The sequence below is a fragment of the Sinocyclocheilus anshuiensis genome, unplaced genomic scaffold, assembly GCF_001515605.1.
Source record: "Sinocyclocheilus anshuiensis isolate Anshui unplaced genomic scaffold, SAMN03320099.WGS_v1.1 scaffold822, whole genome shotgun sequence".
Lineage (NCBI taxonomy): Eukaryota > Metazoa > Chordata > Actinopteri > Cypriniformes > Cyprinidae > Sinocyclocheilus > Sinocyclocheilus anshuiensis.
The window spans coordinates 365,919-428,148 of record NW_015539892.1 but is presented as its reverse complement, the minus strand read 5'-3'; the positions used below and the strand labels follow the sequence as shown (position 1 = coordinate 428,148).

Sequence of the window (62,230 nt, the reverse complement as noted above, 5' to 3'; positions counted from 1 at the left end):
TGAGACTTTAGTCTTTGCAACTTTAGGGATCTTATCTATGCACGAACAGCTTGTAACACTCCAAAGAGAAAAGAAAACTTGAAATTGCATCATATGACCCCTTTAAATTGATCAAAAGAGACAGCAAAGACATTTAGAATGTTGCAAAAGATTTCTTTTTCAACTAAATACTGTTATTTTATTGTTCTATTCATCAAAGGATCATGAAAAAAGTATCACAATTTCCACAAAAATATGAAGCAGCACAACTGTTTGCAGCATTAATAAGAAATATTTATTGTGCAACAAATCTGCATGTTTGAATGATTTCTGAAAGATCATGTGACACTAAAGACTGGAGTAATAATACTGAAAATTCAGCTTTGCATCACAGGAATAAATTGCATTTTAAAATATATTCAAATAGAAAAAGTCATTTTAAATTGTAATAATATTTCATAATTTTACTGTTTTTACTGAATTTTTAATAAAATAAACAGCCTTGGTCAACATAAGGGACTTCTTTCAAAAACATTAAATAATCTTACCGACCCCAAATTTTGAACGGTAGTGTATACTGTATATACAGTGCATAGTAAAACATTTCACAAAAATAAGTTTGTTAGGCTAAATATTACATTGCATTAGCTCATTAGGTAGGATATTTATTGACATTAATACTTTTTAAAAGTGTGGCTTAAGTGTCCACACTCTTTTTGCAGCCATTGTAATATGGCAATGCTGTGGCGTGTCAAGTGTTAACTGTCTCTCACCTGTGTAGTCTTACATGTGAAATGAAACGTGGCCTATTAAGGTCTACAGTTTGTCTATAGTATTTCACAGACCTGCCCACATTGAGGCAGACTGTCTATCACCTTAGCAACACTCTTCCAGACTCTCACAGACTTAGGGACTCTCCGTTTGACACAGGCCAGCCTGCTCTTTTCCGCTGTATGCGATCAATAGGGCTGAGAGTAATGGAATGGCTCCATTGATTTTATGCAGTCCAATTCACTTACAACGAGATGATGCTTTCTATAAACAAATGGGTTTTAACATTTACACCTCTTAGGCCTTTAGTTTTACTCGCATTGATTCTTTAAATGCTAGTTTATTTATGAAAATGGGTCAGACGGTAAATTGTAGGGATTGATTGTTGGAGGGCGGTGTTTGTTATATTACTTCATTATTCTCTGTTTATCAGAGACTTACTGTACATCTTGTTAACTAGAGGTTAAGCATCTTGCTCAAGGGAACAATAATGGTAGCTTATAAATCAGCCTTCTGGGGTCTGTAATCTTTTTTTGCATTATATTACTTGTGCAAAATTATGTTTCTAGGTGATTAACAACATTGTAGAAGATTTTGGAGGTCAAAACTGCAAATATATGTAAATTGAATATCTCGAGTTGAAACAACGCAACTATCAACATAAAACTTTTACTTTTGACCTCCAAAATCTTTTACAGCAAAGAGAAAACACTCATCTTGTCTTGAAGATAATGAACAAAAGTAAGTAATCATCTAATGCTCTTAGAAGTACCTGAAGTACAACTTCTGGCTATTTTAAACACAGTCAGGCTCCAATAGAATCTACACCCACAGAACTGGAATGTCTGTCATTCACAAAGTTCCAAACATGAAGTGTGCGGAATGTTCATTTTATAAATCTTTTGGATAATTTGGTTAGCCACCAAAAAGAATGTAGTACTCTCATTCTCTGTTTAACACTTGTTTACCTGAGAATACAATATAAAATGTTTTTGGTTGTAGGACAGAATTCACTAAATTAGCCTAATTTGAGACTTTAAGCTATAGGCTAGACTTTGCTAGAGCTTTTATATAGCTTTTGATTCAGTAAGTATTGGATATAACCCTTGCAACAATAATCCCAAATATATGATATAGAAAGAATGTTCTAAATAATATTCACAAATAAGCGTTTTCATTGTTTAAACAATAGTGAGAACAAATGTGTTGTTTCAATTTGTCCTTCACTCTTAAAAATAAATGTTCTTTACTGGCATCCAAGGTTCCATGAAGAACCTGTAAAATCCATGGGAACTTCTGATACACAAAAGGTTCTTTATAGTGAAAAAGGTTCTTTAGAATATTAAAAAGTTATTTTAGGAACTAGAAGGTTTTTTGGGGGGGAACCCAGAATGGTTCTTCTGTGGTATTACTGCAAAAAAAAAAAAAAAAACCCTTTTGGAACTTTTATTTTTAAGAGTTTTTGACATATTATCAATATTTATGTCCTTTTCTCTCTAGTGATGTTCCTTCTGTAGTAGACATGCTGCTTGCCCAGATACTGTGTGCTGCTGAAACTTGATCTATAAGGAGCGCTTGTGTTGTTGGACACTGCCTCTAGTGGGCAAGAGCAAAATCATGTGCTTACAGGTAAAGTGTTTAGAATAAGCCTCTGCTCACATTCAAGTGTGAAACAAATGCATAAATCATGACAGAATTGTATTATTATTATTTTAGTTAAACAGTCCCTTTGATATTAGTTAAAGAGAGAATTAAACCTCTTCACACTGACCTTGCACTCTTAAAAATAAAGGTTCTTTATTGCCATCTGAAGAACCTTTAACATCAATGGAACCTTTACATTACACAAAGGTTCTTTGTAGTGGAAAAAAGTTCTTAAGATTATTAAAATGTTCTTCACACGAAGAAAACAACAAATGTTTTTGTAAGAACTAATGACAAAAAGGTTCATTGAGGAACCCAAAATGCATGGTTCTTTTATGGAATCGCTGTGAAAACACCCTTTTGGAACCTTTATGAGTGAAGTGACATGTGGCCAAGTATGGTTACCCTTACAGCAGTAGACTCAGCAGGAGACATGGTCATACAGATTTATGAGGATGTTCATGTATACAGAATGAAAGAAAACCTGGTAAGAGTTCAGCTTTAGAGGGTTACAAGAGGCTTGCATAAGTGGACGATAGTAACCCTGGTTTCTGCTAGATGTGTCATATTGACTCAGTCGGTGTCTGGGAACGCCCTCAACTCTTTACAGCATCTTTTGCGAACCTTTCCCATATCATCTCATTTATTATTTGTTGTATTTGTTAATATAACACGCCGTGGACTTACTCTTTGCAGTCAGTGATTTTGTCAATAAATCCCTGATTTTTCTAATAGAATAACTGACAGAAGCTGCTAAATCCAACAGTATGTGGCATATCTGTGGTAAACAAACACAGCCGGTTAGGGCAGTGTGAGGGAAGTGTGCCCCGACCTCCCTCTGATCCACCGGTTTTCCATCTCTCAGGGTGGAGGGTGGAGCTCAGGAGCCGTGCTCTTGGATCTGAGTCCAGACCATATGGCACCTGAACACTTGAACATTTGTTTTGCAAATAATAATAAGCATAAAATATGATGTAGCTTTGTCAAAGTGGTTTTTAGAATTCCAATGCTTTGAAGCATTCTGAAATAGCCGGGTCAAATTTCACCACTAAATCAAAAGAATTAAATTGACTAATTTTATTGTTTTATATATGTTCATTATTTTATATTCACTCTAAAAAATGCTGGGTTAAAAAGTGACAAACCCAGCTATTGGGTTGTTTTGACCCAGCTGGCTCAGTGCAGAAGAAAAAACTCGTTTTGAGAAAATGGCCTTTTAAAGATATGCATTTCAATTAAAATCTGCAGATGCAAATGCATAAAGTATAATAAACTCTTAAATGTGTATTTTGGATGTTTTCTTTCCACTAGTCTGAAATAAGACATGATATAGCACAATAGGCCAAAATCTCAAAATCGACCAGTGCAAGAAAAAACAAGCATTCTGCCTGTGGTTTTGCCCTAATTATTTAACTAATGGGTTTGTAGCAACTGGGCCCTTATTACAGAATCAACCGAACTCTAAAATCCTGTCTTATCTGTTTAGCACACTCTAAAAAATGCTGGGTTAAAAAGGGACAAACCCAGCTACTGGGTTGTTTCGATTGTTCAAAACAACCCAACCGCTGGGTCAAAACAACCCAATAGATGGGTTTGTCCCTTTTTAACCCAGCATTTTTTTAGAGTGTTCTATTATTATTATTATTATACTTTTTGCATAATGAGAATTAATGACATTTTAGGTTTAAAAAAACTAAGTTTTTTTTTGCATAGGGACTTTATTTTCATAACAATTAAGCATAGAAAATTAATATTTCAATTGTTTAGTAAATTTGTCAAGTATAATAGTAAGTATACATCATGGTAATATATGTTGTCCTAAGTTTAATTAAAACATTTAATTTAATTTTAAAAACAATATATCTTGACCAAATCATTTTTATTATTGTAAATAGGGTCAAGATGTGCTTAATTGTTAAAAATAAATAAATAAAATAAAGATAAAATAAAGATTAAGAAAAAAAAAAACATTCTTATGAAGTGGCTTCAATTTCTTATGTAAAACATAATTTTTTATCTTTCATCTTCCTTTTTTTCTTTGATTGTGGAATGAAATATGACCCAGACATTTCCTTGTGAGATTCATCCATAAAACCAAAAATGTGCTCTTGCTAGACAGTGGAAATATATGTGCATTATTTCAGGACATAGCCTTTAGAGGGCATCTATGCTCTCCTTTTCAATGAAACATTACCTTGGGCAGCACCAGAGGGATTGAGATGAAACAAGCATGTAGAATTGTCCGGAATTTGAATCTGTATTTGTAACACTAATTTGTAGCCTCTAACACTAGCATTCTCTATTCTATCTTCGTTTTCTTTTTTATTTATTATTAAAAAAAAAAATTAAACAGAAAAACACACACAGAGACTTGTCACAGCACTTACATATTATTGCCCTTTTGTTGATTTTGATTGCTTCTATTGTCCTCATTTGTAAGCCGCTTTGGATAAAAGAGTCTGCTAAATGACTAAATGTACAGCATTACATATTGAAACTAGCAATGCTTGAGTAAAAGAGCATATCTAGAAATTTTTTTTATTTAATTTTTTTCTGACATGTTGGTGTTATATCTTTCACTTGGATGTTATAAGTTGCACTGAGTAAATACAGCTGGATAAAACAAAAACTGTGTCTGTCTTCATTTCAGGCTGCAAAGCAACAAAATGTAATTATTTTAAAGGGGGGTCATTCTTTTCTATACCCACTGTAGAGTCTGTACCTTCCTGACCCTAAAGTGAGCGTCAGTCCACATTCATCTAAATGATAAAACCAATCCAGATTCCTAAACAGCACAAAGAAAATTAGAAAGGAATCATCATTACTCAGTGGCTAAACAGCTCAGAGTATCGAGATATGAGAATGACACAAACATAATCAATACTCTATGAATAGGGTGGATTAGGAAGCATTTGCCGCTGGACAAAATTTTTCTACTATGCGTAAATATTTCACAAAGGTGTCATATTTGATCCCGCACCTCACTCTCTCTGTCATCTATTCTTGTCTCTTCTGAACATCCTGTCCTCCTCCTATTGTTACTGACACACACACAGACACACATTCTCTTTCTCACTTTGCAAGCCTCTAACTCTCCAGAGCTTATGCCGATATACATTGACAGTCTTTCTACACCAGCCTTGTCTATATCCTCCCCTCAGACACGCATACAGTTCCCCATCTATTTTGCTCCTAAACAAAATGGCTATTTTTAGCACACCCTCCTCTCTGTGGAAAGTGCAGAGGAATATACACTGAGCACTTAAAGTGGAGTAAAATCAAAGATGCCAACAGGCACCTCTCCCTGAATGGTTTGAAGCTACCAACCTTTTCCTCTGGATGAGCTAATAATATCGACATCAAAAAGCTCCCAGTGTTCTGAAAACATGCAATGCCGTCATTATTTTCTTTTCTAAAATTATCTGCCAAATAGCTCTGAGCATCTCTGTGACATTTAGACAATGCACGACAACATTGAAAGGAACAAGCAACACAGCTTTTGGATTTCATATATCATCTTTGTTGTATTTGCAGTATTGATCATTTGGAAAGGATATATGCATGACTCGATTTATAGATTGTCCACTGGTGGTGCTTGTAAAGTGCTTTTTTTTTTTACATCCAGCAACACTGAAGACACTGTTTTTCAGTGGTTACATCCTTAAAAAACATGGCTGCATTGTAGAGTGAATATTACATACTGGATCACACTAACAGGAGTGTAAAACAGTCATTGTCTTGGGGCTTGTCCTTTACAGCCAGAATGGGTTGAAATAGACTCAGTTCAACTCTCTGCCAATTGAAGTGTTTGTATAAGTCTAGACATCCCACGGTCTGGCTGTTGAGCACAGGCTATAGGGCCTGAAGAGCTTTATGGATATACACACATGCCCAAACACACACACATATAACACTGTATTGCATAATTAAGCAATAGGAGAGACTTTCTTTGCAGGCTCAACAACATGGGATGGACACATACAGGACTCGTCTCAATCACTGCAGCCTACTCATGTACTCATAAGGCTAAAGGCAATCAAAGCATGGTACAACAGTTCACTGGTTCAAAGGTGCAACTTCACTGTATTTTAAACCTATATCAGAATCTCACAACAGTGCGTTTATGCCTTAAGTTATCATGAAATCTAAATATTTACTTAATAATGGTCCTGGATTAATGGTGTATGATTTGTCAAAAAATAAAAAATAAAAATACTTTTTTTTCCCTCATTGAATATGAGAACATGTAGTAATTTAATTAAATAAAAAAATATTACTGCTCTAAATCTGTGTGATAAATTGAATTGACTATTGAATTAATAATAGAAATATAGCTATACTGGGAGGAGACTTCATGGTTATATGGTTTTGACTGGATTTGGTCTTTAAGCTTTTTATCCCGGTCATTTTTTTTTTTTAAAGAAAAACTTTTGTGACGACAAAAAAAAAATAGATTCCATAAGTTGATGCACATCCTTCTAAACCGGGGCAATGGACTGATTATGAGATGCTAACAAATATGATTTTGTGACATTCAATGCTGTCATTTTTTTATCCCGGTCATTTTTTTTTTTTAAAGAAAAACTTTTGTGACGACAAAAAAAAAAATAGATTGCATAAGTTGATGCACATCTTTCTAAACCGGGGCAATGGACTGATTATGAGATGCTAACAAATATGATTTTGTGACATTCAATCCTGTCATTTAGCATTTCAAATGACATTTAGAAAATCAACACACAAGCCAAATGTGATACGAGAAACTGGTGCACCTGCAAGCAAAGCAATGACTGTGTTTTTCCAGTGTTTCACAGATGTGCCTGTCCAATGAGGAAAAAAAGAAGGCTTCAAAGAGGTACTGTTATAGCCCTGACATTTGACACTGCCAGGTCTAGCACCAAAAGCACAATACATGTTACGGTCATACATTAAATATAAGGTTACAGTGAAAATGTTTGTGGATTAGGATGATACATGTCATACACCAACAGCATACTGTCTGATATCATGCATAGAAAACCTGCTGTTTGCCTGCATTAGAGCTGAAGTGGGTAATTTCTGTTCCCCTAGTGGAATTACAAAATGTTGCTGTGTTGTGCTGCTTATACATCAGAGCAGTAATTTGAAAGTGCCACACTTTTGGGGGAAATTAACCCACAAATGGATTACAGAAAGTTTTTAACATCAAAAAAAAAAAAAAAAGACACACTTCAGCTTTAAAGCATCCAAACGTAAGTTTAGTACATTTCTTAGGCACTGGCTAAGCACTGTAGGGCGTCAGTTTGGATAGATTGGTTTAACATTCAGGTTTATACACTTTGTTAAACCTACACGAATTGTGCGTGTTGCATTGATGTCTATATTCTGAATTTAAAAAAGAAAACATAGTTAGCAGCAGCTGTGAAAGCAGTATCTGCTTCTAAATTAGCAGCATCAGCACATTACGTTTGCTTAAAAATATTAGAGAGTCGAAGACAAAGGCACCTGCAGCCCAGGTGAGATATTGGAATGGATGTGGGTAAGAAACCTTCTATTGGTACACAGTTATGTGCCACATCAAATAATAGAGTCAAATCGTCAGTCCATCCATAAAGAGTCTCAGGATTTAGTGTCTAAAGAGCCAAGAGAATGAAAACAGTGTTTTTGCTGCCTTGATAATGGCTATTAGTTGAAGGAAAGGCTGCAACAACTGTGGTTGGAGCCAAAACATTTGTAGAAATCCTTAATCATAGTTTCTTTCTGTTGATTCATTGTTGTTTGGCATTATAGAGTTTCTTCATCATAGGATACAATGTAAGCCTGTAAATCTAGATTACAAGGTCACCTGAAGCTAAGACAATCAGAGTCCCAGCAATCAATGCCCTAATGCTGCACTGTCCATCCAAATGCAATGCTGAGTGTCTTTTTATACTTTCACTCACAAACCAAAACCTGAAAACTGAAAACAGCACCTTTGGATCACAATAAAACTTTGCAGATAAAAATAGATGTATATATGTATATATACAGACCAAGATACATATTGTCGGAATACTCACTAGTTTTTGGATATCACTTTCTCTTGAGCTTAAAATCCATGCCATTAGGATTGGTTTTGAGGCCATGCAACACTATAATACCGGTGTTTTTTCTCGATCAAAGGCAGTAAAAATGACAAAACGTCTAACAAGCTCTATCAAGGTTTTTCTGAAACATCTGAAAATGATTTCAGGATGACAGACACGCCAGTGATTAAAAATAATCTGACATCATTGCTACAAATTTGCTAGGGGACATTAAAGTGTGAACTACAATATGGCTCATTAAGTGACAAAGCAATTTGAATATCAACTACATTTTGGACTATCTCTGCAGCTTCCAGCAGAATATACACTGAACAGTATGCTCTTACACAAAATACATCAAGCATTTTTTTTCTGTGGCACTAGGGTGTTATTTTGCTTATTATTCATTTAATGTGTAAATATGTTTTTGTATGTTCCTTATCCTGAAGACCTGCAAATAAAAACTGACATGAAATGAGAAAAGAAAAGCCACTGAATGACAGTGAACCCAGACACCGTAGACTATAAATAACATAAAATATGACATGTAGAGACATTCATCTTGTCTTGAAAAGCTTTGCAGCAGGATAATCGTGAAGGAGTAGATACAAGTGTTGTCCATACATACGTATTGTGGATCCACACACGGCTATTGACACAAAAGCAGGCAGTTTTCTATGACATTCCCAGCCTGATCACTACAATAATCACTGCAAAAATAACAGACAACAGTCTTGAATCTATGTGAATATTGGTGTTCTAACAAGCAGCAGGAGAGTGGATGAAACTTCTGTGAATATTCTTTGTATCATATACATGTACTGCATGTGACCGCAAACCTTTTTAACAGCAGATGAAGCACACAAATGACATTTCTTTGGCGAAGCTTGGCTTTGAGATGTTGATGGAAATATACCGACACTCATGTGCTGTTTATTTGTGTTCCACAGTTTCGTATAAATACTTGGCTCCTGATCCGGATAAGGTTTTGGATAATATAGACGACTCCATGCAAACATTGATGAATACTTGGATCGTGGATGGACCTAGATGTACGGATAGACTTTCAATGAAGAATTGGAGATTGGAAATCTCATGACAATAACGGAGTTCAACCTCACAATCCTCCTTCGAACATGGCTTACTAGTCCTTTCATAATTCAATTCGTACCTGCTCCCCAAATGACTAGACATCTGTCAGCATTTTTTTGATATTAACATAATTTGTATTTGCTAAAGTGCAATTGGCTGTCTTGAGGTTCTCTTCCTGAAAGTCCTCATTGCTGTTGTTGACACCTTCTTGGATTTCCATGTAGTCCGACTTGCTAATGGTGGATCCACTTCGACTTCCCTTCAGCTCTTCTTGTGAATCGGCTTTAGGGACGTTAACTTGGAGATACTGTGCCTGCTCCTCGCCTTCTGTTTCTCGATGGTAGAAGTAGTTGAAGTTGGAGACGATGACGGGCACTGGGAGGGCAATGGTCAAGACGCCAGCGATGGCACAGAGGGATCCGACAATCTTTCCTCCGATGGTTGTGGGCACCATATCTCCATAGCCAACAGTCGTCATTGAAACCACAGCCCACCAGAACGCATCCGGGATGCTATAAAACTGTGACTCGGGTTCGTCAGCTTCTGCAAAGAAGACTGCGCTGGAAAAGAGGATGACTCCGATGAAGAGGAAGAAGATGAGTAGACCTAACTCTCTCATGCTGGCTTTGAGGGTCTGGCCAAGAATCTGAAGTCCCTTTGAGTGACGGGAGAGCTTGAAGATTCTGAAGACTCGTACAAGTCTGATGACCCTCAGAATTGCGAGAGACATGGCTTGTTGCCCTTGCTGCCCATCCTCTGCTGTCTCGGCCAACTCCGTTCCCAGCGTGATGAAGTACGGAATGATGGCCACCACATCAATCATGTTCATTATGTTCACAAAGAAGCTGGCTTTACTAGGGCAGGCAAAGAAACGCACCAAGAACTCGAAGGAGAACCAGATGATGCATAGCGTCTCTAGAATGAAGAAAGGGTCTGTGAAGTAGGTAGATGTGTAACTGGTTGTGGAGTTAGTGACAGCAGCTGGGACTTTGTGCATCTCCTCCTCATCGCTGCGGAAGATGGGTAAGGTTTCCAGGCAGAAGCTGACGATGGAGATGAGGATGACCATGACAGATATGATCGCTATAATCCTAGCTGGCCCAGAACTTTCTGGATACTCGAACAGCAACCAGACCTGCTTCTGAAACTCATTGTCAGGCAATGGCCTCTCCTCCTCCTTGATAAAACCCTCGTCCTCCCGAAACATCTCAATTGCTTCCTCTCCAAGCTCATAAAAGCGGATCTCCTCTGAGAAAATGTCCAAAGTGACATTGACGGGGCGCCGCAACCTTCCACCCGATTGATAGTAATAGAGGATGGCGTCAAAGCTGGGGCGGTTTCTGTCAAAAAAATACTCATTCCTGAGCGGGTCAAAGTACCTCATGCGCTTCTTGGGGTCCCCCAGTAATGTTTCGGGGAACTGCGAGAGGGTCTTGAGCTGTGTCTCGAAACGCAGACCCGAGATGTTGATGACCACTCGCTCACAGCACTCCTGCTCCGTTCCGGGGTCATAGTCCTGAGGAAGACCAGGGTGTGCTGCTGCCTCATCTGAGGGGTCGCCTGTGGCCACAGTCATTATGCAGGAGGGTGAGGCCTGCACTTTTCACGGAGGCAGGGCACCACTGGGTGGGAAATCCTCACAGCAGGGGAATTGACACCGTAGAGCACTAAGGGCAACAGCGTGCTACTGGGTGGGTCAACTGAAAGACAACAAATGATATTTTAAGACAGCATGCAGATATCTTAAAGATTGTGTCTACAGAGGGTCTAAAGCAGGGGTGCCCAAACTCGGTCCTGGAGGGTCGGTGTCCTGAAGAGTTTCAGGTCATCAGCTTATTTGTAGAGACTTCAAGAACTGAAATTGGTGCGTCAAGAGAAAGGAGACATGCAAAATGTGCAGTGTTGGGGTGCCTCCAGGACCAGGGTTGGGAACCACTGTTCAAGATCACTGGAAAGCTATAGGCAGGTGTGTTTAATTAGGGTTGGAGCTAATCTCTGCAGGACAGTGGCCCTCCAGGACAGATGTGGCCCATCCCTGTTCTAGTGAGTCTGAAGACCTTGATTAGCTGGTTCAGATGTGTTTAATTAGGGTTGGAGTTGGCTCTCCAGGAACTGAATTTGACAACCCTGGTCTAAAGGCCTTCTGTAACAAAAGTAAGGTGAACACAGGTAAAGTGGGACACTTTCTGATCATGTGTTATTGGCGTTTTTTTTTTTAAATATGATTCTAATGACTTAGGCCCATCCCTGTTCTAGTGAGTCTGAAGACCTTGATTAGCTGGTTCAGATGTGTTTAATTAGGGTTGGAGTTGGCTCTCCAGGAACTGAATTTGACAACCCTGGTCTAAAGGCCTTCTGTAAGAAAAGTAAGGTGAACACAGGTAAAGTGGGACACTTTCTGATCATGTGTTATTGGCGTTTTTTTTTTAAATATGATTCTAATGACTTAGCCTTTCGCTCATTACATTTACATTTGTTTTAATGCTTTGCTTGTCACTCTAAGGGGAAAAAAAATGGGTAAGGTAAATATTATTTATGAAAAATGTTTATCATAATATAAGTGTGTCCCTAGAATAATATTCAGACTTCACACAGTCAGTACAAAATGGCAAAGCTTAGGCAGAAATTATATCTTAAATATAGCACAATTTATATAAAACAGCATATTTAGTTATGCATTCACATGCAAAGCAGTTCCTTGGTCATCTTAAAGAAAGCACCACAAAATGAAGCTTTTCGACAAGCCCTGTCAATTCTTTTTGGTGTGCTGCAATGGACAAATAGCCATTCACATAAAACTGCATCTCTCACAGTGCAGTCATGTGAAAGAGGCCCTTCTCTATGAGACATGCACATCCTACATAACCATGCTGTATCCATTCAGTGCGTTCCCTATCCCTTTCTCCTCCTTTTCCATGAAATACCCGAACGTTCAAAGAACTGCATATGGCATGCTGTTCGTACATATTTGTTAGACGTGTTTCAATGTTAGACTGTTTCTTGTCCCAAACGGTGCCAGCATGCTCTAAAATATTCAGCAGAAGCAGCCTATGAAATATTAAACTTCAGGAAAATACATTTTAGGCTTTAACAAGACTTTGTGGTCTCTCTCTTTTCACTCCCTCCTCATAATATTATACAAGATGCATAACTGTAGATAATAAAATACACACAAATACCAAATAAATGAATAAAGCATCATGTATTCAATAGTCCAGACTACGTAATCAGAAATGAGACATTATACCTGCTCGGATAAACTTCTAAATCACCCCTGTGGTTCCTCAGGCTCCCAGAAGTCACGACAGCCTTCTCGAAGTGAGGATAGCACTCCAGCGTCTGTGTGGCTCAGATGAAAAGGACAAACACACATCTGATTCCTTAAATCCCAGCTGCTACTGTCTGCCGTAGCTCTCGGCGCACCGGCGTATTGTGCATAACGGGGCAGGCAGGGAGGAGGGGCAGAGAGGTACAGTATGCGGGTATGTCCTCGTCTACCCCAGAGCTTCCTTACAGCAGGTTGTTTGAGAAGGACAAGGAGGAAAGAACAGGGAAAGCGTATGATGCAAAGGAAGGAGGATCTCTTCATTCCACATTTAAGAAGGCATTAAGCAGTCCATAAAGGGCACCACTGCCTTTGCTAGACAGGTTGTAACAAACGACAGAAGAGATGAATGTGAAATATATGCAGTAGGCACAGCATCGCGCTTGCCCATTAAGTAAGTATTAGTCTTTCAGGGATTACATCAATTAATTGGACAGCTAATTTTTACATTAATGGGAACGCTCTTTTAAGTGACTGATAATAAGCTACTGATAATTGTGCAGTGTGTGAGGGTCAATGACAAAGTATGTCAGACATAAAAATAATTTCTCTGCACCTTAAATACATGAGAATTTTTTAATGTTTCAAACATTTTTCAAGTAAAAACTACACATTTTTATAATCATGATTTTTTTTTTAAATTATAAATAAAGTTTTCCACTTGATGTGATCAATATGTTATTTCTTTATTTTGGTCACATGACAACAAAATGGCTGACATAATACCAATATTGTAAGAATTTCAGCCTTTTAATTAGCCTTTTTGTTACTTTTTTCTCAGGACAGTTATGCCACCAAGCTCCACAAAAATGATCAAAATGACATTTAATTAGTTGTATTGAAGTAAAACTGCATTTTAACATTTTTAATTTACCTTAATATATTTTCAGAATAAAAATGAACAGTACAACAACGACCCATGAGCCAATCTAATTTAAAATAAGATAAATATATATTTTTGCAAAGACATGTCCCCTTAATCATAAGTGATGGCACTATCACTGTTAAGTGCATTATTGAAAACAAAAACTATAATTGTATATTAATGTTTTATTCGCCAAAGGGTTTAATTTGACTAAAATCTAGTAAAAAATTATCTTTTTTACAGTGATTGCAATACAGTATAAATGCAAATTCTCTCAAGATGTCATGTTGACATGGGAACAGATGCAGAACATCATACATAAGAAGTCTGCAGCGACAGACGTCTCGAATCTCCTCCTACCTGTCTGTCTACCTCGCTTGCCGACGTGTAAACAAGCCATTAGTCAGTTAGTTAAGCGGTAAATGGAATCTGCAGTCAATCGCTGCTGTGCATACCAAAAGACTTCTGGATTATAGACACGTGCTCCGTCCGCGCTACCACTCCTCACCTTATCCGCAGAGTGGGCAGTTTAAAGGGGACGCTCCACGAGTGATGTTTCCAGAATTAAATCAGAGGATGCTTCTTAAATGAGCGTAGGGTGCTCTAGCCCTAATGCACATCTATTTTCACGTCTATTTTTGTCCCGTCCATTGCTATGTTTAGAACTAGTCACTAATTGCTATTTTGAGAGTGAATCTCGCATAAATATGCGGATGTCATTCCCGAAACTTTACAGCGTGTATGTGCAAGTGTGGGCGAAAAACAAGTTTTATATAAATTCTGAATGGGTTATTATAACATAGAAAGCGTGCAATGAGCGCTCCCCGTATAATCACTAAAAAGCTGTTACTCTTAGTTCATCGCGATCACAGAGTTTCGTTAATCAGTGAAGCTCTACACTGCACAGTGAAACTCTTATTTACATTGGGTCTACACTTTGTTATAATGTGAGGATTCACGAGCTTGTATAAATCTGCACTGAACAAACTTCAGGGGTTTTCAGCGGTGAGTGGATTGCAACTTAAACGCCACTGATTGGCAATTGCGTTCGATTTGATGTGTTTTAAAAACATAAAACCTGTCTCTCCATGTGTGCATTTCCCTACTAGACATATGTATTGCATCTGATGGGCTGATAATACTCAAACCCAAAGAACCCTAACCCTGACTTCATCAAGAAGTCAAGAAGTTCTTCATTATTTCAGTACATACTCTGTAAGTACCAACAAAAAATACACACAAATGTTATCCCTTGTAACATAGTCACTATTTTTATTTTTACTACAGTAATACAGTTATTTTTGCTTAAAATGTGACCTATCTGTACTATTTGTTGATTCCAACGAAACAGCGATAACTCAAAATAATTGCTAGTGTATTGTTTACTGCATACTGCACTATACTGGTCCAATTGTGGAATTATTTGCAGTATGCAATGATGCACAAATGTGATATACTGTAGGTCATGTGTGTATTCTATGCATGCCGTAAATCTAAAACTATGCACAATATTCATACTGTATACTGCAGAATAGATGGTGTAGTATGGTAGTATTCCGAACAGCTGTAGAGTACATTTTTGACCTTTCTTTCTGTCTGTGAAGCTGTGGCATTTGTGCATTGATTGGATCTGAAGGTTGAGGCATGAAAGTCACAGACAGAAAGCGATACAGATAAACGGTCTCCTTTCTAACAAAAGCAGCACATATGGCCATTTGCTGCAGTTGTAAATCATTAGGGCACCTTTACTACCACTAGTGTCAGCTTTTAGCTCATGCATTTGACTGGGATTTGAATTAAATAATTTCAATTTGTTGCATTTAACATTTGGTGTACAAATGATTAAGCTAGATCTCATCAAATTAATTATTTATTTAATTTCATTGGTTGAATTCAGAGTGCTTTCAAGGAATGCTTTTGAATACAAATTGTGCTGAGGGCTTTGTGACAGGCTATTTGTTTTATAGCCAGAGCTTGGATGTCAATCATGCATACATGTACAAGAAATCTGTCTGACAGTTCAGCTGTTCTTTATGAGAGAAGCCAGTACAAAGAAGTGTTCATGCACTTCGCCTTGCATTAGCTCACACTCTTTAATTAAAACGGAGAGGTCAGTGTAATTCAATGCTTGGGTGAGATGTGTTTAAGATTAGCCAAAGAGAGGAAATGTAAGTGTAAGCCAAACCTGATCCTGGGTCAATCTGGACGTACACTCACGGTCACACAAATATACAAGTTAAGTCACAAGGGACAATGTGGTCAATGTATAATAGTTAAGAGAACTGGTAAGAAAAAGCTTTTAAGGCCATTAAAAAGATTGTCCTGTCCTGTCCTGTGCTGTTTGCAGTGGTGCTTTGTGCTGAAGAGCAGGACCAGGAGTGAAGACAGATTCACTTACAAGTTATTGGTTTAATAGTGTGATGCAGAGAAAAACTGATCTTGTCAGTGCAGACGTTATAAAGTAAGGCTTTAAAAAAAATTGGAAAGTGAAATGAAAGAAATATTTTAAAGTTATTTGTTTAAAAGATCAGATTATGTCAAATCAAATATGGTCTGTGATGGATGTGATAACCGCTGGATTGCATAAATCGTCTTATTACATTTGTACTAATGGTACTGTATATCCAAATCCATTGCTACTACACTAAAAAAAATTGGTGTAGAAAAAAAAATTCACTCAGAAATTTGAAATAAAATAACTAAAATAGTATTTTCTAGAATAGAATTGCATTTTTTTGTTGTGTAGCTATGTTTCAATTCAGGTTATGATTAAAATTCACGCAAAAAAAAAAGTTTAGATGAACTTCATATTTGCTAGCATGCTAAATATTTCTGTGCTGTATAGCAGCCAATCATCTGAGCAGACTATTTAGTCACATGACTTGTCAGTTCACACAATGAAGGAAAAAATATAGAGCTGTTTTGTTAATTTTTAAGTCTCTAAGTGGGTCTGTCGACATTCGTTTTAAAAAAAGTATACAAGGCTTATTTCGGTAATGAACGATGCAGTGTTTTTAACAGATCAATTCATTGACACAGGTATAAAACTTGCATAACAAATAAAAGGCTACCTGCTATATTGATGTAAAGACATTTCATCTGTAGAAATTATCACTGAACAAATCAGTACACAAATCTAAACAATCTTTCAGTGAGTGGATTAAAAAAACTGGAGTCATGAGGATGACTTAAAAGCCCACCACTAAGTCACTTGCATATAGGAATTTATTCAGTAAATGTGTTTCCATCGTAGTTTATGCACACTTCTTCTTACTGAATAAAAATATCCACCTCAAGTAAGTGTATAAGTTTTTTATGAACATTTTGGATATTTTTTTTCATCTTGATGGTTCAGTCTAACATTTTTAAATGTAATATCCAAAAAAAGTAGATGGAATCTGAGCTACTGATTGTGATCATATTGCAATATGATCACAATCAGTAGCTCAGATTCCATCCACTTTTTTATTTTTTATTGATTCTTATGCAGCAGGTTTTGTTACGATTGTTTCCATTTACATAAATGTAACTAAAATTTAACAAATGTGACCCTGGACCACAAAACCAGTCGCTGGGGTATATTTGTAGCAATAGCCAAAATAACATTTTATGGGCCAAAATGATTGATTTTTCTTTTATGCCAAAAATCATTAGGATATTAAGTAAAGATCATGTTCCATGAAGATATTTTGTAAATATCCTACCGTAAATATATGAAAACTTAAGTTTTGATTAGTAATATGCATTGCTAAGAACTTAATTTGGACAACTTTAAAGGTGATTTTCTCAATATTTAGATTTTTTTGCACCCTCAGATTCCAGATATTCAAATAGTTGTATCTCGGCCAAATATTGTCCTATCCAAACAAACCATACATCAATGGAAAGCTTATTTATTCGGCTTTCAGATGATGCATAAATCTCAATTAAAAAAAAATTGACCCTTATGACTGGTTTTGTGGTCCAGGGTCACAAATAATAATTTCATAAATCTTAAGATTCTAAATGATTCAGCATTTTTTTTTTCAGGGCTGCTTGAGTTTGAGGCAGGAGATAGCAGACAGTGGCAGGAAGCCAAGAGCCTGAAGCAGCTCAAGGTCACTTACTCACTGCAGCAGATCCATCTCAGCCTGCAGTGATACACACACACCTGCACACCAGTGAGGATAACGACATTGTGACTCGTTCGATTGCATGTAATAGAGATGAGAAACAAATCTTAAGTAAATATGGAATATTTGATTTAATCCCATAAAATATACCTGATGTTATCCAGTGTCCAGTCACCTTAAAATCACATTCATATTACCATCGAGACTATTTTGTGAATAAAACTAGATTGTGAAAGCCAACATATACAGATATGGTCTCCACTGTTACATTCTGCCATCACTGGATGGTGCTCCTCTTGTTACTATGGCGACAGGCCCCTAGAGCCCCTCCGCAGGCATATTGGAGGAGATGAGAGCTGTGATGACATCACAGACTGAGGAATCATGGTGTTGGGCCACAGAAGTGATGCCTGCAGGCTCTTCTAAGTGATCCACAACTGAGGTGGAAAGAAAGGCATGACTCAGCATTTAATGGACATCCTCACGAAGTAAGATAATTATACTTAATAACCTATGTGCTTTCTAAGCATCCCTATTATTACTGCTCATTCTTAGAGTTAGTGATTCGAAACAAACCCCTAACCCTAAGTATTAAGCTTTGGCACATAATCATCCCGCACTATTTTTGCTAAGGACATGAATAATACCTCAGATTGTCCAATAATAATACATTGTCCAATCAGCAATAAGATGTTCTTTTACTTGTATTTATTTTTGATGCCAGATAACAAAATCATTGAAGGGGACACACAAGCCATTTCTATGGACCACAACATCAAAGACTTAGAGGTTGGTTCTTTTATTTTTAGCCACTGTCTTGCAACCATCCAAAACACCTTAGCAGCTATCTTGCAATGCCCTAGCAACGACTTAGTTTACCATAGCAACCACATAGGAGCATGCTAAAAAGCACTCTGAATACCTTAAAACCATAGCATTGAATTTTGCATGAGCAAGTTCACTCATATTTTATGCATAATGTAAAGATTTAACACGTGGTAACACTTTACAATAAGGTCCTTTTAGTGAACAATAGTTAATGTATTAACTAACATGAACAACGAGCAATATATTTGCTACAATGTTTATCAATCTTTAAAAATTAACATTAAAAACACTTTTAGTTCATGTTAGCTGAGGTCCAACAAATAATATTTACAGATACAACTTTTGATTTTAATAATGTATTTGTAAATGTTGAAATTAACATTAAGTGAAAGTAACGTGTGAAGTGTGGAAAAAATATAATGTGTGTGTGTGCGTGTGTGTCTCAAATTATGTCAAATATCACATATTTGAAACTTTTTAGTAATTTTTATTCAATTTGTATATCTTCTGTATTATTATTGAAAATCCTGAAAATGGTTCACCTCTAACAGACAGAAGTGAGTAATGGCTCATTATGAAATCATTTTGAAGAGTTTCCTTCATCTGACCTTCACTTTTTTCAGCACTGAACCTATTTTCCTGTTTTATCTGTTATCGTATTGGTCAGCATTGGCCCTCTGTTCCTGTGGTTTATTAAAGGACCACAACCTTTTATTTGAAGTAAAGTTTTTTTTTCTTCTGTTAACTTCAGATCTCATGGAGCATAAAGTCTTTGCTCTGTTCTCTCAGTGTACTGTATCATCAAGGGCAAATCCTGTAATGTTCTCCTGGAGTCTCCCTTCAATTTCACACTTCATTTCCTGTTGAGCTGACAGCCGTAAATACCACTGTCTGTGACACCCTGGAAAATGAAATTCCATGTTAACAAAAGAAATGTCTTCTTGATGTAGTGCCATAATAAGGAACTGTCTTTAAGTTAATATTAACTTGCAACTGAGTTCAACAGCCAGACCAAAATAGAGTACCAAGCCCATTCATATTTCAGCAGTCAATATATATATATATATATATATATATATACACATGTCTTAATCATTATTTTCAAATATGTTTTAAGGTATTTATTTTACAAATAAATGATTTATTAATTCATACTGTAAAAATCATTGAGTAATTGGAGTCGCACCACATGACTATTAACAACCAGAGCTAACCGTGACTTATCATTAAAGGACAAATATTACATTTTGACTTTTTTTTCACACTTTATTTGCACCACATGACTATGTTAGTGCTTAATTTGGTGTAATTTTTTTTTTTTTTTAATTGCTTATAACATTTTAACGGAAGTTAATCATTTTTCCCCCTAAGAAATAATTAAAAAAAATGCAAAACCATTTAGTTTTTTTTTTCCCTTTTCAATAATTAATTCATTAATTTATTATTATATATTTTTTTATTTTTTTAGGTTAGAACTGAACAGTTGTATCACCCTGACATTATTTTTTAATCATGATTAGGTACATTTTCCACCCAAATTCTTATTACTGTAATGCGAAAAAAATTGTAATGCAATAATAATTAAACATAATTATATATCATAATAGTATTTGTTGTACTGTCTTTAATTTATGCTGATAAAAATTGTTACAGTATTTTTTTACTTTTTAAATATTAATCTAATAATAATTAGAAAAAAATCTAATAATAATCTAATGAATCATAACCGTTGAAAATAATGGGGCTTACAAAAAACCTCAAGTACAGTAATGAGAATTTGGGTGGAAAATGTCATGATATCTCTTAATGATCCTAAAATAGAATTAAGTTTAATAAGTAAAATATTAATACTTTAATTAAGGGGTGAAACGTTAAGACTCATCGCAAATGTTGGAGGGAGATTAACCACCACTGTATGCTGCTACGCTTATGAACATAATGATAATAAAGTGGCATGAAATTAGATAACAGATCAGATTGCTTTTTTGGCTGAATGTGATAAGCACACAACTTTTTATATATGGCCAGAGGGGGTTTTAAACTCTCAGGGCATTTAAACTTAAAGTGATTATTGTACGGTCCAATCTCCAGCGGTTTAATAGCCTGTCAGAGAGAGTTACTGCCGTGCTTGAATGACACTATTCTGGGATGCAAATGGTGGAGCGCAAAAGAGAGCGAGAGAAAGGGGGGAAGACCTCAGGCTTTGTGGAGGACACGTATGCTTGTGTGCACAAACACACACGTAACATGCCTCATCTGGCCCCCCCGGTGAGAGTGCTGGGGCTCAGCTGTTTAGTTCAATCAGTGAAGGAGGCTCTTTTTATCACAGATACACATAACTACTGGGAATACACCTGCTGAGGCCTCTTTACACTCAACATCCTCATGTCAGTTTTTTTGCTTCCTTATTTTTACATGATTTTAGACAGTGATCGGCATCAAGAATATAAAGGTTTGGATGTTTTCTTTAAAAAAAATTGTGAGGTTCTTCTCCATGCAAAACTCAATACCACCATGCTAGAATGTTTTGTTTGGTCACTAGGTTGTTACTAAGTGGTTGCTTGGGTGTTGCTATGGTATGTGGTTGTTAGGATGCACTGGGTGGTCACTAGGGTGTTACTAGGTAGTTGCTGGAGTGTTTTGGGTGGTCGTTATGGTGTTGCTACGTGGTTGCTTTGGTATGTGGTTGCCAGGGTATTCTGGGTGGTTGCTAGGGTGTTCTTGTTGGTTGCTAGGTGGTCGCTTGGATGTTGCTATGGTATATTGGTGCTAGGGTGTGCTGGGTGTTTGTTAGGTTGTTGCTAAATTATGTTTTCGCAAGGGGTGTTCTGGTTGTTACTAGAGTCTTACTAGGTGGTTGCTAGGGTGTTTTGGGTGGTCGTTATGGTGTTGCTAGGTGGTTGCTTAGGGTGTTGCTTTGGTATGTGATTCTGTGTTTGTTGCTAGGTTGTTCTGAATGGTCACTTGGGTGTTCTAGGTGGTCGCTAGGTTGTTGCTAAGGTATGTGTTTGCAAGGGTGTTCTGGGAGGTCACTGAGGTGTGTGGTTGCTAGGGTATTCTGGGTCATTGCTAGGGTGTTGCCATGGTATGTAGTTGCTAGGGTGTTCTGGGTGGTTGCTATGGTTTTGCTATGGTATTTGGTTGCTAGGGTGTATTGTTGGTGACTAGGGTCTTACTAGGTGGTTGCTTGGGTGTTTGTATGTGGCTACTTGGGTGTTCTAGATAGATGTTTGTATTTTGCTATAGTATATGGTTGCTAAAGTGTTCTGGGTCGTCCCAAGTTTGTGTCTAGGAGGTTGCTAGGGTATTCTGGGTGGTTGCTAGGGTGTTGCTGTGGTATGTGGTTACTAGGGTGTTCTGGGTGGTTGATTGGGTGTTGTTTTTTTTAAATTTTTTATAAATCCTGTTTTATAAATACATTTTTATTTTACCTTCACAAGTACAACCAGGAAGTTCAGATTAGTTTAGCACAAGACATCAGTTTCTACATTAAGCCATTAAATGATTCTGCCTATAGTTTATATATTTTTTCAGATGAATTCATTACATTATGCAGCATAAAGTGGTAATGTTGTGTTCATCAAAATATGTTCTGTTTTTTTTTCATGTGAAACACAGAGAAATCGTGCAGCTCTGAGGCTCTGTGGGTTGTTCTGGCTAAATCCCAACCATATGGGACCGCTGTAGATCTGAAACTAGCAGACTCACTCAGTGATTCTTCAGGGGCCAAATGCTTCTCTGTTGTACTCTGGTGCTTGATAAAACAAATATTTAATCTTCCACATTTGTCTTTTTGAGCTTAGATGTTCAAATATTGTTTATGAGGGATGTGGAAAGATTGTTTTGTTTTGGTTTGCTGTTTGTAATAGAAGAGGCTCAGCTGTGTGACTTTAAATGTCAGCTCTGTTGAAAAGGCCTGTTGCACAACCAGGTGTCAGGTTTGTGATTAATAAAAAAATATTATTATTAATATTTTATGTTTCAGTTTAATCGTAACTCCTTTTTTATCTACATCATCTTTGAGGCAGAGCCTGTGTGAAATGAATTCTATTCTTCTGGAGGACAGAAGACAACGAGTGCAGTGCTAAAAAGAGGCGGAGCTACATAATGTTTATGAAAATGATCAATTAATGTTGGATAACCAGAAAGTGTCCAAGACTTTAAGAATAAGAATGGTGTACTAAAAACTGAAAAGTTGTCCTTTGCGTTTTTGAAAAGTTTTGTGTACAGATGACAACATTGTCAAAACGATCCACGTTCACAAGGATCCACGAAAATGACTAAAACCACTGTATTATGAATGCCAGGTCAGTAGTTAGTGATGCCACTTTATAAAGAAACACTATGCACCTGTGCACTTAACTATACATAATGTGCATGCGCATGACATCACCATTTTTACAAATTCACCTTTTTTTTTGTAGGTATTGGTATATAACGCGCATTTTCCCCCCAAAATGCTGCTCTCGTGTAAATGAACAGACAAAACGCATAAAGTTTTCCATTTGTAGTTGAAAACTGACTTGTCTGAATGTCTCGTTTTTCTTTTTGAACAGTTAATCTATTATTTTATCATTTAAAACCTAGCAAACATGTTTTGCTTGAAAAGTGTGCGTGGTTTGATATTTTGTTGTAATGCAGTGACATTCACAGATTTTTAAGTGTAGCTGAAGAGTCTCAAATACCTTTCTATATCGAATGAAGTACTTCAGACTGTTGATTCCATCAAATGAATATATAGGCAATATAAGACAAAAATATCTGTCTGACTATTTATATGGTCAAAGAGCAAGAAAGATTTAGTTTCCACATAGTTCTCACATCTGGCACAACAACAGCTAAACTGTAAATACATGATGGACACCAGAAAACAGCTTGATTCATATCTGCCAGATAGCAGAGGGCAGTTGTGTCATAGATGATCAGCTCATGTCCAACAGTTCAGTTCTCTTCGTATTGCTTTCTTCATATTAAATGTGAATCTGCAGAATTTACCCAAAAAAGGCCACTGTTGCGGTTCACTGTGAATCAGCCAGACGTAAATGAGAAGTGGCAGTAGAGATATGCGGGCATCTTCTGTGTTGTTTGAAGGTGAGTTCTGTTAGCAGAAAGGTTAACGGCCTCCGTTTCTATTGGTCATCCATCCTAGGCACTGTGTGGATCACCCCCGGAGCCTGCAGAAACAGACACACGCAAACGTATTACGCTGCTGGAATGTGACAGATGAAATGAAGTAGTTTACTCACACGCTCAAGTGAGAGGGAAGCACATCTTTCAAGCTGAAAGACTTTTATATATTATACTGCCTACTTGAGCACAGCTCTGCATTACAATGTGTCTCTCTGTCATGATTATCTCACTCTCCCTTTCAGTCGACCTCTGTCTCCGGCAAATTAATGAACTGAAGCAGACGCGGCACCTCCGGTGACAATGATAGAACAGTTATATCACTCAAGAGCGAGTGCGAGATGACTAGAGGAGATTATTAAGATATTGTGAGTGCAAACACATGCACTTAAAATGAATACGGTCGTAAACTGCTCCAGTTACCCAACAGTTTTAAGAATCAAGGCAGCATTACAAGCATAAATGAAAAGAATCTGCTCTATTTGCTGGAGCCTTCAAGGTTAAGTAAACAAAAACTTTAGTGTATGCATAATCATTTGTGAAAGGGCATCAATTTATATTTGTTTTCATATTATAAGAGGAAAAATGTCTTGAAATCATACAGCTGAAGGCCGTAATTTGTGCCAGAACAGGTCGGATATGAATACAGCACCTCCGGAATTTGATCTGATCTGATCTGAGTTTATTCCTATGAAAGGCATTTAAGGACAAAACTTGGATTCAAACTTGAAATGGCCATATCTCTGACATGTTCGGTTTGTATAGCAGGAGGAAAGCCCTTTTTTTTTTTTTTAAATTTTAGCACCATCTGAGATGTGTTTCCCTAAAATGACGATATATTAATCTAATGTGAAATTTTTTTTTTGCTCTGCATGGCAAAGGGCATTTCATCTGCAAATCAATGCCATGCATAAACACACTTCATTCACAACAATACAGTTTCATGCCAAATAATCAATTTATCTTCCACAACAGAAATGCCAATATAGCAGCATCCATCTGGACAGAAATAAAAAAACAGTTATATGCCCTATATATTTTATGCTTTTTATTACCTCTTATTGTGTAAAATGAGTGTATTTAAAAAAAAAAAAAAAAAAAGGGATTTTTTGTTTGAATTTAGGGATAAAATTTTACTTTGAAATTTGAGACTTTCAGAAAGGAATTGTTTTAAAAAAAAAAAAAAAAAAAGGGATATTTAAAACTGATCAAAAGTGCCAGTCAAGACATTTATAATGTTAGAAATGATTTCTATTTTAAATAAATGCTGTTCTTTTGAACTTTATATGTCAGCAAAGTATCCTGAAAATAAACTTATCAGAGTTTCCACAAAAAAATATTAAGTAGCACAACTGTTTTCAAAATGTATAATTATAAGAAATGTTTCTTGAGCAGCAAATCAGCATATTAGAATGATTTCTGAAAGATCATGTGACACTGAGGACTGGAGTAATGATGCTGAAAATTCAGCTTTGAACCACAGGTTATATAAAATTTATAAATTACATTTTCAAATATATTAAAATAAAAACAGTTATTAGTTAAAAAACTGTATTTTTTATCAACTAAGAGACTTTTTTCAAAAACATTTAAAAAATCTGACCTCAAATGTTTGAACGGTAGTTTAAGTGCTATAGGTGCATTAAATTCTGCAGAGTTAATGATTTTCTTTTGATTTAACAGCATATGTGAACAATTACGGTTAAACATTTATGCTAAGAATCAACTGCATTTTAGTGCTCAACAATAATATTGGGCAGCAAAATAATATCTAGAAAAAAATGCCTTTTTTTTTAACTTTCTAAATCCCATTGTCTTCATTGTTTTGGAGTATGTCACAAGTGTGTTTCAGTTTGTCATATTAACCTTATATCCATCATCAGCAAACTCCAGAATTTCAGTGAACAGACGTCCATGTTGCTTCCTTGAAAGAAACACAAAAAGGCAGTTAACTTTTTTGCAGAAGACACAGTTATAAACACCCTTTAGGAAAGAGTTAATGGACTTGTGAGTCTTAGGATGAAGATGTCAACCTGAATTTTAAGAGATGTCGTGCAAGCCACAACACCTCAGACAGCAAGCTCTCTGTGTTAACACCTCGGATATAACAGCTAGCAAATGTGAGAGTCAGTGCAGGCACCAAACGAACACACATACACTATATTAAGAACTCATCCTTCACAGCTGATCATAGACGAGCCCTTGGTAGTCAGAGGAATGCTTGAATGTTTCAGAGAGATGGAAAAACAGTTTAAAGATCTGAATATGGAGGGAACAATAAATTGGGCAGAAATTAGTTTGTAGATTTTTTTCTACATGCATTAGACAAGGCGTTTTCAAGCTGGGGTCCAGGGACAGACAGGGGGCCACAAGGAAATGCTAGGGGGTCTGTAAATAAATACGATTTTTGATTAAAATACGTAAATAAAGTAAATTAATGAATATGATTATAAAGTAAATTAATTAATTAATTTAACAGTTCAGTACAATAATGAATACAAAAATTGTAATAATGTAGTCTAATAAAGTTAATTTAATAAGTTAATTATTTTCCAAATAATACTTTATACATATTAATACTATTATTTTTCACACTATAAAATTTTTTATACAACAAATTATATAAATGCCTTTAACATTTCAGCATGGGGTCCCTTGCATGAGGATGATGATAGCCTATTTGGGGGTCCAATGCATCTAAAAGTTTGAAAACTAGACAAGCAAAAGCTTTTAGTGAGGGGAAAAAAATGTTGCATCCAAATAGCATTGTAGACATGATAAATTAATTTATGTTCTTTCCAGGGTCTAGATGGCCAAAGTTAAACCCGGCTTTCAAAGATATGCACAGGACTTCTTTGTCATCAGAAGAGCGATTTTTCTTTTGCAAGGATGCGTCACTTGATGGCAGCACTGAGCAACAAGTCAGCAAGTACCTATTTGTTTCATACCAGTCAAACAAGCATTACATATCTGGTGTTATGAAAGTGTACAAGTAATTAGACTAAATTGAGCAATAAATTACATGCAGATTTGTTTTGATTAAAAAAATGTTTGTACTTGTTTTCTTTATGAATTAATTTAATAACAGCCATGCTTGTCTTCTGTTGCTGCTCTATTTCTAGGTAGTGTAAAACGACGACTAGGGCGGAAAGCGCAGACGTCTGTGACTGAACCGCACAGATCTACAGGTTGAAAATGATTCTCTCTGACTGAGCGCTTGGAACTTGTCTCTAAAACACCCGTCAACGGGAGCGTCAGCGTGAAACCTCCGGTAATCAGCTCACGCTGCACCTCGCGTCCTGTTTTCTCCACAGGAGAGCCAAATAGGGAACGTCTGAGTGAGCCCATAACCTATACACAATCTCGCTTTGACAGCTACAAAGAAAAAACACCCGAGCCAATAACAATCCACCACAACCTACTTCGCGCACTGAAGCCGTGCATGCATTTTGCAAGCACAGCATGCTTTTCATCTGTCTGTCTGTCGGTCCGTCTTGTCAATATCAGTCATTTTCCACATGCAACACATTCAGTCATTTGTAAAAGATTTAAAAAAGGGAAATATGTGGGAGTGCATCAGCTCTAGATGGTTTGCAAACCCATGGTTATGCAAATTGTTTGCAGAAGCTGTTTTACATAATGTTTAAATACTAGTATAAGGCTGCAAAATGTTAGAGATACATCCAATAAAGGAATTGAGATAGCCTACATGATACTTTTCTGATTGCAATTCTCACGCTCTGTTTTGCCAGTCAGGCTTTGTGAACCATCTGGAGCGTTGCTCTGACAACGGGGGAGGATGTCATGGTGACATTAATGGGGGTTACCCAGGAAACTGTAGTCGCCATGGAGACTGCATCAAAAGGCGTGATCTCTCAGTCTTTCAGTTTCTGATCTCGTAGTCTCCCATGTCGTGGAGGCATCGAGTCCAACGTACTTTTTCCCCTCGATCCAAGCCACCTTTTCAGACGCTTCCTCTTTTTTTCTCCCAGAATTCAGAACCGCTGTGACGTCTCACTTTGAGGGAAATCGTGAACGCTCTATTTTTTAGGCTATGGACGTGATTTGAGTTTTACATAATCTGGAGATGACTACATTTTCGCACACCGAATAACTTGATCACAACATAAAGATATATTTGTTTTCATTTAGTATTAACCAATTTCATTTGGTACAGGCAAATCAGATTCAATAGACACACAGCTTTGATTACATTATTAACAAAACATATTGTTTTTGTTTTTTGTTTGTTTGTTTTTCCACATTCATTGCATTTAAATGAAGTCTGCACTGAGATGTATTGGTGATTCTTCAACAGGGGCACTTTTTGAAAACGGTTTAATCTATTTTAATCTATATTAATTATCATGGAATACTGATCACATGACCTTAATAACCTTGAGGTAAAAAAAAAAAAAAAGTTGTGAGCCAATTAACATAATTAATAAAAATACAAGAAACTAATTGTTTCAGAATCAAAATTGACAAACCAAATAATGTTTGGCTATGACACCTAATAGAAATCTACTCTAAGGTCATGATTTCTTCTTAATTCCTAAAATTAATGATATTCTGTCATGTATAACTTCATAACATTCATAACATTTTCTTGAAAAAACAACAACTGAATATTAGTTAATTTATTAAAAACTGACAGCAGTATTGGGGACATGTAATTCTTTGTTATCAAATATTTGTAAAAAAAAAAAATAAAATATATATATATATATATGTTTTTGTTTGTTTGTTATTAAGTTCCTTGTAAAATTTCCCTGATTTGAACGCATTTTATAAATTACTTCAGAAGAGAAGTTAAAAAGTCTGGGTAGGAGACAATTCTGGCAAATTTCACATTTCAGCACTCTTAAAATTAGGAAAAAGCAATTAAAGAGGCACTTTAATCTATTCTTTAAAACTTTTTTTTCTTTTAAAATCACCTTAGATGACATGAAAGTTCCCCTAATTGAAGATTCACCCATATATTCAACAAAATACATATGATCAACACAGCATTATCTTCAGTTTGTTCATATTAACAGCGACACATATTTGGTTGTTTCACTTTGCCACAAAACGTAAGATATTGTGAATACTAACGTATTATGATGATTATATGTTAACACTGATAACAAAATGCAGACTTACGAGCACAATATTTGCAGTGTGGGTGCTTCTTCTTTTTAGTCCCTGACCTGAACCTTATCCTTTGTGCTGTGGACAAATGCAACACGTGCATCGGAGTTTGGCACCTTTCTACCAAAAAAGCGCCCTGCGATACTTTTAGTTTAATATGCTGGCTTGTCCATAACATGTAGGGTACAACGGATCTAAAGGCCCCGCGGGGTAAAAGGCCCTTGTGATTTACATACTCCCAAAACACTAAATAGCAACAAAAACTACCACAGTACTTTATTAAAAAAACCTGTTTATCTCTATGCACTGCTAAAATGTCCTGATTCATGAGGTGTGCACTGACAAAAGACTTGATTTTGAAGTTTTTTTCTTCAGATTTCTGAATCTTAAGGCGTGCAATAACAAAATACTTATTTTGTTTTTCAGATTTATGTAGCTAATAGAAATCATTAGTTATTTGATATATCTCAAGACTTACAGATTTATGATTTTTACTGAAGGAGATTTAGATTTCAGTACCTGTTGAATAGCCAAAAATGTATTTATGTTGGTAAAGGATGACGATGCAGACTACCTGTAGAGCAACTAACTGTATTCTGTAATTATCATTTTGTTAAGTATGTGCAAAGTGGATTGATGTTAACTGCTCTAGTTACAATGTGAAATCTGACTTGTTACATTGTAACTCCATGAAATGCCATAAGTGAGTAAATAAACATAGCTACACCATTTGCTGAAGTATTTAAATGTTACTCTAAAATATCTTGCTACATCAAAAGTATTTGCATATGGTGACAGATTTTCACTCTAGCTGCCTTTGTATTGATTTATTTGTTTAATCAAAACAAACTACTATTTACTTTATGCAAATTATATATCTCCATCTATATTCAGTAAAAATATTTTTTTTCAACTGCCATTTACTTTGGGAGCCAAACAAAACAAAAAAAATCACATTTTCCCTCAAATGGAGGCTTTTAGCCCCATTGTACCCTAATAATGCAGCACCTCGCATTCGCATTCGTGCCATCATGGTGATTACTGCAAGACTGTCTGGCACTATACATGATTTACACATCTGTGAAAATCTTTTTAATATTCACGCAGTTTTGATTGTTCTGGTTGGAGTAGTTTGGCTGTTTGAAAGCACTATTTATTCCTTCCTCTATGACCATATATTCCGATTTACTGAGGGAGGACGTGCTCTGTGTCCGTTTCAGATCTTCTGTGGAGTTGAGATGCTGACAGCTGCCAACGTGGAGGTATTGTGCGTGCTCTTCCCCATCAGTCTCCCGGTGATAAAAGTAATTGAAATTGGACACAATGACAGGTACGGGCAGCGCAATGGTCAATACGCCAGCGATGGCGCACAAAGAACCCACAATTTTGCCTCCAATGGTTACTGGATGCATGTCCCCATAGCCGACTGTAGTCATGGTAACCACAGCCCACCAAAAAGCATCAGGGATGCTGCTGAAACTGGAGGTAGGGTCATCGGCCTCGGCGAAGTAGACGGCACTGGAAAACAAGATGACCCCAATGAAGAGGAAGAAGATGAGGAGTCCCAGCTCCCGCATGCTGGCTTTTAGGGTCTGGCCGAGAATCTGGAGACCTTTGGAGTGGCGTGATAGCTTGAAGATGCGAAAGACCCTCACCAGACGGATCACGCGGAGGATGGCGAGCGACATGGCTTGCTGGCCGTTGCCTTGACTCTCGGCCAGCTCCGTCCCCAGAGTGATAAAGTAAGGAATAATAGCCACGATATCAATGATATTCATGATGTTTTTGGAAAAAGTAGCCTTGCTGGGGCACGCGAAGAATCGCACGAGCAGTTCAAACGAGAACCAGATGATGCAAAGGGTTTCGATCACAAAGAAAGGGTCTGTGAAAGTGCTGGATGCACAAGGGCCAGTGCCATTTACAATAGGAGGGACAGTAGTTGGGTCCTTGTCGTCCCTAAACTCAGGCAGAGTTTCCAAACAGAAAATAACAATGGAAATCAAAATGACCAAAACAGACACAATAGCAATGCCTCTGGCAGGACCAGAGCTCTCTGGGTACTCAAACAAAAGCCAAACCTGTCTCTGAAATTCGTGGTTTGGCAACGGTCGCTCTTCTTCTTTGATAAAGCCCTCATCCTCGCGAAATTTCTCCATGGCTTCCTCGCCAAGTTGATAAAAGCGAATTTCCTCCGAGAAGATGTCAATGGGAACGTTCGCAGGTCTCCGAATGCGCCCCCCGGATTGATAGTAGTACAGGATGGCATCGAAGCTCGGTCGGTTCCTGTCAAAGAAATACTCGTTTCTGAGCGGGTCAAAGTAGCGCATCCTTTTCTTCGGGTCCCCGAGCAACGTGTCCGGGAACTGGTTGAAAGTTTTCAGCTGGGTCTCGAAGCGCAGTCCCGAGATATTGATGACCACTCGCTCGCAGCACTCGTGGTCCGGCTCGTATCGATCCAGCGACAGGTGACTGGGAAGCGCCGCGGTTTCCTCCAGCATATTATCGCACGCGACAACTGTCATGATGTCCTTCTCCGTCTCCGCATACCCGTGGTTGTCGGCGTTGGTCCCTCTGTGGCTGGCTGAGGGGGAATCAATGAGATTGTAGTGGTCATCCATATAGGTGAGGAGACGGAGCGGCAGAGGGCGACCCGCCTCCCCTACCTAACATCGGGTAAACTGAGGGTTTCTCTGTGGCGCGCTCTCTTTTGCTTTTTAACACACTGTCGCCGCCCCACGGAGCTTTATAAACACATGTCTACTCCCGCCCACGGCGAGCATATGCCCGACACATTTCCACCACTCGCCCAATCGGAGCCCAACTAGACAAGAGCGTCCATTCTCAGCGCGCGCGCGCCGCTGTGTTTTGCCTTGCGCGCGCGACGCAAATCATTCACAAAGTGGCAAAAACACTACTCACGATGTGAGGGGAGCTATACAAAGAGGTTCTGCGAGGTTCCCTTTTGTCCAAACAAAATCGTATTTTTAAATCTCTAGGGCAGTTAATTAACAGTCATCTACTTAAAAAAAAAATTTAAAACACTTTTTTTGGTGAACGTTTTTTTTTTTTTTGGTGATTATATTGGTATGTAAATCTACTGAATGGAATGCATACTGTTGCTATGGTTACCTGCTCAGGCAAACACGACTTTCCGCGTTTATTTAGTTCGCTACGGTAGTTTTACATTCTTATCAGACTTGCAAACCGACAAAACTGACATTATCGCTTGCATATGACAAATAGAATAATAAAAAAAATTCAAAACGTCTTTAAGCCATTTGTGTCTCATTAGAATCTCAGCAGAACCTTAATGACAGAAATTGTTTTAAACAAATCCCGTCTTTGTATAATTCGCATATTGCAATAAGGAACGGTAAAATGCCATACAGTGTATTGTTTACCAAAGGAATAGTGTGTTAAAAAAACAAATGATGTCATAATATTTGTGTAAACGACTTAAGTGTCTTTGTTTTGTAATTTTTTTTGCAAAAGTAGCCTATCGTGAACAATTGCTTCCCGTTTTTGTTCAACAAACTGTTTATTGCTTAAGGCTTTGTCTGAGAAAAGCGTTGATTGGCTGAACGTTCCTATGAAGACAACGGAGCTCTCCATGGTACTGAAGCGGCGCTTGAGCGAGCGCGGGAGGGAGGAAGAGACTGACCTGTATCTGCTGAACAGAACCAGATCTTCACAATTAGCCTTGATGTACCTTGATGTTTTGTGAAGTTATGAACGCACTGAGTCTGAGGTAATTCAAAGTCTTTTTTTCCACGACCTATTAAACCACAAACAAAGAAACATAAAATATAAGTATGTATATTCATACATAAGTATGTATAATACAGTGTAAATATAAACAAAATCTAAACTTTGTTCAAAGGCTCTTAATTTCTGCTTCTCCTGGTGTTCAATAGAAGAAACTTCACCACTGCATAAGCAATAAAGGCACATTTGTACAGTTATGAAAAATCATTTTGCAAGGACACAGATAAATTCTTCAAACACTACTAAAATAGCTTTCCCCCCTCAGATTTGAGAAGAATGATGTTGTGAGCCTTGATGTGTCCCTTGCACTCAATCTTCAATAAATGAGCGGTTTGACACACAGGGAGGAGTGGGTGAGTAGTACAGATACTCTCTTCATACCCAGCCTCCACCATCGTCATCACAAAGCTGTTAAGATGGCAGCTCTTTCCTACACCAACAGCTTCCCAATCTCGCCCTCTCGCTTAATCTTATTCAAGCACGTACCGGTCCTCGACTCAAGAAGGAACTACTGTCAGTAATTATGTTTGTGTATGTGTATCCTCATTCCTGAGCTCATGTTAAACAATCCCCCTTTCTGATAATGGAATGGGTTCTCCATTGTGATCTCTAGCTCATATCTGTCATGATTGCACAAGTGGGGATTGGCTAGCCACAGATTAAACGGGTTATTTGCACAGCAGCAGCCATCAAGAGAGCACAGGGGTGATTCATCTTTGTAAAAGAAGAGCTCAGAGTAATTAAATATTCATGAGCATTTTTGGTCATGCCCTCTGTATGAGCCTGCAAATAGTAATGCATTATTAATCAGAATTTAAATTAAGTGAAACTATTCTTTCAATGGCTGGCTTTGGTGATGAATTCTTGCACTCTGAGTGCAGCCGAAAATACGGTAGACCACAACTGTGAGGGAAATAAAATACAAATTAAGTACTTTGACACACTGTGTCTAGACAGTCCAGCAAATATAAGCTTGGTGACTGCAAGGCCTCTCTGTGCCACTAATTTACTACTCGCTGGTGAGCAAAAGCAGAAATCGATGGGGGTTTGAGGTCACTGGTCAGGGAGCCACCGCCAGTGAATGCATAAGCTGGAGATCATTACATGTTCACATTGGTCAAGGTCAGTACAGGATAGTAGAAATATTTCCTATCCAGACTGGCCTAGTACTAACAAAAGAATGGCAATTGATTTGTGTGAAATTAATATCTGTTGAATGTCTGTTTTTGGAAACTACTCTATTATAACTGTGATGCTCAGTGGCTGGTCAGTTATCGTCTCGGCTACTGTGTGTAATGGACATTTTAAAAAGAGGCTTATGTTAGGATGTATGACATATTGCCTCGGATTACTGTCTTTTATATAATTATTTTTGGTCAAAGACTAGCATACTATGTTTGTATTGGTGAATCGTGCAAAAATATGTAGGTCACATTTCACCCCCAAAAAAATCAAACCCAAAAAAAAAAAAAAAAAAAAAAAAAAAAAAAAAAAAAAAGCCTATTTTAGGATCATTCTTTTTGTATAGTGACCATATTTTCATGACAATTAAGCACATTTCCCCCCAAAATCTAATTATAATGTTTTGTGTGTGTGTGTGTGTGTGTGTGTGTGTGTGATTTCGATTATTATTGGTGGAGATTCTCATTTTAAAAATTTATGATTTCTTACAATTCAATGATTTCTTAAATTTAAGTGTCAATTACACATTGATGGCAGAACAAATACTGCCATGATATTTAGACACTTTACAATTTATACATAATGAATATCACAGTATGAAAGCATGTTATTTTTGCAACTTTGGAGTCCATACAGTTAAGTGAGTGGAATTTACTGTCGTAAATATACCACTGTCATACTTACAGCGGATAGCTGTGAAACTGCATTTGTTGCTGCCATAAAGCAAGTTGACCTTTTGGAGCACTGGAAAGAAACACAAGCCATTTGCCGTATTAGAAGTCAGCATATCATCAGAATGATTTTGAATCAGATATTTCAAGGTAAAAGCTTACATACAGTTGCTTTAAGAATGGAAGTTAGAGATAATGAAATATAATCATGACCTAATGGAAACCAATGTCACAATGGAAACACAATGGAATCAAAAAAATCTTAATTATCTTAAAAATACACTTTATTTTCTTTAAGCAAATGAAAATATTTATCCCTTTTTTCCATGATTTTGGGTGAAAAATGATTTTGGTAGAGTTTACTGTAGCATCAATACCTCAATTGAAAACTCATTAAACTCATCTTCTATTTTATATAGAATAAAGTTTTGCTGCCACTTGTTTTGGCAGTATTATTAAATGCATGGCATCTTGAGCATCTTCTTACCCCTGCTAATTAGGCAGTGCTACCAATCAGAACAGCTATTGCCATGGTAATTAGAAAAACAAACACACAGCACTGACTTGGACACCTATTTCCATGGGAGTAATCGCTGACACCTCCTCAACCCTGCCAACCATTTCAGCCATGGGGAAATGTGACATATACACAAGTACAATACACTCCCACGTATGTACATATCAGGGATGTACATACACAGACAAGCACACAGTTGCTTTAAAAAGATTGTAACATCTCATATATAAATATTGCAATTAGAAGAGAATGAACAAGCAAAATTAGTGCATTGTCCTTTGTAATTATGACATTCATTTGTATATGTTATTCTTGTTAAATGGGAAAAGCAAAACCAAAATTTTACACATCACCAGTCTAGCAGTGATTTGCATAAGCACTTCAATCAATGGCCAGTTGTGGGGCTTGTTGTCATATATAAGTTGTCACGGTAGAATCATGACAAAATTTAAGGTAATATGCAAAAAAATAAAAATAAAACAATTGTTTCATCTACAGCAATTGGAATTGTGAACATTTGTTGAAAAGACATGTCACAACTTTCCGTCCTTATGTGTTTCTTAAAGATTAAATTTCTTTTTTTTTTTAAAAACATTGTATGGGTCAAAATTATCAATTTTTCTTTTATGCCAAAAATCATTAGGATATTAAGTAAAGATCATGTTCCATGAAGATATTTTGTAAATTTCCTACCATAAAAATATCAAAACTTAATTTTTGATTAGTAATATGCATTGCTAAGAACTTCATTTGGACAACTTTAAAGGCGATTTTCTCAATATTTTGATTTTTTTGCACCCTCAGATTCCAGATTTTCAAATAGTTGTATCTCGGCCAAATATCGTCCTATCATAGTAAACCATACATCAATGGAAAGCTTATTTATTCAGCTTTGTTTTTCAAAAAATTGACCCTTATGACTGGTTTTGTGGTCCAGGGTCACATATTAGAATGATTTCTGAAGGATCATGTGACCCTGAAGACTGGAGTAATGATGCTGAAAATTCAGCTTTGCTGAATAAATTACATTTTAAACTATATTAAAATAGAAAATAGTTATTTTAAATTGTAATAATTTTTCATATTATTGTCTGTTTTTACAGTATTTTTGAGCAAATAAATGCAATCTTCGTGAGCATAAGACACTTCTTTCAAAAACAGGAATATATATACGTGACCCCGGCTGGAGATGAAGGGTGAAGGTCGGGGGAAAGAGAAGCACTGGAGATTAGTGGCTGTAACTCACCTCTCTTTATTCCTCTCTCTTCACCTCTCCTCTTTAGGGCTCTGTCAGTGTAATGAATGGACTGAGATTGGTTAATCTCCCTCCTGGCTATTAGGTTATTTCCTGATATGCCCTTGGGAGGGGACCATGTGTGTATGCGACATGAATGCACCTCCCGTAACGTTATCCTGACAGCGGGGTTCTGTGTGAGACACACTCCACAGATTGTCTGTTTGCGCTCATCCATTCTTCCATCAGTGAGAGTTCTCTACTTGCTGCTGTTGCCACAGGACATCAACTTCAATTCAATTAATCAGCTGCAGATGGCTTCGAAGAACGCTTGACGTGGAGTTCACATCAGTCAACATACTGAACACGCGGGGAACACTGGCCGATGTGGATGAGATGCATCTGAACGTCTGGCATTAGGCATGTCAATGAGAATCATTCTGCGGTTAGTAGTATGAAAACAAACAGAAGGATGACATTTCCTTTATTCTGTGGCACAAATAAATATTCATTTGCTGCTATTTCCCAGAGAGATGCTTTGTGGTGACTCATCATGCCTGACACTGACTTTCACTTTCAACAGTAAACGAAAGATTCAGTTGAGAAACATTTTGAATTCTCTGTAATAAACATGCCAATTAAATGCTAATATACAATATAGTTTCTACAGAAGAACCAAATGAAGGCTTTGCATGCTGTTTGGCATATCAAATGACAGAATTTGTTGTAATGAATCTTGCATACACAATAGACCTTAGTTAGAGTAGATGCTTCATTTGATTTGACACATTTATGCTTTGGTATGCTTTATGAGTTGGTAAGATTTTTTTTATTGTTTTTGAATGAAGGCTCTTATGTTCACCAAGACTGCATTTATTTGATCAAACATACAGTAAAAACAGTAATATTGTGAAAGATTATTATAATTTAAAATAACTATTTTAATTTTTTTTTTAAATGTAAGTAATTCCTGCAAAGCTGAATTTTTTAGCATCATTACTCCAGCCTTCAGTGTCACATGATCTTTCAGAAATCATTCTAATATGCAGATTTGCTGATTTTGTGCATCTTACTGATTACAAACTTTTGATAGTGTAATGGGAACTGGGGCCATCAACCTCTAAAAAAAAATAAAAAAAAAGATATTCCATGTTTTATGTCAAAAGTTAGTGGTTCTTGTATGTATGATCATTTACATCAATTTGAATTGAATGTGGAATATAGCATTTTCAGAGAAGAAGCCATTGCATGGCTTCAGAATGTTTGCAGTGTAGTGCAGAAGTTGTATGGACTACTTTTATGATGCATTCTTTTTCTGTCTCTACAGCTCCAGTCACCATCATAAACAAGAGCACCCTGGACATTCTGTGAAATATCTTCTATTATGTTCCACCAAAAAAAGAAGGTCATACCGGTTTGAAACGACATAAGGGTGAGTAAATGATGACAGAATTTTAAATTTTGGGCGAACTATTCCTTTAAAACTATATTATATATTGAACAGACAACATAAACAGCAATATAAAGTAGATATAAAGCCAACAACCAAACCTGTTTGCTGGTGTAAAATACCCATAATGCTTTAATCAATGTGCTGAATGCTTCAAAACAGCTGGATTTCAGCCCCATCCCCCAATACCCCAGTGCGTCCTATAGGAGCTGTTAAAGACAGGCAAGCCTAGACACACATGCATTCTGCTCCACACAAGGGTGGGAAAGGAGCCCCTACCCTGTGTCTCATTTATCACACCAGGCATCCAATAAACACTCACACACATACACACACATACATAGATGCACAGGTAGACAACCTGCCCTCCATACATAAAATGCAAGTCTATGGAAAAACAAACACTCGTGGCTATTCGCAGTTGACATACATACTCCAACATCCATTTGAGTGCAAAAAAAGCCATGCACTCACACTCCTGAATAATTCATGTGCGCACACTCGCACACTTATAACCCATAATCCACCCACAGAGAAATTGAGAAGGGTTTTCCCCTGGTGCAGAATTAATGAGCTCACGCTTCCCAGCCCCCACTTCCTCTTACCTCTCCCTTCCTGCACCTCGGAGCTGGGAAACACTGGCAGCTGAGCGCCTCGCAGAGCCAGACCACGTGTTTGGTATTCATTGTGTGTACCGAGATTACCCTGATACTCTCTATAGGCTTTAAGCCACAACATAACAAATACATGCACTGTTTATATGTGTACTGTATGTGTGAGGTTATTACCTTAGCCAATAAACAATTTCCTGCTAAATCCTCCACTTTCAGCTCAACATCAATGCTTGGTTACATAATGTAGGGGCTGCCACAACAAAAACACATGCCCTATACAACAGTTATGGTATATAACAGTAAATTATGCAAAAAGAGCAGGAAGGGTTTATCATATAGGACGCTAGTAAGCGGTGATCTGAGGAGACCCGATAAGAAACGGTGAGAGTGAAAAATGCATGAAATATCTCCTAATACAAAGCAAACATTCAGGTTTTCACATGCAAAATGCTACTTTACAGATTCAACATGCCGCCAAAAGCTTTACATGTCAATCAAACAGTCTCTTCCTGTCTGAGTGGGTGGATTGTGTTCAGAATAAACTACAATATGGACCGTACTGTATCCTGGTATCAAAAAATTTGGTCATGTGTGTCTATTGCAATACTCAGTCTGAACTAAAGAAACAAGAGCGCTAACAGTGTGTTAAAATTGGTAATTGAGAGGAACTGTGAGAAATGTTATCAGAATTGACTTTATCCATAAAGAAGTGATTGCATGGAGAACATCAGGACTCCCAGTGGCTTCAGTTCCTGAACTAAAGCACTTAAAAAACAATCTCTTATCAGTCTTCAGGTGTCTGGTAATACAGTATAATGACGCATTTGAGATACATTGTGCAATGTGGATTGAGCTGTGCATTCTTGCTGTTACATATTGAACTGCATTGACTAACAGAGATTCTATTGCATAATTTAAAGCAGTTGTATGCATATTATACTGATCAAATGTCTATTCATATCTTCTTCTATGGAGGTCTATGGAATTTCGACGTGATGTTTAAAAGAGAGCTTTAAGCTTGCATGCTGTTATCACTGGCTCATGTTAAATTGCCGTAGACTCATCTGATTTTCTTCAAAGTATTTCAGATTACACTGAAGCCAATCAGTTCATGATATTAATAGCAGTGGGAGGAACCAAATTGCCTCTGAAAGTAAGGTAAGAATTATCATTTAAGTGATCCAAGCTTTCACATCATAACTAGGTCAGGCAGATGACATCGAATGTAGACATATGTTGACCACTTCTGTTGGTGTCCGTGGGTGACGTGTATTGATGCTGTGGTGTTTCCTGATTTACTGCATGAGAGCCCACGTTGCGAGACCTGTAATCTAGACGCTGTGAAACTATCAAACCTTTGTTCATTTCTTTATTCTCTCTAGTTGTATACACTACCCTTAAACGTATGTGGTCTGTAAGTTTTTTTTTTTTATTAACAAACGTTTTTATTTAGCATGGATGCATTGAATTGATCAAAAGCGACCATAAAAACATTTACATTGTTACAATAAATGTCTGTTTTAAATAAATTTTTCATCACAGAATCCTTAAAAAAAAAAACATTTACAGGTTTCCACAAAAAAGTCTTAAAAACTGATAATAATAAGAAATATTTATTGAGCAGCAAATCAGCATTAGAATGATTTCTGAAGGATCACATGACACTGAAGACCGGAGTAACGATGCTGAAAATTCAGCTTTGCGTCAGAAATAAATTAAATTTTAGAGTATATTAAAATGAGAAAAAAAGTTATTCTAAATTGTATTAATATTTCACAATATTACTGTTTTTACAGTATTTTTGATCAAATAAATGCAGCATTTGTGAGCATAAGAGACTTCTTTCAAAAACATTTTAAAAATCTTGACAACCTCAAACATTTGAAGGGTAGTGAATGTATGTCACGGCACAAATTCTCAGCATTTTAATCGCCTTTGTGCCTTCACTACTTCATTTTAAATGGTCCTGTGGTGTGACTAACTATTCCATGCAACCTCAATTAGTATAAGATCATAACACTGCGTGTATATTAATTATAGAATAAACTATTTTAAGAGCAGTTTTAGTGACTTACAGCATGTCACACCACAGGATACGTCAGAAACTGCTTGGTTAAAGGAGGCTTTTGATTTGGTGGTTTAGGGGCATGAAGAATGAGACAATTAGAATGATATGAGAGATTATGTGTAGTCATTGTCCAACCCATAAAAACCCAAATTCCTTGAACTGACTGTAGTGAAATGCATAATTTCCTCCACAAAAAGAAATACAAATCCATCTTTTCGGTCTTGCAAGAAAGGCACAATTGATGCAAGCACCACAAATGATTTTGATTCCATCTTAATGATTTTAATCCAGTTCACATCGGCATCTCTCTCAAGTGGAGGAAAAAGTGGGTTAGATCTCATGAGTCCACTCCATGTTCTAGAAGCAACATGGATCTTTTTCTGGCATGCAAGTCTTGCGAGATGTTTATCTTCCGGTGAAAATAAAACCATGACTTAATGAAGTTCTGCACTACAATGATGAAACCGGCATGAAGCATTTGAAGCTGCATGCCATTTAAATAATTCCAGCTTTGTTATTTAATTTACAATGGAAATGTATCTGTATATTGCATCAAGAAATGTTGCGGTGCACTAAAACGCAGACACAAGACAGCTGCAGAAAATCTATACAGAATGATGCATTCCCTCCAATGTGAGGTGCATTATAAATAGTTTGCAACAAAGGGTTTTATAAACCCACAGCACTATAAGGATCTATATCACATTATGATGCATCTGCTGTTTTAACTCTATTACTTATGTAGACTTTGAAGTACATTACAAATGCATGTGTTATGTCATCAAAATGTAATATAAATAGAAAGTAGTACCAGGAGACATGGCTTGTCTTTTCCATTCTAAAGATATAAACACCTTAAAATTATTACATAAACAAGTTTAATTTCTTAACAGTGTCAGCATTAATTATTGTAGAACAGCCGGAGTTGTCATGTTATTGCTGCGTCTTTGAAGCACCAAACGATAGCAATTGCCTCTGAAGTTTAACTAGAAATTCAAAGCAGAAAAGCACTGAAAAACTGACTAACAGTAACTGACAGCTTGGGCACAGTGACACAAATGCTTAGTTTGGTGCTTTTGAGGTCAGTGCATGTTACCGTAAACTCGAAACAATGAAGTGAACATGGTTTTGGTTGGGGAAAAGTTGGATTATTCTATCATAAATTCTCCATTTCAGTTACAGAAGCCACAGGCTAACTGGTAATTATTGCAGTCATCTCACTTTCTGCTCATGCTTGAGATACAGCTAAAGGGTGAGCTAACTAACTAGAGGCCAGTGGGATTGGGGTTGGATGAGGATGGTTGATTTTAGGGCTGTGTTCCATGCAGCCAAGGCAGCACAGGAAGATTTGTTAAATGTTAGAGCAGAGCCATCATCTGACACCTGGAGTCATCAGGCTCTGGTCAGCTCTGTCCGTCTGTTAAATGCCACAGAAATGTCATTAACATAAAAATGGATGGGAAGTAACTGAACGGGATCTAGAATGCCATTCAAATTTTTTTAACAGCTCACATGCCACAAGAAAGGAAACATAAAATCATTTTCATACATAAGATCAGACATAAAATCAGTCTTTAAAGAAAACTAAACTCACTCTTCCTCTACAACATTCTCAATCAAAAAAAAAAAAAAGTCAATATCCTGAAATTGTAATGAAGAAAACGGCCTCATTAAAAGATTGAAATAAAAATTCGTAAGTTATCTGGTTAAATATTTTAGTATTTCTTGAGAATAAAAAGAGCAAAGTAGTAAAAAATAGGAGATAATAATAATAAAAACAAACAAACAAACAAACAAATTCAGACATAAAAAATGCACCTCTTCTATAATGTATACGGTATATCTTCAATCTTGTGATTAAAATTCATTATGATATTATTTCTGTGGTATACACTCTAAAAAATGCTGGGTTGTTTCAACCCAACTTTGGGTCAAATGTGGACTAACCCAACTTTTGGGTTAAAAATGTAATGTAAAAATTTAACCCAACAGTTGGGTTAGTCCATATTTGACCCAAAGTTGGGTTGAAACAACCCAGCATTTTTTTAGAGTGTAATGTGAAAAAGTTCAACGTCTTGAAATTGTAACAAAGAAAAATGTCTCATTAAAAGGTTGAAATAAAAATTATTTGAAGTTTATATATAATATGTAATTTACAGAATACATAAATTACATACAAAAAAAAAACTTTGTTTTGGAAAGAACATTAAACTTTAAATTTATAATAGTGATTTATGCAATACATTTTTTATTCTGTGACTACAAAGCTTGACATTTATGTAGTAATTACATCAAAAACTTAAAGGTAAATAGGTTTTCAAAAGAAGATAGGCATTTCCTTATTTGTCATTGACCAAATAAGATACTTGCTTGTGATACTTTGCTTCTTTTTCTATTTTTCAGGTTATGAACTGTTTGGTGTTAATCTACTAGATTTGAGGGTCTGGAATTGCATTCTTATAATCTCAAATGAGTAGATTGAAGAATTGAGGAGAGGAAGGTAGGAAAGTCCGGTCAGGGAATCCTATGACTTTATTGATTGTGACACAGACATGTATAAATGCCTGACATCACAGCCTGCCATCAGAGTTCATCACTGAAACAGAAGGGAAAGTCTCATCTAAATGACTCTGACAAATGACTCTTTACATACAAGTAGGAAGGAGCTCTAGAAGCTCACAGCACGCTGCAAGATGCAGTTATCCAAATTACTGAAGGAGGCATTAAAATTGGAAGCATAAATTACTGTCTTTAAAAATGTAGTCTGTTGCTCTGTAAACCAAATCTGCACGTTCTGCTTGCTGTGAGACGACACAGCTGAGCACTGCAAATGTGGCTAAATGTGTCAAGTCTAAAACCTAAATTTCCTTGCATGTTAAATTAACACGCTCCTTTTTGAGAAACAAACGAGCGTTATCATTTCTGCTCCATCCCTCAATACAATCCCCCTCCCAGCAGTAAAATCCCATTCCAGTGTGCCTGTGTGCAATTGCCTCAACCCAGTGATTTATGAAAAGGAGGAAAAATCTCTGTGCAGATGGGACTGAGAGGCTAGAAAGAGGTATAAATATTCCTGATCATGTATTCAGCTGCCCCCGAGGTCCCTCCGTAATAGACGGTATATCTTCTAGTGCCATTAACCTGTGAGATCAGACGTGGTTGTATGGTACAGGGACAAGGAAAGCTAATTACGTGGAACCGCTTGTGATCACACCTGTGTCCTATTCTCTAGGTAACCTGGGCGTTGTTGTTGTCACCTTCACCATACGAATATTGACAGTGGGATTGTTTTCTGAGAGAAAAACGCTAGTTGAAAGCATCGCTGGCCCTTTGTAGTGCAAAATGAGTCTTTGTTAGTGATTCTGTTTGATAATCTCTAATTGAAAAGAACAAACGCAACATATCTCAGCGTTTTTTCATTGTGTATGAACAGTCCGTGCCATAAAAATCAATGCAATTATTACACATTTCAATCTATATCGTATTTAGATTCCAAAACTGTATTTTCTTGTAAAACATACTCCAATAATCTGTTTTATTTACAACTTTGAAAAATCAGTGTACACTGTTGCTAACACTCCATATTAAAAATATGGCTATCCCACCTCCAGATTCATCTGATTGGTCCATTGTTTTACAGCTGACACTGATCCGTTAGTAACTATTTTTAACATGACATAACAGTGTCTGTATACTGTTTTCATAGACCAGCAATTAAAAAATAGGGCAGATGATAACATGAGAACGCATTGCACCACAACTAAAGTGGGACACTCCTTACAGGCAGTTACCTCTTCCAAATGAGTTCAAAGTCACCATGATAACAAAACGGACTATTCTTATTTCTTTATGGAATATTGAAGTGTTTATTATAAATAATTTATACGTGCATCATTATTTTTTTTAATTCATAGGTCCTCATAATCTTTAATCAAAAACATGAACATTAGCTTTCCTTCGCAACAACATCTCTTCTCTGTTGATGCGTGCACTGGTTTGAGGGCAGGACAATAATCCCTCTCTTCTAACATCCTGTCAGTCACATGAGATCACAGCAATTAGCAAACGACTCAAGTCAAGTTCAAGTCAAGTCAAGTTGAGCTTTATTGTCATTCTGGAGGCTGGTTTTGATGTTGTGCATGACTAACCTCTCAAAGCACTTCATCATGATTGGAGTCAGTGCTATGGGACGGTAGTCGTTTAGACAGGACACAGGTGATTTCTTTGGTAATCAACAATCCAATCATTCCTCTATAGACAAAATGCAGTCCCATCCCACATTTTACAACATTTCATGCTGACTTTAATGTTATTGTGTTATAAAAACACATAGTACACACAAATATTGGTTTAATAATCAATCTTTAGATTAGATTACAACTATTTTTTTATCTATACTCTTTGACTTTGAATGAAATCTCAGCTGCCATCTTGGTAGCAGTGAATTGGTCGCAATGCATTCTGGGATGGATACATTTTGATGCTTTTAAAGCTAGCCTTTAGGCTTATTTTTATTCCTTAGCTTTCATATGTATATCATATGTATATGTAGAGTATATATCATGTGTATATTTAACTTATTTTAAAATATTGTTTTTTGTTTCGTATTCATTACATTACATAGTGTTTTGAGAACATTATTAAAGACCAGATAACTTTGAATGAACATTCTATTTGTGTTACTGGAAGAATGTTTGTTCATAACTTTTAGAAAACTTTTCAGAATGTTAGCCAAAGTTCTTAGAATGTTCGCTGTTAGCTGGGAAATTATGATTACTAACGTAACCTCGGTTCCCTTATCGGAACGAGTGTTGCGTAGGCTTTCGTGCTATAAGGCTGCACGTGAATTGATGATTGTCACTTTTGACTAAATGGCGCTCATAGCCGACGTATATAGCGGTTGGCACCTCCCCTTTTGGCAGGTTGAAGCGCCATTGGTTCGTGCAATTACACAAACATGAACAAACCAGACTTCAGTATCAGAAGGTGCGTTCACGCCACATCGTAATTACCGTGATTACGAGATTCCAACTTGTAAAAAGCGTTCACGTTCTTGTAGAACTGGTAATTACAACTTGTGAACTGGGAGTTTGCTGAGAGCTACAACTTGCACCACTACCACCTGACCACCTCAGACTCATTAGGTGCTATGTTTAGGCATTGATAGTGCAATAGTTCCGAGTCCAAGAGTGTGAACAGCTCCAAGTAGAGTGTCACGTTGTCGTCTCGAAATCACAGTAATTACGACATGGTGTGAATGCAGCAAGAGTAAACAGGAGTTTTCCCATAAGCGTCAGCAACACAATGCTCGTTCCCTTATCTCAGGGAACTGAGGTTACGTTAGTAACCGGAGCGTTATTCGCTTGACAGCTCGCTAGGTTTTGGAACATAAGATTTAGTTCAAGACTAAGTTGAAATGACTTTTTGCTTCTCCTATTTGGTTTAGATATTAGAAGGTTTCAATCTAATACATGTAATCTAAAGCAACATATTCATGAAAGATTATTTTCTCATGTAACTGAGACCATTTCAGCATGTTTGCTGCAAAGTGGACATTGGTTTACCATATCACATTATACACTGACCTGTAGATGGGCTACAAGTGGAAGTCAAGCTTAATTAACTAATTAATTGAAACTTCCAGCTGCTGGTTGCAGCATCTGTTGTTGGAATCTTGTGCTGAGAGTCTCTGGCAGTGTTGACAATTTAGCTACTTTGTAGCTAGATTTAGTGACTTCCCCGCCCCTTTTGAGAGCTTTTTCAAAAGTTTAGGGACAAATATAGCAACTTCTTGGACAAACCTTATCTAAGTTCTCATCTTGCCCACTGATCTACGTTCATATTTCTAAGTTTAGGGACAAATATAGCAACTGCTTGGACAAACCTTATCTAAGTTCTCATCTTGCCCACTGATCTACGTTCATATTTCTATAGATCAGTGAATTTGCCATTGTGATGTCATCTAGTGACCTTTAGCTACCAGTTTTAGCTACTTTCAATTGAAAGCAGTTGGCAACACTGGTCTCCGGTGAGAATTAATTTACTCTTTCTGCTAACAAGCCATTGGTGGGTCAAATCTGCTCTCTTCAGAGGACTTCAAAAACAAGATACATGCATAATTACACTTTGCAAAGTATGTTTGGAAATACAGTCATCTGTTAAAATGAAATGCGCATCAGGCTAGTTGTGTTCATAGCATTATCTAATTTATGGATTGCTGCCCTGGTAAACACTGAAATGGGGACAGTCCAGTGTCTAAAAAGTGCCCTCTTGTGGTTGAGAATGGAGCCTGCAGTGAATGTAAATGATTGGGGAGGATTGGCTGCAACACAACTATTAGGTTGAAAAAAATTATTGACTTTTATTGAATGTGAAACACTCCAGCTGGGAGGTTTAGAGATAACAGTTGTTCTTGTATAAACATCTTCACATCACCCGGTAGTGTATTTCCACAAGAACATTTGTTGCAGAGATTTAGACACAACAGAATGTTTGATGGACACCACAAGGAGGCAGCAAATATATATCACCAATCTGATGCTTCTGTGCAGAGTTTGCCATCCATCAGTGCTCTCTGTGTTGGTTGTGGTTAATTAGTGTTGCTTGCCAATGCAAGCATCAATAATCACTTGTTTGGGTTTGAACAATCCATCCAGGAACCACCTAGAAATGCCTTAGCAACATGGGAACAACCACTCAGAACAACTTAGCAACGACATACCTGGACCAATTTGGCAACCACATGCAATATTGAGCTAGCTCACTCATTATTTCAAGTTAAGAGCAATTAATGTGTGTGTACACGAAAATCTAAAGTTCTGATAACTATAATCTCAGAGTATATTAACCTAATCAATTTTGATGTAACTGATCACATGTAATCAGCAAACTTAGTAGGGTTTACAGTGCACAGTACTCTTCCAGCTAACAGGGAACGTTCTCATAACTTTGGCTCATGTTCTGGTTATAAACAAACGCTCTTACAGTAACGTTATTAAAGTGTTTGTTCATAGTCTTTAATAATGTTCTCAAAATCATTGTTTACACATCATTCATGGAATGTTTGTTTCTGAAAAATTTTAGTTGGACCGTTCATCTAACATTCTTAAATGCTGATATTTATTTCAGAATGTTCAGAGAACTTGTTCCCATAATTGCAAAATGTTAAATGTTCTCTTAACATTTCACATAACATAAAGTTATTCACTTTTACAATGAACGGTGTTATTTTAATATCATTGAGATGTTATTATATGTCTTTATTTATATTGTGAATTAGTTTTTATTTTTGTATTTTCTGTTTTTATTTTAGTTAAGGTTCTAGTAATTTTGGTGTTTTTGGTCATTTTTGTTTTTTATATGTATATTCATTTTTTTTTTTTTTAAGTTTTAGTTGTTTTAATACATTAACTAAATGAAAATGAGAAATGTTGCCTTGGCAAATAGCTGAACATTTTTTATATGTATTATTTATTTCATTATTATTAACAATTTTGTGTTAGTTAGTAACCCTGACAATAAACGAGATTTTTGTTTTTTATATGTATATTCATTTTTTTTTTTTTTAAGTTTTAGTTGTTTTAATACATTAACTAAATGAAAATGAGAAATGTTGCCTTGGCAAATAGCTGAACATTTTTTATATTATGTATTATTTATTTTATTATTATTAACAATTTTGTGTTAGTTAGTAACCCTGACAATAAACGAGCTTATATTTGCTTCTGTCAATAAATGCGTTTCAACATTTGACTTCTGAAAAAAATTAAAATGCCAAGACTAACAATACTTAAGTCTTATAATCTGGAAATAATTTGATCGTATGATTGAGAGAGTATTAGCGCAAAAGACAAAAAAATATTGCTTAATTTATCCAGCCAAGCAGCCTTAGTTTTGTTCCAAAATCCTCCAAATCTTGTGTTGTAAGATTAATTACAGAGGAATTTCCCCCTCCTTTTTTCCCAATGATGGAGGAGAGAACAATGAACAGAGAGGGTTGGATGGACAGATTGGAGAGGAGTGTAAATGACAGTGGGAGATAAACCCAAGAGATGATATGGGTCACCAAACGTGCAAAAGAAACCTGCTGGATTTCTCATTGTCTATATAGAACCCAAAGTAAATTGACAAAAAATTGATTTTGTGAACAAAATAACAATTACTTATTCATTTTTATTTTTATTTTTTTTTTTACCTATAATTGTCATAAATTGACAGTTGTCATTGGTTAAGAAACATTTAGTGAATACATTATCAGTTGAACCAATTGAGGCAGTGCCTGGGGGTCATTGTATTCTTCAGGTGCCATGCGCGTTCATATGGAGAGAGTCTTTGTGCTAATTCCTTAAAAGATGGTATAGCTTTTTGGATCGCTTCTTGGATTTCAAAGGTGAGAGGGGTCACTTGATCTGCTGGTGCTTGTTAGGAGGGGCTTCACGACATGCAATAGCTTAGGAGCTCTTCTATAATAATGTCAGTATAGTGTTTGTGTGTGCGCACATATGCTGTGGGTGGGAATAGAACCTTGGCAAACCTAATACTCTTACTGGTAATTCATCTTCCAACTTGGACTTTCAGCTGGTTTCCAAATGATAAGCTTTAGACAAATCGGTGTGTTTTTAAGTTGCCAGAGAATTCTAGAACACATTACTCAATAGTCAGTCTGATTGGAGAGGTCATTATGAGCATTGCTGTGATGCTTATTTATTCTGTGAACATTCCTATTAAACTTCCCTGATGGCCTGAGACAAGTATTATGGATTAAAATATTTTAGCAGATGTTAATAGAAGGAATAAGGTCAAACCCATTATAGTTAATTTCATGAATCAGTACCTGTCTAGTTTAAATTTTAATCTAGATCCTGTAGATTCTATTACTCTAGATTGAGAACTAAAGTAAACCAGACTTTAAGTTATAGATAATATTTTTTTCATAGTTTAGAGCCAGCGATGTACAGTTAGCATTTTATTTTATTTTTTTATTTGTTTTATTTTATTTTGCCTGTTGGTGAAATTGTATACAAATATTTTCTGCTCCTTTTCTTTTCCTGCTCTAAATTGTTACTTCAACACAACAGGCCGGCAGCGGTGCTCAAAAGAGAGAAGATTGTTCACCGCTGTTCAAATCTATTTTGTTTTATGCTCTTCCATCACATTTCACTTATCACGTCATGTTTGACAACTCTTAAGTACTGACGTGCGATATAAGCCTGTGATGCGGACAAGTGTTTCCTGTACAAGCTGATGATGTGTGTGGGCAGACGTTTATATATTCTAATGTTTTCTCAGAGCTCTTCTCAGATAATATACAAAGAGTTATATTCATGCTTACAACCAAAACTGTTGGCACAGAATGCATTGTTGCATTCCACTACGCTGTTCTTTTTTTTTTTCTCTCTTGGCTTTTACATTGACTTTACACAGTTGAATAGTTGAAAATGTAAACTTTTTTTTTATTGCCTTGCATCTCACGTTAAAGTCAAAAACGCGTTCTGTGTACAATGCTTTAGTATATGCTGATTTGTCAACACTCCATATGATATAACCTTCCCTTTAAATAAACAGGAACAACAGCTTCAGAAAACAGCTGATTGAGAGATGATAACCCTTATTCAGTCTCATTTTAGCCTATAGTTAAAGGGGTCATATGATGCTATTTTAAAGATCATTATTTTCTGTATTTGGTGTAACAGAATATGTTGACATGCTTTAATGTTCAAAAAACACATTATTTTTCAATTACTCTGCGCTGCGCAAAACTCCGCATTTGAACAGTCAATAGCAAATACTTAAACTAATAACAAAACCTACTTACAGTCGCTGATTCAGAAGCGCCAGATTGTCATAGCAAAGTCAGAATTGACCCTTTTTTTTTTTTTTTTTAGAAATAGCCTTTGTGCACAGCCAGCCTTGTACTCTTCTAGGTTCAAAAAACTGTCGTCCATAAAATCTACGAGCCGTTTTAGGTAGGCATGGTTGACGCTTAACTTTTATAAAGAATATCTCTTTGGATTTGAGACTTTAGTCTTTGCAACTTTACAGATCTTCTTTATGCACCAAGAGCTTGTAACACTCCAAAGAGAAAGGAAAAATTTAAATCGCATCATATAACCCCTTTAAAATATGAAACAAAATATAAGATAAAACAATTATCAACCCTTAAGTAGCAGTTGTTAAAATGTCTTTCAGATGCTGCATAATAAAGGATTTAGCATGACTTACGTAGCAGCATAAACTGAAATACAACCGATTATGTTAAATTCTTTTAAAAACTCTCATGGATTTGTAAGGCGTTCATATGAAAGATACAGAAATTTCTGTCTGAGAATGTGAAGCACTGAACTCGACAGGAAATAATGCCTACACTGAAGAAAACGAACAAAGGGGCACCATTTGCAGACAGCGAGAGTGTGAATTAACACTTCTATTATTGTGGCATAAAAAAACTGTTCCCCCTCAGGATAAAAATGCAAATTTTGTTCAAACCTCAAACTATGGCAAATATTCATATAGAGCTCACAGTATAGCTGCCGGTTTTGTAAAAGCACTATTCATATTAAAGGTCATTGAGCACTTAATGTGGTGAAAAATGCATTTTAAAGTGCTTATTTGTCATAATAAAGAGTACATCCATCTCTAACAGCTGTGAAAAATAGAATGAGTTGCATCTAGTCTATATGAAATAGTGTAATATGTTTTCTAAATTTTTTTTTTTGTTCCACAGAAGAAGGAAAGTAAGTTTTGGAGCAACATGAGGGTGAGTAAATGATGACAGATTTTTCATTGTTTAAAGAACTGTCCCTTTAAATCTGAAGCATGTAAATACTGTAAGAACTCATCTGTCTTCCATTGTTTGACATATAGCCTCAACGTATGTATGTTGGTCTCAAAAAAACAGAGAAATGAAAAAAATACACACTTCAGCTTTAATACTGTAACTGCTGAGAGTAATTAAAAGATTCATTTGGCTTAATGGCTAGAGATAAATTCTTCAACATTCTCCAGAAGATTATATGATTGCAAAAAAGTTTCTGTGTGCAGGCTATTACTAGTTTTTAAGGTAAAAATGTTGGACGCATTTGAACAAAAAGAGTCTGATTTCTCTGTTTCGTGGTTTTTAATAATATATATCAACATGAAGAGTTCTTTCTACCAAGTAGTTCACACAGATTTCCAGTCATGATCGTAATCACGGTGCTAAAGCCCTGTTTTCTGGCAGTGTCTCATTGACGTAATCAACCGAACATGTTCAAAGTCAATATTTTCAAAGAGGCGGTTGTCTGTTCCAAAGAACACAAAATGGCAGGATTTTGTGAATTTCTGTCCACGCTGTTGTCAGGAAACTGAAATCCAGCATGGAAATCGACATTTACATCTGACACAACACAGATACTGTCTTCTGTGTGTCAGTAGCGAAATTATGTCCATCCTGATGGCTCAAGGAGAAGGTCAAGAGGTCTTTGGCAGCAGATTCTTGGTCTTCAGAGTCTGAATTCTTTCATTCTGACTGTATGTCTTGAGAATCTGCAGAGCCGATGAAACTTTCTTCTCATCTTATGAACAACACTTGGCTCATGCTCGTTCAGAGGAAATGACTTTTCCTAGCCACTCTTCATCTCAAGTGTAGAATGGGGGGGGGTGTATAAGTTCAGCTTTCGAGTGCATAAGTTCATTATTGTTCACGCTGCTGTGTGTTTGAGTTACATAAATGGTATTGTTAAGATCATTATGCTGCTGCAGTACATCTGTGTGATTTTCCAATTATGGATCCCTTTTCTGTGTTGTCAGAGTGAGTGCATTTGCATGTACTGTATAACAGAAAGCCGATAGCCATAAGGAATGCATTTACATGAGACTTTGAAATCATTGTTTTTATCTCCAGTTTAGACATCAAAACGTATTGAATAAGCTGACAGAAAACAGGTGTTTACATACAAAGCAAAATCGGGATAATGTGAAAAACCTGGATGTGCTGATCAGGGTCAGGGTTAGTTAGTTGCTAAGTCAGTAGTGCAATATTAATTAAAAAATATAGAGATCACAAAGATTATTTCTAGCTGTAAAACATGTTACATTTGAGTAAAATTAAAAACTATCTCTCTCTCTCTCTCTCTCTCTATATATATATATATAATATTGACAATATAAATGTAGAATAAATATAGAAATTTCCATTACTTTTTAAGATTGTATTAATAGATTTTTCCAGGTCTGGAAAAACATTCCCTCATATTACTAGGTTTATATTTGTAGACTATGGCCTGGTTTCACAGACAGGGCTTAGACTAAGCCAGTATTAGGCCATAGTTCAATTAGGACATTTAAGTAATTTTTATTAACATGCCTTTGAAAAAAAACATTACTGGTGTGGATCTTGAGACAAAACAAGGACATATTTTAAAGTGCCCCTATTATGGGTAATGAAAGGTTCATATTTTGGTTTTGAGAGTCCCCAACAACAGGTTGACATGCATGCAAGGTCACAAAACACTTTCATTGTCTTATAATATGCATTTATTTTTTACCTTATTTGCTCAACGACTCCCAAACGATTAGTTTAATGATTTCATTTTCATTTCATCATGCCTGACTGTAATGCCTGATAAAGCAGCGTTTGTGAGCGCAGTGCTGCTTTGTGTACCGCGTTACCGAGGAAACCGCTATTTTACCGCTCCAAAAACGGCACCTAGTGGCAAAGAATGAATTTGCATTTTCATTCAGACCAACGCGAAAAGACCAACAAGTGGGCGGGTAATATGCAAATGTTTCATTTTGACGTCAACATGAAACGGCTTGGGATTTGTTTTAAAAACGACTCGTTTCAATGATTCAGAGAATAACTTTATTCACGGTGCACTTTCAGATTTAAAACTTTGCAGGATGTTTTCATTCACTTAGAGCTGTGTTACACACTGCATGAAAGGTAATTTTCAAAAATCCATAATAGGGGCACTTTAAGATCAATCAATGCAAGTTTCTTTCAGTTGAAACAGCTCAGGCTTACATTTAAGTCTGTGACTAGGCTTAAGCCTTGTATGTGAAACCGGGGGTATATTTGTTAAGACTTGAATTTAAGTCCCGGTTAATTGATTCTCTCATCTACCTTGCAGTCTGTACTTTTCACGCTAGCGTTTTTACATTATTTTTACTCCTTCCCCCCTTTTTTCTTTGCCGTGCGCTACTGTACTGCCTTTGAAGTCTTTTGAAGATATTAATCCTCCTTTCATGCCTGATTCAAAATCCTTACTGATTATTTTCATGAAAGAATTTCAAACAACCTAGGAATTTATTTTTCATCCATTCTGGGTGTATTTTTGAGGGGGAAATTAATAGGAAATGATCTTGTAATTCTTTTCATCTGACTGCGAGTCAGAGGTGGATGGTAAATGCGAACAGATTGCATCCATGCAAAAGGTCTGTTTACACTTATTTCTCAAAACTGTGAAAGTTGAACCGCTCCTTACATATCATAATACATGCACAAAAAAGAGATGTGGCTATGGAGATCCGTATACATGATGCAGGGTGATTTGTCTTTGTTAGAGATATGTTCAGTATGTTCCTATCCAGTTACAAATTTCACACTCTTCTAAAGACATCTGATGACATTTACAGATCACATGGCAATAACTTGAATTAATAGATGGGTCTGACACAAAACCTGAAAAATTTGTTGAGCAAGATAAAGCATACAACAGTGTTGATCACTGATATGAAGAGGAGCCTACAACCAATTTAAATGGCAATAATGCATATTTACCTCCACCCATCTATTCCTCAGGTTTGTTTACCTGTGTTTTTTATAGTTCCATTTAGTTGAATAGAAGAAAAGATGAATGCGCCTTTTTCAATGCTTGCTTAAAGCGATAGTTTACTCAAAAATTAAAATCCTGTCATCGTTTACTCACCTTCATGTCATTCCATGTCATTTCTTTTCTCTGCGGAACACGAAAGATGATATTTTAAATAATCTTTCAGCTGTTTTTGTCTAAACCGTAAAAGTCAATGGGAAATGGGAAAAGTCATACAGAAGAAAGAAAGTCATACAGGTTTGGAACAACATGAGAGTATGTAAATGATGACCAGTTTTTTACTTTTGCGTAAAATATTCCTTTAAACCAGCCTAAACTTGTTTGCTAGCTTTAACTGGTCTGACTGGTCTTTTGGTAAGTTTTAGAAGGATTTTGCTTCAGCTACGACCAGCAAGCCAGCTGGTATACACCTGGTTTCATTTTTGTTGCTTGCTTTATAGTAAATGTCGGTCAGATAGTCATGTGAATGGTTCTTGGCCAGAATGAGCTTCTAGGTCGACCAGATGTTACCAGAAAGACTAGCTCAGGAGTAATATGATTAGATGTTAAAACCTAAACACAGTTTCCATGGGAGTGTTTACTTCAGTTTTGTCCTGTTAGTCAGCACATGTTTTTGTACCACTGTCTGTTGTCATACTGATTGAAACTATATGCCGATCACTCAAGACCATCTTCCAGACTCTTACATTTCCATTCCCTGCTGTTTTTGAGTATTGAGCCCATGCTAACACCAACAAGAAACAATACTGTTTGGACTGCCACGGTCTGCAAACCTCAAAATTACATTTGCATATTTACTTGATTGTGTGTCTGCAAACATGATTTTCTATCACATATACCCTTAAATCTTTTTGATGCTGCAAGCAACATCATCACCCTTGGAGGCAATTGTATAGATTGTGATGTTCTTTGATGTTCTTTGATTCTTTGATTCTTTGATCTGTGCGTTTGCGAGAATCCATTACTCCATCTCCACCAATGAAAAGTCAGACCTTTATATAACACCATGAAGAAAAAACGGAGTGAAAGTGTCATGTATTTGTTTGACAAACACAAACAGCAAGCTGACAGTGACCTCCATTCTCCAATGTAAAACCGATCCAGGCAATTTGAAAAATAGACCGTGCTGCTAGAACATTGAGGAACTGATCTGAATATCTGTTCTTTTAGATAAAAATTCAGAAGTTGTTTTTATTAGTGTGGTACTTCACAAGACAAGCATCATTATTTCTGATGAATAATAGTGAAACGTTGTAAACTGACAAAGTTGTTTAACTGGCAAATTGTTTTCTGTAGCTCCATTTCTCTTGCCTTGAAATGCAATGTTTTAGAGAGTGTTGCAATTCAGTCATCAGATGGAAAAACACATGCTTATGAGTCTTTGATTGGCCCCAAAATGTAAACAAACATGTGTTGCTGGGCAGGTTCGTCGCTTTGCGAATGAGCCTTGACGAATCTGGATATTGCAAAATGGCATTGAACTAACAAGGACTGACTTGCACTGGAATGCTTCATCTAATGTGCATTTGTTGTAGAAATCCCATTATAATTATGTTGCATTTTTGGAATTACCTCAGGATGTAGCAAAGCCTTCGGAAATCCTGTGCAAGTACCTCTTTGAATCGGCACGTCACAAGAGCAGTTTTAATTTAAGCAACATTGCAGGAGTTGCGTTTGTACAACAGTTCTGTAAACAAGAAACTAATATCAACCATATGCTATTTTGTATGCTACTTTAGCTATTTAGCTTCTTTTTTTTTACCAACAAAAAAATAATTCAGTTACAAATTGGAAAGCCATATAAATAGAATTTTACGTATTGAACTATATCTTCATTACTACTCAATGTTTCCGATGTTAAGATCTGTTAAATTGTTTGGAAAAAAATAGTAGTGGCTATAGAAAATGGATTAGGATTGGGATTGTATAAATAGAATTTTCTCTGTTTTTACATTGCTAGTAGTGATGTTCCGGTGACGTCTCTGAGGTCATCCGGTCTGTCATTGGATTTGTGACTGCTGGCGTCATGTGTGAAATTCCAGTGATTGGTGTTGTGTCTTTGTGTTGCTTTGGTCTTCAGTTTGCTATTTTAAGAGGCATATGCACTCTTTACAATCCTACAGCAAACACAAATCAAAGGGTTACGACTAGTTGAATCACTCTTAACTCAGCCTTATGCAGACTCTAAAGTCCACAGTATGAGATAGGTTACGTCTAGAGGTTTTAAGCCTTAGTCACTAGCTAATTTGTCTGCTGTGTGCTATGAAGACATATAAACACTGTGAACCATCATACTTTAAATTGTTTAATGTGCTTGAGTTGAATTATATTTAATACTAATAGTACTAAAATAATACTAATTCCATCACGTGGAGACCCTCCGCCTGCCAAATCATGATGCATTCTTTGCTTGTTCTCTGATACAACATTCCTTTTTAGCTGATATCATCAAACCTTTTTTTTGACTGACTCACTTTACAGGATCTAATGACCACTTTTCACAACCCAATCAAATGCAAAAGCCCTACATTTTTTCTCCTTGAATATTTTGTTGCACTCAGAAATTGATAATACTGACATAAAATGTTCATTGCACTTTTAATGGCTAGTAGTAGGGTGACTTAAATTTTAATTTTTAATTTTTTTGTAACAATTAAGTTTCAGTGCATTCCTTTATGGCATGGCGTGTCATATAGGAGACTTGCAATATATCCCAAGAGATGGATGAATTACTTTTGTTGTGCTTTTTGTATCGTTACATGGAAAAGAGCAGCATGGTCTTTCCACAAAACATCTCAGAAGAAAGAAATTCATAAAGGTTTTGACCAGCCTAGCTGAGTAAATAATGACAGAATTGAATTTTTTTGGGCTGAACTGTCCATTTCTCCTACTAAATAAAAAATATTAAAAAAAGGAAACTGAAGTTTTTTAATATCAAAATTCTGATTTTTTTTTCTTGCAGTTTGAGTTGATATCTCAAAATTCGGACATTGTTTCAGAATTGTGAGATATAAATTAAAGATGACTTTTTCTCAAAATTGCCAGATATAACATAATCTGAAGAATTATGAGTTGACATCTCACAATTTTTTTCCAGTTTTTCTTTCAGAATTGCGAGTTTGTATCTTGCAATTCTGAGTTTATATCTCACAATTATTTTTAGAATAGTGAGATATAGAATTATTTTTAGAATTCTATATCTAGATAACAAATTATAGAATTCTTTTTAGATAAAATTCTCAGAAATGCGAGAGAAAAGTCAGAATTCAGAGATAAAAAGTTGAATTTACCCTTTTTATTTGTTTATTTCGTGGCAGAAATGGACTCATACCTTTTAGAAGTTAAAATGACTTTCTTCCCATTGTAAACTAAAAGCTTGAACCTGTCAGGTTTTAGGACCTGTGGCTTCCCTGTCTACAGAGGAGGCACTAAGACAGGGGACTTCTGGCTCTGACTACCACAGCAATCAATTTCTCAAAAGGAGCTGCTTCGGACTGGGTGACAAGAGCATTCTGTTTACCCATTCAGGATTAAGCATGGGAGCAAAAGTGGAATATTGAAACATAAATATATAATTACGGCATCATCTGATTAAAGTTCTGAAGTGATAGAGAGTGAAGACGAGGAGGAGAGAGGTAGGACAGTTTGATAACACATGCATGCATTCAATACTTTACAAGTGAAGTTGTGTTCATAAATTTCGAAGTACTTTGTGCCCATAAAAATGATAAAACAAACCTGATTTTTCAGTTGTACATTGGTCCACTTTTAAGTTTTAGACTTAAACTCTGACCTGGACTTATTTTTTTTTCTAATTCTTTTGAATAATCTTCTAGTTTTTATCTATATTTTCTATTCCTCTCTATACTTCATACAGAAAAAAAGTGCAATTTTTAGAGCCAAAGTTTATGCATGTAATTGTATGTAGGAGAGTTTGTGACAATAATCATGGGAGTAACTTAGTTCACAGTCTTCAGGGGCAACAAACAATCCCATTTGTCCCATTTTTGGGGGGCTTAAAGGGTCTCCCCTCCCTTTAAACTTCAGGATCATCAGGTTACCATTGTGATTCGGGCCAGAGCAGTGCTTTCAGCTGCAGCACACATGCACAAACCTCTACTCACACATGACTCATATTACCTCCAGGATGTAGCATCAGGTCAGTCATACCTTCAATATTTTTCATATCATGAAAGTACACAAACTTTCAGAGCTCTTTTTTGTTGTTCTGTTTTGTTTTAAAAAAACGTCTGTTGTAAGGCAGACGTGACTGTAGCCATCTCAGTTACCTACATCACTCATTACTGATTCATGAGTACCAGTCATTACAAGGCATAATATGTGTGGTACAGTATGCACATGGAAGGCATGAAACATTAGCATTCTTGTGAGGCACGCTTTGACTTTTTGTAAGTATGGTGCAGCTTGCATACATGCCATAAAATAAAAATGGCATAAAAAGGCAAAATTATTTTGAAGTGTAAAATTATTAAGTGTTTCATACACTGTAAAAAATTCCATAAAATTTACGGTAAAAAACCGGCAGCTGTGGTTGCCGGAATTTTACCGTAAAAAATACGGTAGCAACATTTTAGGTTTTACGGTTTTAACTTAAATTTACAGTTAAATACTGTAATTTCATTAACTGATATAATGTTACTATACCAACCTATTGAAGTACTGAAATCTGTTTTGTACCTTTGTAATACACTGATAACCACCAAATGCAGGTGGTGATGAGAAAGTCACATGATGAACCAAAACCCATCACAAGCAGCTTTTAAACAATGTTAACAGGTTTTTACTGTAGCATTTTTACAGTCTTTTACCGTTAAATTCACAGTCATTTTTTACAGTGTACTCCTAAAAGCCTGTAGTTCACACAGAGATGAAAATTGTGCCTTAATTTATTCACCCTCATATCATTCCAAACTATTTTAACTTTTCTTTCTTCCGTGGAACACAAAAGGTACTTTTCAGTGCTATTATAATGAATGGTATCTGGTGTTTGTGAGCTTCAAAAAGGAAAAGCACCGTAAAAGTATCATTAAAATATCATAGTCCATATGACTTGTGTGCTATATTTAAAATATTTTGAAGCAAACAGCTTTGTGTGAAAAACAGACAAAAATTTAAGCTAATATCGACTTATAATTAGATATTAAGTGAATGATTTGAAATCAATGATTTGTCTGTTCTTCATACAAAACTGTCATATAACTTCAGAAGACTTTTTACTATAGCACTAGTCATATAATGTAGTATGGACTACATGTACTGTATGGTACTTTTTTGGCATTTTGGAGCTTGTCAGCTCTTCACTTTCATTATATTGAATATAGTGGCTTGGATATTCTTCAAATATTCCACAGAGTTTAATCCACAGGTTTGGAATGACATAAGTATCATTTTTGAGTGAACTATCCCTTTAAGTATTTACTGTAAGTCTCTAAACTAACTTACATTTCACGCTGTTTAGCAAGATGTTTATTCAGGTCAACTGCCACATAGAAAGCCATGTTCATGGACCAAAGATGTTCTCCAGACACCTGACACACATACTTTGTTGTCAACAGGTTGTCTTTTGCCCTTTAATGATGATCCAAGTTCTTGTGCCATTTCTCTTTTATTAAAAAAGGACAGTGTTTGGGTAGAAGAAGCTGATCCTCTCACAGGCAAGTGATCTGTACTAGTGGCCTACTCAACAGTCTTTTTAGGGCCACCAGGTTGCATACACACACACTTCGGGAGTGAGAACAGCATTTAAATGCAATTAAAAGTAAATTATTGTACTATGTGTGTGCAAAATACAGGTGTTACATCTTGAATTTGAGATGGTTGACATAGTGATTAGCATGGAAACAGATTGGTGTCTCACAAAAGAAACATGGATGCCAAATATTTCAAATGTTGGGTGTTTTGAAGCAGTATGAGCTAAATAAGAGACACTACTGTTTAAAGGTTTGAGGTTAGTAATATTTCTTTAAGGAATGAATACTTTTATTCATGAAGGATGCACTGAATTAATCAAAAGTAACCGTAAAGACTTTAAATTTATACAAACATTTTCTGTCAAATAAATGCTGTTCTTTTGAACTTTCTATTCATTAAAGAATCCTGAAATAATTTATCTCAGTTTATCTCAGTTTTCAACATTGATAATAATAACAAATGTTTCTTGAGCAGCAAATCAGCATATTAGAACGATTTCTGAAGGATCGTGTGACACTGAAGACTGGAGTAATGATACTGAAAATTCAGCTTTGCCATCACAGAAATAAACTATATTTTAAAATAGAAAAGTCATTTTAAAATGTAATAATATTTCACAATATTGCTGTTTTTACCGTTTTATATAGTATCTTTTTTTTTCTTCAAATGTATAATTTTTTCATAATTATTCATAATTTAATGATTTTTTTAAAGGACCAAATTAGGTGGTCTGTTGTCAAATGTGGCTGTCAGTTTTGTAAATTGAACTCTGAGTAGTTCAGACTGAAATTAAATACTCTAAAGACAAGTGACAACCATAATTAGCTGTGGTGTGTACGTGGACATTGTAAAATCAAAAGCTGCTTCCCAACTTCTGTCCGTATGCTTTGAAATGTTTATCGGGGCCCGTCAGGTACTATTAAATTGGCTGTAACTTTCAAATTTCCACATCTGCCAACACATTCTCGCAAAAGGAAAAAATTTCCATTCGGCCTGAAATTCAAGAACTGAACAAAGGGGAAAACTTGACTTGCTGTCTTGCCACGGACCCTCACAAGACATCACTCTCTTTGGGTTTTTAGTCCACCTGCCCCCTTTCCAACAACTATCCGAAGCTTTTCAGAGAGGTTTATGGTGTCAGCCTCAAGGGGGTTATTGGTGATGACCCTGGGCCTTCCTCCTTTGAGCCAGGGATTACCTGAAGAATAACAAGGGAAATGGGTGAGAAAATCTGTGAAAGCAAATACCCAGAGAGCGAGAAGTGATTATCTGAGCTCAGACTAATGGAAATTTACAGCTGGATTTGCAATGTCAAAATGGTTTCAAGAGGTGTTTGAAATTAGGACTGAAGAGGCACAGAAGGAAAAAACTTTGTTTACCGTGTGATAAATTTCAAGCATGTGCTAAATGGGACTCGTGTGTGTTCTTGGGAGTTATCAGCGAGGAAGAGTGTAGCAGGCAAGGGTAATTTCTGTCTCTTTTCCCTTTGAAGAACACAGAGACATAGCTTTAAAGTGTCCTAACACGTGGTTTCAATTCAACGGCACTCCAATAAATAGCACTCTAAATGTATGCCGTCAGTCCCCATACCGTTCTAAATCTTATTTTTGATGTAAACTATCCAGCATATTTACCATTTCTCCTCCAAATAGTTTCCAGAGATGCAGGTGTTTGCCCATGAAATATTTTCTGACACATCCTTTTATGCCGCGCTCTGTAAACTATAGGAACGTGTTGGAGGCCTTTATCTCAGGCTTGGATCACCGCCAGCCTCCTTCACTCTTTTCAACCTGGTGGAGTCTGTGGCTTCAGGGAGCTGTGTGTTTAAGGACTTGAACTTCTAATTCCCCTGAAGTTTAGCTCTCAAACCTGACATAACAAGCTCGTACTGTAGTTGCTGTAATGTCTTGTTCGGTGTTAATGATGTCAGTGGAATGCACCTGTACGGAAAGAATTATATGGACCATTATATCTGGGGAAGACAAACCGTTCACTAGTGGTGGGCGGTATGATCAAATGAGTACTTTTTTTTATCACAGTAATAATATATATAAAATTATAGTGATTTTTCACTGAAAATTGAATGAAATACTTTTTTAAATTTATATAGCCATCCTGGTTAAAAGTTTGGGGTCAATAAGAGTTTTATTTATTTATTATTAAATATTATTATTTAGAAATTAATTCTTTAATTCAGCAAGGATGAATTAAATTGATTGAAAGTGAAAACAAATACTTTTACATAAGTAAAATGTAATTTTTTACATTTTACTTCCCCCCCCCCCC

General features: G+C 36.3%; 3 protein-coding genes and 1 long non-coding RNA gene across 4 annotated transcripts in view; 1 reads left to right on the top strand and 3 right to left on the bottom strand.

The window, feature by feature from the left end:
* Positions 1-7,916: 7,916 nt before the first annotated feature.
* Positions 7,917-13,129, bottom strand: LOC107685800 (potassium voltage-gated channel subfamily A member 2-like). Its single transcript, XM_016482520.1, has 2 exons — positions 12,778-13,129; positions 7,917-11,230 (listed from the first exon to the last, which is right to left on the bottom strand). The coding sequence occupies exon 2, from the start codon at positions 11,104-11,106 to the stop codon at positions 9,625-9,627; it is 1,482 nt and encodes a 493-aa protein (XP_016338006.1). The 5' UTR covers positions 11,107-11,230; positions 12,778-13,129; the 3' UTR covers positions 7,917-9,624.
* Positions 13,130-23,422: 10,293 nt separating this feature from the next.
* On the bottom strand, positions 23,423-27,651 carry LOC107685838 (uncharacterized). Its single transcript, XR_001633995.1, has 3 exons — positions 27,615-27,651; positions 25,586-25,711; positions 23,423-23,834 (listed from the first exon to the last, which is right to left on the bottom strand). It is a non-coding gene; the product is annotated as an uncharacterized LOC107685838 (long non-coding RNA).
* An 868-nt stretch (positions 27,652-28,519) lies between these two features.
* LOC107685799 (potassium voltage-gated channel subfamily A member 3-like) lies at positions 28,520-31,625 on the bottom strand. The gene has a single exon (XM_016482518.1). The coding sequence runs from the start codon at positions 31,536-31,538 to the stop codon at positions 29,991-29,993; it is 1,548 nt and encodes a 515-aa protein (XP_016338004.1). The 5' UTR covers positions 31,539-31,625; the 3' UTR covers positions 28,520-29,990.
* Positions 31,626-57,729: 26,104 nt separating this feature from the next.
* Positions 57,730-62,230, top strand: part of LOC107685837 (nerve growth factor-like) — a 24,307-nt gene continuing 19,806 nt past the window's right edge. The window contains exon 1 of the mRNA XM_016482572.1: positions 57,730-57,867. The gene's annotated coding sequence lies outside the window, so the exon portion shown is untranslated. The remainder of the gene's footprint in view (positions 57,868-62,230) is intronic.

Excerpts from the sequence above, each read along its gene's own strand:
- LOC107685800 (XM_016482520.1), bottom strand. The coding sequence starts at position 11,106 with ATGACTGTGGCCACAGGCGACCCCTCAGATGAGGCAGCAGCACACCCT.
- LOC107685799 (XM_016482518.1), bottom strand. The coding sequence starts at position 31,538 with ATGGATGACCACTACAATCTCATTGATTCCCCCTCAGCCAGCCACAGA.